Raw genomic sequence first — 71,031 nt, forward strand, 5'->3', positions numbered from 1 at the left:
ATGGCCAGTCCCAGTGGGGGACACTTGTGTAATCACAGGTGACCTTAGAATTTCTTCCCAGGTGACCTTCGAATGAAAGCTCCTGGTACTTTGATGTCGATGTAATGGCCAACTGCCATCCACTATTAAATGGCACCTGGCTTTACAGGTACGAACACAACTCAAACTAGATTTCATCAGGAACAGGCTGTTCCTGGCAAGGGAAGCATATTCTCTTCTTTATCTAAAGAGGCTCTCCATGTGCTGGCAGAATGATAGGCCACTTCATAACTCTATACTGTGTCTCCTCAACCAGTACTCAGATTTACTGGATAACATTTGGGATGTAGGGGACCATATATTCAACAGAATGAAGCCAAACCAGATTCATTCATCTAGCATTACTTTCACACCTCTGATGATGTCCCTGTGAGTTGGGCTGTCTTTGTAACCTTCTCCAAGCACAACATTAGCAGCAACAAAGCTGAAGCATACCTTGTTTAGGAGATGAAAGCCTTTTTAAGATACAAGATTCGTGGTTGTGCTAATGTCCACTTCACAGTTATAGGATATAGATCATTTGTTCTCCATGACTGGCAAAAATACCAATAATCCATACATGTAATTACTAATTTCATTCAGACCCAATGAGGTGAAACATAAGTAGACACCATCATTGAGCTTAGTGAAAGCTGTGATGTAGAGGACAAAAGCTTCCCTTAATTGAATTAATCACAACTCTACTTATCATCTGAAAGGACGTGTATGGAATGAGGCAAAGGATGTTGAAACAGTTTGATGTATGAGATTTCGCATTTGAGTCCTCTACTCTCTGGCTGGAGGTGATGTAAAATTAGAGAGGTTAGCTATTTCCCCTTACACTGACAGCCTCAATCCAGCATGGACAAGTACATGGACACACTATGCAGCCAAAGCCTTGGAGACCTACAGATGTAGGATCTTCATTTGATTACTATTTTGTTTGAGAATTTCGCTGTAGTGCAGGAAATGGAGACTAGTAGTGTATTTGAGCTTTAAAACATGTCCAAAAAGTTAGTCATTTCCACTATGAAATTCCGAACTTGAATTGCCCTAACTAAAAATGTATCAACCCCTACAAAAATGTTTGTTAATTATAATCCACATAATCATTCAAACTTCCTGTTGCTGCAGGAGTATTTTCCTACTGTCACAAAATATCTCAAATTAAGATCCTACATATTAAGCCAGTGAATGAGGCCTTGGGAGAAGATCTTTGGGAGGGGCAGGAGTAACCACAAGATGATGTTGCAGAGAGACAGGGTTTTGTAATGTTTATCATCACAATTAGCCTCATAGTAGGTGTTTATGACATGAAAGCAGACAGCTTTGAAAGTTCTCTATTTAGTCTGTTTGTTGATACTATTTATTTTCATTGAGAGGTTTATAGAACTGGGTCATTCTACAAATAGAGTGCCTTTTTGGTAGCCCAGTGTAAAATATCTAGATCATAATACCGTAAGCCTCTCAGCTGCGGTGGGATCGATTTTCTTAATTTTAGGTTCAAAAGAAGCTCGTCGTCCTCTCACATGGTACTGGCAACTTTACATTCCACTGCGTTTTGTATAATTTTTTTGTTGTTGTTTTTGTGTTTTGGAATGTCCGGTATCCCTGGGATACCATGCTGTCACAAAGTAAGTGATGTAAAACACATCTGTAGAATGAGTTCATTACACCCATAATGCTCATTGACTGGACCTTCCAAGTAACCTTAGGATTTATGCATCACAATCAGTGGAGGCTGATGAGGGGAGGACGGCTCACAATAATGGCTGGAACAGAGCAAATGGATTAGCACATGGAAACCATGTGTTTGTTGTATTTTATACCATTCCACCTATTCTACTCCAATCAATCAAATTTCAATCAAATGTATTTATGAAGCCCCATTTACATCAGCCGATGTCACAAAGTGCTGTCATGACGTTGGCCTGGGTGTAGGTTTATGACAGTCATAAACACCCCCCCCCCCTTTTCCTCTCTCTACCCTACTGATGTGACATTTGAAAATCCTTTGGTTGACATAGAGATTCTGGGAACATCAGAAAGTGGGGGGAAATTAACCATATTTTTGTAATCCGACCAGTTGAACATATGCGTGGGTACTTAATGAATATGATGTCAGTTCGGTTGTCATCTGAGACATTCTCATCAATGATAGGGTGACATAAACTCTACAGTGGAAAGTGTACACATTATAGTTATCGGATTCACATGAAATTGTTGTTCAATTTAAATGTTTGAATATAAAATTATTGGTGAAAAGATTAAATGTAATTTTAGCTTCCAAATGAGAGATTTGGGTTTTCACAAGGTTAGGGCTCTGCTCAATCAGTGGCCCGCCCCTGTGAACAGACATGGGTTATAAAACTATGAAAACACACCCTTCTCCCTCCACTATATAAAGCCTTGACGAAAATGTAACCTCCTGTTCCGGGTACATTAGGATGACGATCCGATGTCAGAATGGTTCAGATAATAACTACAGATCGAAGCCAACCTCAGCGTGAGGTTTGGTTGCGAATGGTATGAACTTTGAACTCTTATTAACTACAGAAGTGATACCTGCTAGCCGTTGAGTTAGCAACAACAGCTAAAAACGTGGGCTAGGAAAGGACAGACAGACTATCCCGTCTACCACCCAACGACGACACTACCACGTTTCCCATTCACCTCCAGAGACACTCTTCAAAGGACTGTTGGGCAACACGGCCATCCATCTACCACCAACCTTAAAATGAATCACCTTAAAATCAATCACTAATAACATTAAATAAATAAGAATCTTCAGAAATTACTTTGTCAAAGCAACAAAATAACTAGGACTTTACAATGATGGTGAAAACATGGAGAAATGTTAGGGTTAAGTGGGTTAAAATCTTCCCGGAAGACACACAGCATGCACAGAAGGAAATGTCAAAATGCTGAAAAAAGTCTTTATTCATATTACAATCTGATTTACTGAATTTTCCATGTCTATATTAAAGGGAACTTAATTTAATATAACATGCTTTTAAAATTCAATATTTGTACACAATTTCTACAAACACTATCAAAGGGGCACTAAAGGCACTCATTTCGTGGAATGATCCATAAATAAGATTGATTCATGCGACAGACACTTAATGGTCCAATCAAAATGGACAATGTTCAAAAAGGCCCCACATTTAACTACTGTATCCTCCTAACCACCAATGAGACAAGAGAAAAAGATGTTCAATAGATTGCATCATGTACAGTGCCTTGCGAAAGTATTCGGCCCCCTTGAACTTTGCGACCTTTTGCCACATTTCAGGCTTCAAACATAAAGATATAAAACTGTATTTTTTTGTGAAGAATCAACAACAAGTGGGACACAATCATGAAGTGGAACGACATTTATTGGATATTTCAAACTTTTTTAACAAATCAAAAACTGAAAAATTGGGCGTGCAAAATTATTCAGCCCCTTTACTTTCAGTGCAGCAAACTCTCTCCAGAAGTTCAGTGAGGATCTCTGAAAGATCCAATGTTGACCTAAATGACTAATGATGATAAATACAATCAACCTGTGTGTAATCAAGTCTCTGTATAAATGCACCTGCACTGTGATAGTCTCAGAGGTCCGTTAAATGCGCAGAGAGCATCATGAAGAACAAGGAACACACCAGGCAGGTCCGAGATACTGTTGTGAAGAGGTTTAAAGCCGGATTTGGATACAAAAAGATTTCCCAAGCTTTAAACATCGCAAGGAGCACTGTGCAAGTGATAATATTGAAATGGAAGGAGTATCAGACCACTGCAAATCTACCAAGACCTGGCCGTCCCTCTAAACTTTCAGCTCATACAAGGAGAAGACTGATCAGAGATGCAGCCGAGAGGCCCATGATCACTCTGGATGAACTGCAGAGATCTACAGCTGAGGTGGGAGACTCTGTCCATAGGACAACAATCAGTCGTATATTGCACAAATCTGGCCTTTATGGAAGAGTGGCAAGAAGAAATCCATTTCTTAAAGATATCCATAAAAAGTGTTGTTTACAGTTTGTAGCAACACAGCTCATCACCCTGAACACACCATCCCCACTGTCAAACATGGTGGTGGCAGCATCATGGTTTGGGCCTGCTTTTCTTCAGCAGGGACAGGGAAGATGGTTAAAATTGATGGGAAGATGGATGGAGCCAAATACAGGACCATTCTGGAAGAAAACCTGATGGAGTCTGCAAAAGACCTGAGACTGGGACGGAGATTTGTCTTCCAACAAGACAATGATCCATAACATAAAGCTAAATCTACAATGGAATGGTTCAAAAATAAACATATCCAGGTCTTAGAATGGCCAAGTCATAGTCCAGACCTGAATCCAATTGAGAATCTGTGGAAAGAACTGAAAACTGCTGTTCACAAATGCTCTCCATCCAACCTCACTGAGCTCGAGCTGTTTTGCAAGGAGGAATGGGAAAAAATTCAGTCTCTCGATGTGCAAAACTGATAGAGACATACCCCAAGCGACTTACAGCTGTAATCGCAGCAAAAGGTGGCACTACAAAGTATTAACTTAAGGGAGCTGGATAATTTTGCACGCCCAATTTTTCAGTTTTTGATTTGTTAAAAAAGTTTGAAATATCCAATAAATGTCGTTCCACTTCATGATTGTGTCCCACTTGTTGTTGATTCTTCACAAAAAAATACATTTTTTATATCTTTATGTTTGAAGCCTGAAATGTGGCAAAAGGTTGCAAAGTTCAAGGGGGCCGAAAACTTTCGCAAGGCACTGTAAGGGGATGGATGTAATTATTTATCATCCTAGAGCATCACAAAGTAAAGGGTTTCAGACCCAGTGCTTATTTATGAAACACAAAAATGTATTTATTTTCGACCATATCAACATGTTAACTATTGCATTCTCTGTGACCTGACCACACACAAATCTCCCAGTGTTCATAAAAACTCTGGTCCTGTCCGTGGAAGTAAACTGGCATTCATCTGGCAAGGGAAAGTAACTACATGTAGAGGAATGATTGGGCATGCAAGACAAAAATGGCACCCTATCATGTCAGAGTGATGAATCACTAATCTCACTTGCCCTCTGGCTGTTCGTGCTAATCATGTTTCGAGTTTCAATGTCACATGCACAAGTACAATGAAATGCCTTTCTTGCAAGCTCTAACCCCAACAATGACAGAATGTTAAAACATTGTTTTCAATAACAATGTAATACTAAAGATAACAAGGCAGAACAAAAACACACAAGATATAAAAATAAGAAGAACCCGATAAAGTAAGTAAGCATACTATATACAGGGTCAGTCAGTTTCAGTACCATATTTACAATGTTCAGGAATATTGGAGTGATAAAGATAGATACACTATATATACAAAAGTATGTGGACACCCCTTCAAATGAGTGGATTTGCCTATTTCAGCCACACCCGTTGCTGACAGGTGTATAAAATCGAGCAATGACATTCTAGACAATTCTTTGCTTCCAACTTTGTGGCAACCGTTTTAGTGAAGGCCCTTTCCTGTTTTAACATGGCAATGCCACCGTGCACAAAGCGAGGTCCATACAGAAATGGTTTGTCAAGATCGGTGTGGAAGAACTTGACTGGCCTGCACAGAGCCAGTCAAGAACGCAGACTGCAAGCCAGGCCTAATCGCCCAACATCAGTGCCAGACCTCACTAATGCTCGTGGCTGAATGGAAACAGGTCCGCCCACCAATGTTCCAACATCTAGTGGACGCTGTTATAGCAGCAAAGGGGGGACCAACTCCATATTAATACCCATGATTTTAGAATGAGATGTTCGACAAGTAGGTGTCCACATACATTTGGTCATGAAGTGTATGTCACTATATTTTTATGATGACTTTTTTGGGTGGCGGTACCCCCTAAACCCCCTGGGCTCTGTACAGGGCACAAAACAACCACTCAGAGTTTAACAGGTTAAGAAGAGATGCTGGACTGTTCGGGAGTGGCCGTCGAAGAGTCTAGGTCTGAATCACATCCATAACCTATGGCGAGATCTGAAAAAAGCATTTGGGGTAGGGAACCCCTCAAATATTGAAGAGCAGTTTGTGTCTGAAAAGTGGGTCAAATTGTCAGTAGAAAGATGCAGCAAGCTCATTGGTGGCTGTTTGTCTGCAGTTCTCTTGGCTAAAGACTGTGCAACCAAGTACTAGCTCTGGGGTGCCAATAATTTCATCCATGCAATTTGTCTTAAAAATGTAAACTCTGTTTAGACATTTTTTGAAAAATCCAATAACAAGGTGTGGTGCACAATTTTTTTATTTTTAAATTTCAACTTATTTTAGAAGAAATGGAGAAACTCTATTCATCAAATATCCTCATAAAACCCACATTGCAAAGAATCCCACACAAGTAGGCTACTCATCCAGCGACAATTTATATCTCATTAGTGGTCGCCATATTCATTTATACAGTAGGATGCAGTTGCACACTATTGACTGAAGAGGCTGAATCTCTTTTCTACTGCTGGGAAATAGCCAATGTGTGTTTTCATCCGAATTAGCCTGTGGGGAGTCTTTGTATGGTCATTTATAGTAATTCCATGCATGTGCGTGCACTGCGCATAGGAACACATAGGTTACTGTATTATGCATATACTTGTATGGCATGGCGGGAAAGTTCCGTCTGTCCCCAATTCACAAACGTGCCCATGTTGCTAACCTCCCACGCCATGGAGGAATGTCACCTTTAATTCTCCAGGAGAGAGAAAGCCTACTGTCACTCCAATCGATAAATTGCCTCCCTTATTGGGCAGCAATTGGACAGTGCCAAACTCCCGCGCCGTGCGCACTCGTGCATTCCTCTGAAGTGATGGAGGTCCATCTGACCTGTCCTTAGACGATATTGCTGACTGCAGACACATTTGAGAGTTCCATCACAAAAAAAAAACATTTATTTGGATACTTTCAAAGGATGAGACTAAATGTGTTGTGATGGATAAACAATGATTGAACCATTCAGACGGTATGTGCCCACATTTATACCCTGATATATGTTGGTTGCTCTTTCATTATTTTTGGTAGCATACCAAAGGCTATAACCTATTTGTATGTGTTTTTTTTAAGGATAGTTTCATTATCATACCGAGGCTATGATAGGCTATCATATTATCAAATAACATGTTGGTCATTAATAGGGACCAGCTTCCATTTTAATGCTTTTGTTTTGCTTCTTCATCTAATCTTTGAATGCATTATGGCATTGCAAGAGGAAAATTGTAACTAATAACCTCTACAAAATTAGCTTCTTGAGTTTAATGAGAGATATCAGGACACCAGGTACAGGTGCTGCAGGTGTTGCAAAGTCTATAATTGAAAAACTTGGGGTGCATGCCCCAAACGTAAACTTTAAGACAGACTATAACAAGTCAAAACAACTGTATGTTCAATATGTGCAAATGAAAAATAGTTGAGGAAAGGTCAAATAACACCCAGCACAAAGATTTCATATTTATCAATGGGAGTGAGTGAGCAATGGAATAACAGACAACAGGATGAAGGGTGATGGCCTTGTATGACTGATCCCTTTAGCACAGGAATGGCTGAGTCACATGCCACTCACTTATGGACACAATGCTCCACAGAGTATGTGGCACAGTATTACCATTATTGTTATCCCACAGACAGATTTTGATTGATTTCTAAACTGAAATAATTTTGGTGTATAACTCAGCTCAGCCACTACCTTGACAAAGCGAAAGATTAAGCCACAGGATGTGATAACAGCACAGGTATGCTATTTCTAGTCAGCTGGGTGGCTAAACCTGAAGAGCCACTAGTTGAAATGACAAAGTTATAGAAAGACAACATTCAATTATTTGAAGAACCACTGATTGCAAGTGACGGATATAAATACTTAATTTGAAAAGGAAATTGCTGAACATTAAACTATTTGAATTCTGTTCATATTAGGCTTCCTTCTCTCAATGGATGCACACACATCAGGCTAGACATTTACATTCAAGATATTTACATTTAGAAATGCTTATAATTGCCTTTCCAATTAAAAACTGTGACAGACCCATCCCCGTGTTGTGGTTTGAGCAGGGATGCCCATGGAAGTAATGAAAAGAATGCTTTTTGTATTTCATCCCACATACATTGTATGTCCGTTGTTCAAGCATGACAAAGCCATAATACCATTTGCATAAGTAATGTGATCTGCAGCCATTTAAATAAGCCAGACTCTAGATATGTTTGTCAATTAAATTTTCTTTTCATAATTTTTTTGGTACCAACAGCTGTTTGGAAGTGTCACTGACTGAAATTGGTCCTTTTTAACATGGCCTTCATGAAAAACCAATTTGCCTCCGTATGCAAAACATCCAGCTACTCCCTAGTAGGCAGTAATAAAGTCTTGAGTGTTCCCTATGCTCCTAAATTGAATTTAGGGGCGAAATGATTACATTTAGAGCTTCATGCTGAGTATTGACTTGACATTGATGTCATGGGGCTGCAATGACACAGTTAGAATACTATGCTGAGCATAACAGCCTCCAATATGACCGTGAATCACTGATTCCCTGATCATTTCTGCCACCGTGTGGAGAAGTGATCTACTCATCGCGAAAATTTGTCATTTTGAATACAAATAACCTGTATCATGCTATAATATACTCTAATCAATGTTTTGTCACACTAAAATAATAAACCAAAAATTATGTTTTTTTTCCCCCCTTCGCAGTGGCTCCAAATATAAGGGAAGGCACAGTAGGGAGAGTATGGTAGGGAAAGCATGGTAGTAAGAGAGAGAAAAGGATCTGGATTAGGGACACAGACAGAATAATGGAGAACGAGGAGTATGGTAGATAGTTCTGGAGCCTAATAGTTTAAATAAACTGCATGTCAGGACCAGAAGGCTCCTTCAAAATGGAACCAAAGACTGATATGGTGTTGGTAGTGATCTTTCTCAGCATTGTGACCCTGATCACTGCCTTAATGAACAGTGCAGTCATATTGACGATCATTAACACAAAAAAACTCCACCTGCCCACAAACTACCTGATCTGCTCTCTGGCTGTCACTGACTTCCTGGTGGCCATCTTGGTGATGCCCTAGCGACCTCTACATCGCCACAAAGAAGTGGCTGCTGGGATGTGTCATCTGTGAGGCATGGCTGAGCGTGGACATGACCTGCTGTACCTACTCCATCCTGCATCTGTGTGCCATCGCACTGGACCGCCACTGGGCCACCAACTGCCACCAACGCCCTGGAGTACGCCTGCAAGAGAACCCCGCGCCACGTCGCCATCATGGTTACCATCACGTGGACCATCTCTGTCCTCATTTCAGTGATTTCCGCCTCTGTTATGGAGGCACAGCGGGGATGACAACTTCGGCAATTACACCAAGTGTCTCATCAAGCATGACCACATCGGCTACACCATCTATTCCACCTTCGGGGCCTTCTACATCCCAATGGCCATCATCCTCATCCTCTACTACCAGATCTTCATCGCAGCCCGGACCTTGTACCACAAACGGAGCTCCTCGGGAGCCCAGTGTAAGAGGAGAGCCAGCAGCCACAACTGCCTCAGTAGCTGCCGTGTCGCACCAACGTCTCTCTGTGTGTCTGAGCAGTCTGTCTCGGAACCCATGCTAAACACTGAGCTAAATATACTAAATATACTCAAATATGACCGGGGGGGACCTGTGATGAGAGGACCCAGATCTGTGCATCCAGAGAGAGAAAGGCTGCCCGCACACTGGGCCTCATCCTGGGGGCTTTTATCGTATGCTGGCTGCCTTTCTTTGTTAAGGAGTTACTGGTGGGCCTCCGGGTGTTTCATGCCTCAGCACAGGTGTCAGACTTTCTCACGTGGCTGGGATACGTTAACTCACTCATCAACCCCCTGCTCTACACCAGTTTCAATGAGGACTTCAAGCAGGCCTTTAGGAAACTGCTCCGATGTAACAAGTGCAAATATGACTGCTTTCTTGGATATGTCTGGGCTGATTGTTTTTTTTACCCCCTTTTTCTCTCCAATTTTGTAGTTTCCAATTATTAGTAGTTACTATCTTGTCTCATCGCTACAACTCCCCGCACGGGCTCGGGAGAGACGAAGGTCGAAAGTCATGCGCCCTCCGAAACACAACCCAACCAAGCCGCACTGCTTCTTAACACAGCGCACATCCAACCCGGAAGCCAGCCGCACCAATGTGTCAGAGGAAACACCGTGCACCATTGCGCCACCTGGGAGGCCCCCTGGGCTGATTGTTGATTGGCTGTAAACAATATATTAAAAGAAGCCATATGTTTTTATACATGAAGAATACATTTTATTTTGGAATAAAAGCTGGTTTCATTCTAACTGAAACAATTGTATTGCTCCTTTATCCAGAAGAGTTCTAAACAGATAAATTACAATAAGTAAATACAGTGCATTTAGTTGACGATATGTTCATAAAAACAAAAGTAATAAAATGCTAAAAGCAATTAGTCTTAATGCTTTACAGTAGCTTATAGAATTAACATTTTGAATCCAATAATACAATTACTGAGTGGAGTAAAGTTATGACTCATGACATTGTTGCTGAGCTAAGAAGAGCCTTTAATGCTCAGAGATTTCATGTGCCATCCTCCATGCTTATTGAGTTACATCTGCCAGGGCCTAGTGTCCAACGCAACCAAGGCCGGGAGACTTAAAAACACAGGTAAACGGAAAGATGAAGAGATACTTCCGCAACTTAAAGGGGCAATCTGCAATTTAAACAATAACAAAGCCCACCCCACCACTGTTTCGGCACAGCTAAAAGATGGTGCTGGAGTAATGTAACCACTCAAATTCATAAACAACAATAGATGCAATATATACATGATCAACATTATAGTTTTATCTATGTTTTTAGGCCATAAAGTGTTTGTTTACAATTACATGTAGTATAACAATGGAGTACAACAAGCTTATATTTGGGGTTCTGAGGGGGTACGACAGTTGAGCTAAGCTCATGAGGCATGTATAAGTTATAGTCTTCCAAGAATCAATGGGTATATATAATTCATTTAAATGTCCACAATTATTTTCCCTTTGATATACATCCTTTACATTTCCAACTTTCAGAGGTGGATAGATGGATATATTCCTGATTATTCTTCAAGCATTCATGAATTGTCATTACCTATTGTAATTACAGTTGAAGTCAGAAGTTTGCATACACTTAGGTTGGAGGCATTAAAACTCGTTTTTCAACCACTCCACAAATTTCTTGTTAACAAACATATAGTTTCGGCCAGTCGGTTAGTATATCTACTTTCTGCATGAAACAAGTCATTTTTCCAACAATTGTTTACAGACAGATTATTTCACTTATAATTCACTGTATCACAATTCCAGTGGGTCAGAAGTTTACATACACTAAGTTGACTGTGCCTTTCAACAGCTTGGAAAATTCCAGAAAATGATGTCATGGCTTTAGAAGCTTCTGATAGGCTAATTTACATAATTTGAGTCAATTGAGGATTTGGCTCTCTGTGAGGGTAACATTATTTCACATACAGTATGTTGTTTGCACACGTTAGCACTGCCGCAGAGGATTCTAGATCAGGGCCAGGGTCTAGCCCCCATGGTTTATTTTAGAAACACTGTTTATTTCATGAGAAATCTTTCACTTGTGTGTGTACATATTTACTCATTTTTGGGGTTATAATCCAGCATCGAAAGATTAATCAGATATTCAAAGTATTAAAAATGACCTTAGATGTTTTTTCATTTTTACCTTTATTTAACTAGGCAAGTCAGTTAAGAACTAATTCTTATTTTCAATGACGGCCTAGGAACAGTGGGTTAACTGCCTGTTCAGGGGCAGAACGACAGATTTGTACCTTGTCAGCTCGGGGATTTGAACTTGCAACCTTCCGGTTACTAGTCCAATGCTCTAACCACTAGGCCTTTGTAATGATTTACAAAGCAAAAGACCATGAACATAAGGTAAACTAATGAACCAATGATCCCGCCTCGCCCCCAGTTGCATAACAACAGTTACCTAGTAACATCCCATCTGTTTAAGGGATTAGAAGCTCCCATCCATAGTCAGGATGGAAGTTTGTTTTGTCTTTCGACTGCAGTGCAGTTCCTTTTTTCATTTCAAGGATTATGAGGCATGTGGCTAAGTGGCCAATGACTCGCACAAAGAGATCACTGATAAGGTTGGAGGGGTTTACCTAATCCTGGTTGAGCACATGGGCAGAGGGACAGCAGTATAAAAGTTCACGGTGGGAGCAGTATGCTCTTCACTGAGCACTGAACAGGCTTCCACCAAGAGAAACACACAACAGGTAGTGTTTTTTCCATTCAGTATGTTGTTTCTCCAATGTATATTTTACAGTCTTTTTGTGTTTATCAGCTATCAACTTCTGATATGTTAATATGTTGGTTTTGAATGATTTGTTAATTTTTCTTGTCAGATTATTGCCACCCGCCACTATGATGTGCTTGTTGAAATCAATTGGAGTATCCCTCATCCTGTCCATACTTCTGTACATGGCAGACTCTTATCCAAACAGTGACATGACAAACGGTGAACTTTACGTTACATTACCGTGAAAGTACTGTTTTTGTCCAAATGACCAGTGAGTTGTTCTTGGAGATGGCCTACTGTTGTCATTAGAGAATATAAATCGGTACATAACCTCCTTATTGCCAGTGTGTGTTTACAAGGATGAGAGACACACATTTGCGGTACAAGGTGAATAAAGTTTACAGATCAGATTGTTCATTCGATTTTCAATTAATTTATGTCTTCACTATCTTCACAGTGGGCTGTGAGGAATGCAAACTGAAGGAGAACAAAGTATTCTCTAACCCGGGCGCCCCTGTCTACCAGTGTACAGGCTGCTGCTTTTCCAGAGCTTATCCAACCCCACTGCAGTCTAAGAAAGCCATGTTGGTCCCAAAGAACATCACCTCTGAAGCCACATGCTGCGTTGCAAAAGAAGGTGAAAGGGTAAGACAATATATTTATCTAATTAAGTGTAGGAGTTGGAATTGATATCCTCAGTTTGATCATCTGACATTAAGACATTCCTAGTGTCATGCACATAACGTGTAAATGTAACATTTAACAAGAACTAGAATGAACCAGAATGTGGTTTTTCAAACCATCTCTCTTTCTCTTGATTCTTCTTCTCCTCCTCTCTCAGGTGGTGGTGGACAACATCAAGCTGACGAACCACACAGAGTGTTGGTGCAACACCTGTTATCACCATAAGTCATAAACTGTCTGTGAGGCCAGGAATATCCTTATCGCAGAAGTAAAAGCTTAGCAACAGATACTAGGCATTTTGCACAACTTATTCCTGAAGTGTTTAAATAGAAATCACATATTAAGAGATCATTGGCTGCATTTAAACAAGCAGCCCAATTCTGTTATTTTTCCCAGTAATTGGTCTTTTGACAAATATCAGAATTGGGCTGCCTGCATAAACCCAGCCAATGTCATCCACAAAAGGTGATAGTCTGCTGAGAATATTTATAGTGCTCTTAATATATTACTGTCACAATTATGAAGTTGTATTCCTGTAGCCTACTGTGTTGATCAAATGTAGACTTTACTATATGAATTGAATACTGATTAAAATGTTTTTCAGTATTTTACCACATTGTGTCCTCTACTTCTTTTTTTGAGCAACTGATGCCTTGAAGTAAAACCAATGTTTATGGGTTTACGAAAGAAAAAGAAGAAAATAGTTTCTCTCCCAAGCCACACCACACTCAATAGCCTATGGATCAAGACTCAGGATTTTATCTTCACACAGCTGCCTCAGGTAGGCTTAGAAGGCTGTTACACAGGCAGCCCAATTCTGATATTATTTTGTATTATTAATTTGTTTTTTGACCAATCAGATCAGCCCTGAAAAAGATATGATGTGAAAAGATCTGATGTGATTGGTCAAAAGACAAAATTAGTGGGGGAAAAAAATAACAGAATTTGACTTTAACTGCTGTCTATTCTTCTTCCGTGGATTACCCTAACAAGAGAAGGTCACAAGTGTTTCCCTAAAAGCTGTCTGGGTTTAAACACCTCCTATTGTACAGAAAGTGAATAGCTTAATCAATTGATAGTGACAGAATTAGATTACTTCGCAAGCAAAGTCAATTTTTTGTCTCCTCAGCTATGAAAGGTTATAGCTCAGCTTCTGAGTGTCAAAGAAACTAAACAATGATATCCTTGTTTCTAGCATAAAGCATAGTGGATCAAAGCACTGTTATAGGTCCCTTTATATAATCAGATCTGTTTAATTTTCTTCAAAATATTAAGCTAACAAGGGGTAAGTCTGTGTTTTCTGCCATTTTCTTTAATAAACTGTAGGCCAATGGCATACCATCTCTCAATTCAAGTTTTAATTTAACAGCCTTGACACAGAGGTAGGCTATTTAAAGAATGCATGGTGGGTGGAGGAATTGACCGCCAAATCTATGATTTTAACAGCTTATAGCCTAATTTTATCTGTCAAACAGGTAGGCCTACCTCTTATTTCTTAAATAGGAAGAGAATGGCTCCAACACAAAGACCTCTTGTTGTTAGTAAAAACTAATTAAAATGGAGATGGTTGAAATGAATAATTCCGAATGGAATTTGACAAGTTTCAGCACCATGAACTGCCCATTTCTGATTGATTTTATTGCGGCTCCTGCTTCAAGATTGACCACCACCAGTGGCAGACTGTCATTCAGTGACGGTGGGGCAGATCCCCACCTGTTGTGAGCCCCACATTTTTAGCAATTGTTATTACAAAATAAAAAAATGGGGGGGGGGGGCTCTGGCCCACCGTCCCTGAATGACAGCCTGCCACTGGTGGTGGTCAATCTTGATGCAGGAGCCGCAGCAAAATACATCAGAGATGGACAGTTCATGGTGCTGAAACTTGCCTGTTTGGCATGTTATTTTGACATGAATAAGTGCAATATATCAGTTCATTGGCCACAGATATAATTACGTCAAATCACGTTATATATTCAGTAGCGTTCAAAATCTTGGCTAGCAGTCATCATCATGAATCAAGGCGACAATCTACTGGCAAATCCCTTTTAATCCTTGTCATATGAAGAGAAATTATAGATAAAACGTATGCTCATCAACAATTGGACATAAATATTACACAAGTTGGAAATCTCAAATTCAATAATGAGTGGTTTGGAAGGAATCAGTGGCTAACTGCAAGCATTGCAAAGCAATCATTAGCCTGCTATTCAGTGGAGTGGCTGTGAGGTCCCAAATCTTAGATTAAGGTTTTCAACATTGGCCATGCTGTCACTGAAGCATGATTTGTGCTGTGCTCAAAACAACTGTTAATTCGGAACTGCAAAATCTGACTTTAGTGAGTTCAAGACATCTGGAAACTTAGGAAAAACGAGCTACGACTGGGAAAATATGTTTTGAACTTTCATCCAACTGAAAGATCACTCACGTCATCATGATCCAACCTTTTTTCCCCCTGAGTTCCCAGTTGTCTTGAAAGCACCATAAATCCAGACAGACTGGAATGACAGACTTTGATAACAAAATTTGCCCACGAAGGACCGCCACGCCACCTTCCTGTTCACAACAATGCTGCTGCATAAATGACGTAATATGCATACTGTAGCTAAGAAAGTAATATTATGTGTCTCACCCTAATAATTGGGTCTATTTTCACCTCTTAATTTGCAACCTTTCGTTTACTGGCCCAACACTCTAACCACTAGGCTACCTGCTGCCCCAAACTTGGTGGTGCACATGTAGCCTATAACCCGCTTTTGAGAAACGTAATCATTGAATATTGTAAGAGCTTTCATTGTCTGCTTATATTCCCCCTTTATTTATCCTACGTCCGTCCTATCTCGCTCATGAATGTCTTAATAGAAATTACAGATGGCCTCTTATCCGCTTGTCGTCCCCTTATGCCAGGACTGGGCAATTATTTTCCATGGAGGGCCACGTTAGAATATATATTTGCCTTCGCGGGCCAGAATCATATTACAGGATTATACATCATGTGTATGACTGTGTTGACAGATATATCTACTGTAAATCACATCCAGATATACAACTTTTTTTTTTTTTTTTAACATGGCAAGAAATTAACCACATCCATGTTCTCCTTTTGGTAGGTATTTTCATTATACAACATTCAATGAACTACACGGAGGGAAAATTACACTGTGCATTCAGCACCACGGACAGAACTCTTGTTAACGGGTATGCACAAAAACCCAAGAAAGCGAGAGAGCTCAACACCACATTTAATCTACGCCATCAGTGTGAGGAGTGAATTCTCTGAAGGGCATTGACTAGAGTAGTGAAGTCAGGTATAGTTTCTGACATCACTATGCGCAGGATTTCTGAGAGGTGAGAGTCAGTAAGAGATGATCTGTGCCTTGACTTGTTATTTTTTCATCACTGAAAATATCTGTTCACATACATAGGTTGACCCAAACAGTACAAATATCTTCTGAGCATGACTCCTAATCTTTGGAAAGTAATGTTCATCGAGAGATGCATAGAACCTCATCAGTGCCATTGTTTTGAATAGTTCTCCAATCACTGCATCAGACTGAAGATCAATAAGCTCAATTTGCAGGTCATTGGGAGCATTATCTACATTGATGGTGAAAGGAGAGGACACCAACAGCATGTAATTTTCCAACACATTGAAATGCTCAAAATGATGAGAAAACTCACCGTTCAAAGCACGCAGCAGCGATGTATACTTCTCCCCCTGGTCATCTGTTAGGGAACAGACTAGTAGTGATGTATACTTCTCCCTCTGGTCTTCTGTTAGGGAACAGACTAGTAGTGATGTATACTTCTCCCTCTGGTCTTCTGTTAGGGAACAGACTAGTAGTGATGTATACTTCTCCCTCTGGTCTTCTGTTAGGGAACAGACTAGTAGTGATGTATACTTCTCCCTCTGGTCGTCTGTTAGGGAACAGACTAGTAGTGATGTATACTTCTCCCTCTGGTCTTCTGTTAGGGAACAGACTAGTAGTGATGTATACTTCTCCCTCTGGTCTTCTGTTAGGGAACAGACTAGTAGTGATGTATACTTCTCCCTCTGGTCTTCTGTTAGGGAACAGACTAGTAGTGATGTATACTTCTCCCTCTGGTCTTCTGTTAGGGAACAGACTAGTAGTGATGTATACTTCTCCCTCTGGTCTTCTGTTAGGGAACAGACTAGTAGTGATGTATACTTCTCCCTCTGGTCTTCTGTTAGGGAACAGACTAGTAGTGATGTATACTTCTCCCTCTGGTCTTCTGTTAGGGAACAGACTAGTAGTGATGTATACTTCTCCCTCTGGTCTTCTGTTAGGGAACAGACTAGTAGTGATGTATACTTCTCCCTCTGGTCTTCTGTTAGGGAACAGACTAGTAGTGATGTATACTTCTCCCTCTGGTCTTCTGTTAGGGAACAGACTAGTAGTGATGTATACTTCTCCCTCTGGTCTTCTGTTAGGGAACAGACTAGTAGTGATGTATACTTCTCCCTCTGGTCTTCTGTTAGGGAACAGACTAGTAGTGATGTATACTTCTCCCTCTGGTCTTCTGTTAGGGAACAGACTAGTAGTGATGTATACTTCTCCCTCTGGTCTTCTGTTAGGGAACAGACTAGTAGTGATGTATACTTCTCCCTCTGGTCTTCTGTTAGGGAACAGACTAGTAGTGATGTATACTTCTCCCTCTGGTCTTCTGTTAGGGAACAGACTAGTAGTGATGTATACTTCTCCCTCTGGTCTTCTGTTAGGGAACAGACTAGTAGTGATGTATACTTCTCCCTCTGGTCTTCTGTTAGGGAACAGACTAGTAGTGATGTATACTTCTCCCTCTGGTCTTCTGTTAGGGAACAGACTAGTAGTGATGTATACTTCTCCCTCTGGTCTTGTTAGGGAACAGACTAGTAGTGATGTATACTTCTCCCCCTGGTCTTCTGTTAGGGAACAGACTAGTAGCGATGTATACTTCTCCCTCTGGTCTTCTGTTAGGGAACAGACTAGTAGTGATGTATACTTCTCCCTCTGGTCTTCTGTTAGGGAACAGACTAGTAGTGATGTATACTTCTCCCCCTGGTCTTCTGTTAGGGAACAGACTAGTAGTGATGTATACTTCTCCCCCTGGTCTTCTGTTAGGGAACAGACTAGTAGTGATGTATACTTCTCCCTCTGGTCTTCTGTTAGGGAACAGACTAGTAGTGATGTATACTTCTCCCTCTGGTCTTCTGTTAGGGAACAGACTAGTAGTGATGTATACTTCTCCCTCTGGTCTTCTGTTAGGGAACAGACTAGTAGTGATGTATACTTCTCCCTCTGGTCTTCTGTTAGGGAACAGACTAGTAGTGATGTATACTTCTCCCCCTGGTCTTCTGTTAGGGAACAGACTAGTAGTGATGTATACTTCTCCCCCTGGTCTTCTGTTAGGGAACAGACTAGTAGTGATGTATACTTCTCCCTCTGGTCTTCTGTTAGGGAACAGACTAGTAGTGATGTATACTTCTCCCCCTGGTCTTCTGTTAGGGAACAGACTAGTAGTGATGTATACTTCTCCCTCTGGTCTTCTGTTAGGGAACAGACTAGTAGTGATGTATACTTCTCCCTCTGGTCTTCTGTTAGGGAACAGACTAGTAGTGATGTATACTTCTCCCTCTGGTCTTCTGTTAGGGAACAGACTAGTAGTGATGTATACTTCTCCCTCTGGTCTTCTGTTAGGGAACAGACTAGTAGCGATGTATACTTCTCCCCCTGGTCTTCTGTTAGGGAACAGACTAGTAGCGATGTATACTTCTCCCTCTGGTCTTCTGTTAGGGAACAGACTAGTAGTGATGTATACTTCTCCCTCTGGTCTTCTGTTAGGGAACAGACTAGTAGTGATGTATACTTCTCCCTCTGGTCTTCTGTTAGGGAACAGACTAGTAGTGATGTATACTTATCCCTCTGGTCTTCTGTTAGGGAACAGACTAGTAGTGATGTATACTTCTCCCTCTGGTCTTCTGTTAGGGAACAGACTAGTAGTGATGTATACTTCTCCCTCTGGTCTTCTGTTAGGGAACAGACTAGTAGTGATGTATACTTCTCCCTCTGGTCTTCTGTTAGGGAACAGACTAGTAGTGATGTATACTTCTCCCTCTGGTCTTCTGTTAGGGAACAGACTAGTAGTGATGTATACTTCTCCCTCTGGTCTTCTGTTAGGGAACAGACTAGTAGTGATGTATACTTCTCCCTCTGGTCTTCTGTTAGGGAACAGACTAGTAGCGATGTATACTTCTCCCTCTGGTCTTCTGTTAGGGAACAGACTAGTAGTGATGTATACTTCTCCCTCTGGTCTTCTGTTAGGGAACAGACTAGTAGTGATGTATACTTCTCCCTCTGGTCTTCTGTTAGGGAACAGACTAGTAGTGATGTATACTTCTCCCTCTGGTCTTCTGTTAGGGAACAGACTAGTAGTGATGTATACTTCTCCCTCTGGTCTTCTGTTAGGGAACAGACTAGTAGCGATGTATACTTCTCCCCCTGGTCTTCTGTTAGGGAACAGACTAGTAGTGATGTATACTTCTCCCTCTGGTCTTCTGTTAGGGAACAGACTAGTAGCGATGTATACTTCTCCCTCTGGTCTTCTGTTAGGGAACAGACTAGTAGTGATGTATACTTCTCCCCCTGGTCTTCTGTTAGGGAACAGACTAGTAGTGATGTATACTTCTCCCTCTGGTCTTCTGTTAGGGAACAGACTAGTAGTGATGTATACTTCTCCCTCTGGTCTTCTGTTAGGGAACAGACTAGTAGTGTCGGAAGGTGGGTGAGATTCTTGGCTTCTACTTGGTGGGTCAGGAGGAGTCATTTTCCCTTGAAGGCTTTGACAAGGATGTACATCCGATGTGCAAAAAGGCCCTTCCCTTGTAGTTTGGAATTCAGTTCATTCATGAGGGCCATGATGTCCACGGTGAAGGCAAAATCAGTCAATCATTCTTTATCTTGCAGTTGAGGGAAATCCAAATATTTTCCTTTCATTTGCAAAAACTCAGCAATATCCGACTTCAGGTCCCACACCCTTTTAAGTACCTTCCCCAAACTCAGCCATCTCACCACGTTTGTGTGGTAGGGGAGATCTGCATGACTCGGTCTCATCCAACAGTGAGACAAACTGCCTGTGGTATTAAGATTTTGCTCTTATGAAGTTTACCACTTTAGTGACTGTATCCACAATATGGCTCATTTTCAGAACACATTTACAGAGCACCTCCTGATGTATAATGCATAATAATGCATAATAATAATTTTCTGATCTGGCTTCAGCTCAGCTACTTGATCTTGTATCCTTTTCAAAAGGCCAACGTTTTTTCCTGTGAAGTTTGGGCACCCATCAGTGGTCACACTGGATAACTTTTCAAAACTCAGTACCATCTTTACCACACACTTATTAACCTCCTCCAATAAATCTTTCCCTGTGGTTGTGCTCTTCATTGACTGCACTGAAGCTCCTCCGTAATTTCAAAGTCTGGGGTTATGTTTCGTCAGAATATCAACAACTGTGCCGTTTCGTGGGCATCACTGCTCTCATCCAGGGCCAAGGAGAAATAGGTTAAATCCTTTACCTTGTCTCTCAATTGCTGTTCCATATTCTCTGCGATGTCTCCAACATGCCGTTTCACTGTTCGTCTTGACAGGGAAACATTTTCAAACAGCTCTTTCTTGTCGGGGCAAAGTATTGCTGCAGAGTCAATTAAACATTCTTTAATGAATTCTCCCTCGGCGAATGGCTTGCTATGTTTAGAAATGTTGTGGGACAGTACATAGCTAGCTCTCACAATTCCGTTGTTTGCTGAATGCAGTTTTGTGAAATGTCCTTGCTGCTTTTGCTACTGAGAAAGCAACTCTTTCGATGCACTTGCCCTCTGCTCAGAAGACTTATTCCTATATTTCTCTGCATGCTTCGTCTGGAAATGGCTGGACAAGTTGTAGTCTTTCAAGACAGCGATGCTCTCTTTGCACACTAAGTACACAGCTTTCCCTGATACCTTAATAAATAAATAGTTCGATGTCCACTCTTGCTGGAGGAACACCCTAAATGCATTGTCTACTTTCCTTTTCTTTAAAATCTTTGAAAAACATTTTTTTGCGCAATTTCGAGCTAGCTACTATTTATAACTGTGACTGTGTCAGCCTGTCAGTCACTATCTGTCTGCGTGCAGTTGTTATTTATACGTGCCTTCAAAATAAATGTCCCCCAGGCGGTGGGAGTTAAATCATTGCATAAAGGCGAGTATTCATTGGGCTTTTAATTTGAATAACAAATACATTTTTTCAAAACTTTTCAATCTCAAATTCTTTATGTGATCTGAGCATAATTCCACAGGCCACATTGAATCAAGTCGCAGGCCGCATGTTGCCCCGGGCAGGCCTTTGCCCAGGCCTGCCTTATGCCATAGTTTGTACATCTCAATTGTCAGTAGAAACCACATTTGTTTAAGCAAGTCCGCCATCTCAGCTATGTTTTTTTTTGTAAATGTGCCTGAATGAACTGTTTCGCTGCCAGACAAGGCTCTGCTGATAGCCAGGTGTAGCAGTGGTAAAGTGTTGGGACTGCTGTTGGGCCCTAAGTTTGTGGGCACCGTTTGTCACCTTTATAGTGCAATTAATGTATTGTTTAGTGTTGTGTTGAGTGTAGTGGCTTTGCTGGCATGCATCTAACATATTATTTGTTTTGCCTCACCAAGATTTACATGCTAAAAATGCCACTGACCACCATAATGACAGTTACTTGAATCTGTCTTATTGTGAGGTCAATAACTCTGATAAATACATCATAGGCAATAAACATATTGTTTTTAATAAAATAAATGATAGTAGTAGCAAGCTATCAAAGTTGACATCCAGTCTTCAGCAGCATACCACCCTGCATCCCACTTGCTTCTCAAGCTAAGCAGAGTTGGTCCTGGTCAGTCCCTGGGTGGGAGTCTGATGGAAGTGGTGTTGTAGGGATGGTAAGAAGCACTCTTTCATCTAGACTGAAAAAATATCCCAAAACCCTAGGGGAGTGATTGTGGACATGGCCCTGTGTAGGCATGGGATGGGATGATAAACGGGTGTCCTGACTCTCTGTGGTCACTAAAGATCCCATGACATTTATCGTAAGAGTTAACCCCAGTGTCCTGGCTAAATTCCCAGTCTGGCCTTCATGGCCACCTAGCCATCCCCAGTTTACAAGTAGCTCATTCATCCTCCTGTAACTATTCCCCAGGTTGTTGCTGTAAATGAGAATGTGTTCTCAGTCAATTTACCTGGTAAAATAAGGGTTAAATAAAAAATAGCTTCATGCTCTCCTTCTCAAATTGAACAGAATATAGGCTATTTTAAGGATTAGGCCTAATCAACAACAAACAATTCTGAAGAAGCATTTGAACTGCCACCGTAGACTACACAGTCAATGGTTAGGCAGAATACGACAACGTTATTGATCAGCAAGAGCAGAGCAGGCAGGGGCTCAGGGTTGGAACATCCCTTGCAGTGTGTTGTGTTGCAGCCTAGTTGTATTTACCAGCCTCTATCTTGGAAATATAACTTTGCACTGTGTTTCTCCAAGCATGCACTTCGTAGCTTTAGGCTATGAATCACTTGATTGAGACCACACCAATCAATAGCCTATAGGCGCAATTGATATTGCGGCCCAGTACAGAATCAGAGGGGCAGCACCAGGCACACATCCATAGATAGCCTAAAAGCAACTCATTGTAAACGCTGAGAAAAATCGACATTTCATCAATTACAAATTGCATGACCCTCCCTTGGACTAGATTTAAAAAATAATAATACTAAACCCTCCCCTTGACTGAAAAGGAAAAAGCATGACCCTCCCCCATTTTCCTAACGGTAACCATTCGGTAAATTTCGATCCATCTCTTAGGGTTGGCGAAAAGTCACTTCGAAGCGGCGTGTTTTTAGGCAGACCCTCGCCTCTCCCTTCCCCCCCTTTGCGTGTGCGTGTGCGATTCTGGCAGCGTAACATCTGTGCGTACGCGGTCGTGATTGTGTTGTGAAGATGGCGGAGGGAGAGACAGAGAAGGAATATGCCACAAGAAAAGCTATCGAGCGGCTCCGAGAACGGTTCCAGGAATTGACTACAACACTTAAAGAAAGCCCGGAATCGCCGTCGGACGCCTCTTTGCGTTTCTGCCAGGAATTCTGCCAGGTCCGCATGTTTTTCCAACTACCCATCCTAGCTAGTTTGCAGCCTTCCATCCAGCTTCCTGGCTGATGATGCGCGTGTACGTTAGCTACAACAATGTAGCTAGCTAGCTAGCTCGCGCTAGCCACATCAGAACAGATATATAAACACACACCATTACTCCCTGTTTTACCGTTTGATTATTGTAGTTAGTAAAATATATACATTAGTTTTTTCCGATATGTAGTTGAATATTACTTTGGCATGATATCTTATCATCACTCATTTTCCCCTGCTAGTTGACGTTAGCTAGCTGCTAGATGAATGTTGGCTAGTTAGCTAGTTGATCAGGCTCCTTCATGCTGAGAAGAGCTAGCTTGGTTTTTGTGCGGATTTGCATTCAAATGCACCGGTGTTTTAGGTTTGCACGACACGAAACGAATTTCATCCATGTAAATGTGCATATTTAAAATAGAAATTAAGGCAAATTAACGTTTTTCCAGTCGTCCATTGTGTTAGTGGATCAATATTGAGTGTGCCTGTAAAAGTCTAATGTATAGGCCTGGCCTACCAAATACCTAGGTAGTATTTATTTTCATGCAACTCATAGGTTAACTACGTGTGTAAGGTTTTAATTGTTAGAAAAACAATATTAACTCGTCAGTTGGTAGGTTTATTCGGTTCTGTGTATTGTATGACAAACCTGCTGGGCCTTGTTTGAAACCCCTCCAGTGCGAAGTGATGAATTTATTGATTTATTTTACCAGGTAAATTGACTGAGAACTCGTTCTTATTTACAGCAACGACACGGGGAATAGTTACGGGGGGATGAATGAGCCAATTGGAAGCTGGGGATGATTGTTAGTGATGATGCATGAAGCACAATCTCAAACTATCAGGTCAAATTTGGAGATAAAACTGCAATGGTGATTAATCATCTGACACAGATTAGTAACAATATACACATAAGATAGCCTTGTACCATATGTATTCTTACTAAGAAATGGTATTTAGACAGTTGCAAAAAAATACTTACTCATTTCAAGATTGTGTGTTATCAATTGTTTTTTTGTGTTTTTTTTTTTTACATGTGTTGTGCAATGCATTGAAATACCATGTTACATTTAGCCTACATTTAGCAATAGCCACACTTTGATGGCCTAGCTACAATTTGAAAGGGTGATTATATGTGAATGCTTCCATACAGCTTATAGGTAGTGTTAATAAGCACTCGGTCCATCACTACACAGCTGATTCAAATAACCAACTCATTGTCAAGCTTTGATTATTTGAATCAGTTGCATAGTGCTAGGGTGAAAACTAAAACGTGCAGGACCGAGTTGGTGAAATTTTGGACCAACCTTGGTGATACTTTCTCAATTCCCGACATGGAAGACAATACATATTCTAAAGTTATATATTTAGTTGCAGGGGTTTTGCTTTAAATTGAGAAATTAAATTAAATCGATTTTTTATTTTTTTTGCTCCATGAAGTAATCCAACAGCAATGTGTACGTCGCCATCATGTCTATTTCAAATCTTCTCACATTGATTGAGACAGGTGGGTGTCCACCCCAAAGTGCTTCATGTCATGATTACATTCGTCTCTCTCGATCAATGAGAAGATTTTAAATAGACAATATGGCGGCGTACACATTGTTGGATTACTTCATGGAGCAAAAAATTCATTGAATTTAATAACGGAGCCTCTTCTAAATTCAAATTAACCCACTGCAACTAGACATGGACGTTTAGCAGACGTGTTGTCCTCCAAGTCAGGAAGATAGAAAGTATTTTTTCTGCGCAAAGGTTGGTCAAATTCTCTGTGCTATGCTTTACACTATCTACCTTGTAACAACTGTATGGAAGCGTTCACATATCGCCACCTTTTCAAAGTCTAACTATAGAAGAGCCACACTCATTTGCACAGAGATTAGGCTTCCCCTTGAATGGGAGAAGGGATGACGGACAAGGAAAAGATTGTCAGTACTTGTAGTATTCAAGCTTGTCTCACTCAACTGTGAATATTAGGCCTGCATCCTACATGGTTAGCCTACTCACTACTCGGTGTGGTTTAGCCTATTATAGGCTGCTGCATGGCTTCCAATTGGCCCTCACTATAGCCTTGATACAGCAGCCCGACTTATAGAATTTAAAGCAGCATCCCGTATACTGCTCATCTAGCAGTGGTGGAAAAAGTACCCAATTGTCATACTTGAGTAAATGTAAAGAAACCTTTAATAGAAAATGACTCAAGTAAAGGTCACCCAGTAAAATTTTACTTGAGTAAAAGTATTTGGTTTTAAATATACTTAAATATACTTACAGTATCAACTGTAAAATTATAATAATTTCATATTCCTTCTATTAAGCAAACCAGACTGCACCATTTTCTCTTTTTTAGAAATTTATGGATAGCCAGGGGCACACTCCAGCATTCAGACATAATTTACAAACAAAGCATGTGTGTTTAGTGAGTCCGCCAGATCAGAGGCACTAGGGATGACCAGGGATGTTCTGTTGCTAAGTGCGTAAATTGGACCATTTTCCTGTCCTGCTAAGCATTCAAAATTGTACGAGTACTTTTGGGTGTCAAGCAAAATGTATGGAGTAAAAAGTACAATATTTTCTTAATGAATGTAGTAAAAGTAGTCAAATATAAATAGTGAACTACAGATACCCCAAAAAATAACTTAAGTAGTACTTTAAAGTGTTTTTTACTTACGTACTTTACACCATTGTCGTCTGGCTATGTTGGTTCATCTTACTTAAAAAAATTTTTTATCACAGATATAAAGAGGTTGTTAGCAGTCCAACAGTCTTCATTACATTGGTGATTGACAAATATTCCTACCAGGAGACTGCACTAGGAATCGTATTATTAGCTGTTCTCAATTTTATATTTTAATGGAATGTAGCGTAATTGACCTAGAAGGACTAATAATTAATGCAATTGTGCAATTACACTATTTGTATGGTAATTGTTAAGGAGTTAGCTAGTTGAAGAAATACATTAATTTAATAGCAGGCACTAATCAGCTTGCCATGCTTTTGTTTGCAGATCCTTGTGGAACATGCAGGTCGATGGAAGGCTGAGGAGGAGCCACTGCCTTTACTGGAGGTGTACACAGTGGCCATACTCAGTTATGCAAAGGCCATCACCTGTCTCTCCTCCGAATGTGAAAATGTGCCACTCGTACTTGAAAACCTAGGACTGTGAGTACTCAAAGATAAAACGTCAAAATCTGATTTACATGCATGAATGCTTCATGGAACCAGCTGTGCAGTTTTTCAGATGGTAGTAGGCCTATGTTATTAAATGACAGTGAACATTCCAGTTTTATTAGCGCTAGTGACCAATACAACTGTACATTGCCCCACTAATTTGACAAGATAAATAAATTAGGCTTTGCGTATATGAGCTGCGGCAGAAGGGGGTAGTGCTTCTTTAATTTTAGTAATCTGCACACAACTGTAGCATCATTAGCATGAACCAAAACAAACTCATTGAATGACCCTGTTTTACTTGCAGGAGCTGTGTGGAGCTCCTGCTCTCATTGCCTGAGAGTGTCCCTGGTGCCTTATGGGAGGAGTTCCAGTCCTGTGTCAAGGTTAGTCTCCAGTGCTGCTCTATTTTTCTTTTGCTCTTAGAACAGCAATGTTTGTAATGAGCCTATTATGCCAATTATCTTTTGAAAAATGACTAGGTGACCCAATCAAAGTAGAAAATATATGATATGTGCATGCATTGAAACATGCACATATCACCCTGTTTGACATAATTAGTTAATCTAGGCCTACGTTTTGAAAAGTTGAGTTTATATGTTTTGCATAGCTCTAAAGTATTAAGTTATATGCTCTCCTTTACAGTCGGCACACAGCCTTCTGCAAAAACATGGGAACACACAGCTTCACATGCTATCAGCTATGGCACAGGAGCCTGGCGTGTGGACCAACACCACTCTGAGCAGCATTCTGTCTAATGAGATGCCTGAAATTGACAGAGGTTAGTTTTAGCCTACCTGTGTAGTTTTTTGTTGCAAGAACTTTGAACACATGAGATGACTGATTTTTTAAATGTTGTGGTGACTGCTCAGTAGTGTTATTTGTAATCGTGTTCCCTTTTTCTACTCCCCAGTTCATGAGTTCCTGCAAATAGAAGGTCCCACACTCCTTAGTATGCGAATAAAGCACCTTATCAAACAGAATCGAGCAGAGAAAGCAGCTGTCTTAGCGAAGATGTGCTCAGAGTATCCAGAGTATGAAGGAAAGGGAAACTTCAAGCAGACGTACCTTGTTTGCCTGTGTATGACAAAAACACAAGAACAACTCATGCAAGAGGTGAGTGGATAGCATTTTTTACATCAAGTCGTTTAACAGACTAGTGCATTCAAAAAAGGAGGTTGAACAAGGGCTTGTCTTTTTAAAATTTAATTATTTTCTTTTTTTTATAAAGATTTGAGTCATTTAGCAGACGCTCTTATTCAGAGTGACTTACAGTAGTGAGTGCATACATTTTCGTGCTGGTCCCCAGTGGGAATCGAACCCGCAGCCCTGGTGTTGCGAGCCCCATGCTCTACCAACTGAGCCAAACTGATGGAGTTTTGATGAAGGAATGAAATGACAAACTCCAGTTGGATAATTATGAATGAAAATAACCCTGATGGAAAATCATCAACTGTGGGTGACTGTAGAATACCATAATTATGACATGTTATCTCTGGGTCAGATCATGCAGGTAGACTGTAAGGATGGATTGGAGATGATTTGTAACCTGGAGTCGGATGGGGATGAAAAAGGAGCCCTTTGTTTGTGCTCTGCATTCCTTGAGCGGCAGCTTCTCCAGGGAGATGTGTATTGTGCCTGGTGAGTATTGCCATCTAATTTCCATTTTCCACTTGCTTTGTTTAATGTGAATGTGACGTAATTTGTATTTATTTCGTTATTTTTTTCCGTGGGGTGGGGTGTAACAGGTACAATATACATTTCTCTAAATGTTTTTCTTGAAATTATATGAAAGGTACATAAATACAAAGTATTGATCATTATGATCATATTACAGAGTTAGAAAAGTAATAATACATTTAGTATGTAAAGGAGACAAAAATAAGTGAGCCAACCTCCTAATGGATGTCGTATGTCGACGACAAACTTATCTCTTGTAAAGCCCTTCATGTGTGACAGACCAATGATGATACACTTTTCTTTTTACAGGGAGCTCACACTATTCTGGAGCAAGCTTTTAATGCGGTCAGAGTCTTCAGCTGATGCATTTCTTGGTCAATGCAGAAAGTTGGTTCTGCTTTCCAGGAGCGTCTGTCATATCCTCTTCCTCATCAAGGTTATCCAATCGGAGGTGAAATTCTTGAATGTGTAAAATTGTATAGGTTACTGCTTGGATATACCATGTAACGATTTATATTCTCATGACTGACTTTTGCTTTATTTTTTCTCAGGTTGGAGAAGTGGGACTGCCGGTGTGCATTGAAATGTGCATTCAAGCTCTACAAATGGCATCCAGTGACAACACGGACAGCAGGACCACCATCTGCAAAACTATTTCCTGCCTTTTGCCCACTGATTTTGAGGTGAAACGGGCATGCCAACTAACAGAGTTCCTCTTTCAGCCAACTGTGGACTCCTATTATGCTGTTGAAGCACTCTATAATGAACCTGATGAAAAGCTTGAGGACGAGAATCTTCCAGTACCCAACTCACTACGCTGTGAGTTACTGTTGGCCTTGAAGACACAGTGGCCTTTTGATCCAGAGTTCTGGGACTGGAGAACCTTGAAGCGCAATTGTTTGGCATTGATGGGTGAGGAGGGATCCATTGTGTCATCTATCGACACTCTCAATGACGCAGATGAGGGACTTGAGGATGATGCAGCAGAAAAAGGTCCAGAATTCAAAGACCTTGAGGACTTTATTTTGAATACTACAAATGAATTGAATGAAATTGCAGATGAAAAAGAGAAAAATAGGGAAGCTAAGAAATTAAGGGAGAAAGGGTTTGTATCTGCAAGATTTAGGAATTGGCGAGCCTATATGCAGTATTGTGTTCTATGTGATAAAGAGTTCCTTGGCCACAGGATAGTTCGCCATGCACAGAAGCATTTTAAAGATGGGGTCTACACCTGTCCAATTTGTGCTGACAGCTTTGACACTAAGGAGATTCTTGAGCCACATGTAGCATCCCACGTGAAGCAGTCTTGCAAAGAGCGACTTGCTGCTATGAAAGCAACAAGGAAATTGCCCAAGCCAACGCAATCTACCAGTAGTCATTGTAATAATTTTAAAGACGGAGCTGTGGTGAAGCTTGAGGCAGAGACCATTGTCAGTCCAAATGATGCTCATTCTCTGGATGGAAATTGCAACAGTGCTGAAACGGTCAAAGTCAGTCCTCCAAAGCCTGTACAAACTAAGGTCAGTCCTCAAAAGCCTGTACCAACTAGATATGAAGCAGAATTTACTGAGGATTGTGTCTGCCCTGTTACATACTGTCAGAAGGTATTCAAGTTTTTTCGGAGTCTTGTAACGCATGTAAAAGCCCACAAAAATGACGAGGAAGCAACACGTTTTCTGGAGATACAACGACAGAAGGTTGTGTGTCAGTATTGCCGTCGGCAGTTTGTGAATTCCAGACATCTCAATGATCATTTGCAAATGCACTGTGGCGCTAAGCCATACTATTGCATACAGCTGAATTGCACAGCCAGCTTTCACTGCAATTCGGAACTTCTCATGCACAAAAAACAACACACTGACTTTAAGTCACAGTGTATGTTTCCTAATTGTGGAAGGATTTTCAACGAGGCCTACCTGTTGTATGATCATGAGGCACAACATTACCTTACATTCACTTGCAAAATAGCTAATTGTGGGAATATTTTCTATTCACAGTCCCAGCTAAATTTGCATCAGCAGAACCATGACACTAATGAAATGCCCGTCGCAAATGAGAACAATCCTATACCTGAAATAGAACCTTCCACCCAGTGCTCCGCTAGGCAAGAGGAAACTTGCTCTGCCTCTGTCAATCTAGATCAGAAGACGGCACAGGATTATGTGACGGAAGAAGTGGTTAAATCAGGTTCGTTAACAGTTCCTGAGAACCCAAAATGCCCAATGAAAATAAAACATTCAGTCGAGAGTATGTTGAGCAGTTCTGTTGTCAATCCCAGAAAGGAGTTTCGGAAGTGTTATGTTCCACTGATCAAAACTAAGCTGGGATTGGAGAATGCAAAACTATCTCCTGTTGTCCCACGCCAAGAAATGATAGCAAATCATGTGGATCCCCAATATCACTGTGGAACAAATCCTTTGAAAGGGTGCCCAAAAGAGGAGCAGAATAACAGACCAACTGAAGCTGTTCAGAAAGTGTTGCCACAGGACTTTCCTCCACGAGAAATTAAGAGTGAACCCCCATTTATTCTACATCCATATCAAAACACTCCTGCAATAACTGGTAGAGATGAGGATGAGTATAGTTGTCCACTTGAAGCATGTGACCGCAAATACAGTACCTCCAAAAGTCTCTCCCGACATGTAAAGAAAAACCATCCAGACATTTTTGAAGACTGGAAACTGGCAAAGAAGTACAAGAAAGTTGTCAAAATAACTTCGAGAAAGGTTCCATCAGTGAACAAGACTTCACAGGACCCAGAGAACAAAACATTACTTCATCAAGCCCCACTATGCAGCAATAGTGGATTACAGCAGTTTGAATATCCGGTGGCATGTTCAAATTTACCTGCAATTTGTCCTGTTTGGGAAACCCCCCCAAACCAGACTGGTCTAATGCAGTCCGAGATGGGTGACTCATGGACATCTACATTGAACGATTGCTATGCAGAGGTCTTCCATCTGAATGAATACCCCAATAAGAGCATAACTCCTTGGCAATCAGAACCGTATCAACTGTTAGAAAGGGGCAGAGAACATACACCAGCAAATATGCATGATAGTGCCATCCAACCCATTAAATCAGAGTCAAGTCTGATGAATCAGATGTCGGAATATGTGTCAAGCTCTCTTATGCTGGATAATGGAGGACAACACTATGGGATAACTAATTCTGGGGATAATGTTGATGTTTCCCTAATGGGAAAAAACTATTCCAGTATGTCTGGCCAAGAAAGTAACAATTTGTCAGCTGGAGGTTCCCATGTTTCATATGTCCCAAATGAATATGTCCTTAATTCAAGGGCATCAATAGACATTCCAAGCAATGCAGTGAGCCATGATGGTCAAGTAGCACCAAGAAACACAGTGGAGATGACCAACATGGAGGATGTAACTCATCTTACATCACCCAATTATGAGAATCAGATGAGCAGCTCTGTAGATGAAATGCTTCTTAGTCCGCATGCTTCTATCCAAAAAGATGTATCGTACAATGAGGACACTCATGCAGAATCTGAAGCTATCCCTGCAGATGAGAAGATTGCTGATCATGAGACACAGAAAGTAAAACGCTGCAGACTCAGCAAGAGAACGAAATGGCCTGCTATCATAAAGGATGGCAAAGTCATCTGCCGAAGATGCTTTAGAGAATTCTCAAGCACAAAGTCTCTCGGAGGTCATCTTTCAAAACGCTCCCAGTGCAAGCCATTAGTTGAAATGGACTTAGCGGCTGATTTGCCTATGTCATTTCTCGACTTTCTCAATGACCCAAACGTTCCTGAAACTGGATCAATATACAACATACTAAATGGTGAATTCCCACAGGAAGGTGTTGGTAATCCCTCCACGCCAAATCCTTCTAATTTGTCACAAAAGGAAACCCAAAAACCACTGGATTCTCAATCATCAAAAACTTTTCCTTCAGTTTCGGCCAATAGACAATCCAAACTCAGCACAAATAAAACAGTGTGGATAGAATTGAAAGAGTCAAAGAATTATGCTGGCAGTCAGCAGGATGGGGAGTCAAAAGGCAGTCTTGCTGAAAAAAGGTCAAGTGCATCTTCCTTTGCGGCATGTCAAGATGACAAGGTTATAGAAATTCAAAATGCCCTACAAATGTTGGATTTAGTTGAAGCTGCACATGAGAAAAGTTTGCAGGAAACTTGTTCCTCAAAGTACAGTGGTAGCCAAAGCAATGCCATCTCAAGCTATAATGTCATGCAAAAAGATAATGTTCAAAACACGACAACAAAAACGATTGTCAAGAAGGAAGACCAGAATCGTGACAATGGCCCCAAGCCGTTCAAGTGTGAAATGGATTATTGTGAATATGGGTTCATGACAAAAGAGGCATTATTCAGACACCTTGGTAGAGTTCATGATTACACCATTGAGATGATTGAGGAACTCAAGAAAACCCCAGTCAAATTCTCTCCATATCCTTGTTACATTTGCCCAAAAACATTTACCAGAACCACAGGCCTAAGAATTCACTATGAAAAAGTCCACCACCTGACGCAGGCAGAGATGAACAAGTTAAAGGTCGGAAATCGCAAAAAAAGGTCAAGCAACCCCAATATTGAAACAGAGGTAGAGAGTAGTCATGGAACTGGATCTTCAGTTGTGTCAACTTTCATCAAACAAGAACCACTTGATATTGACACTGGCTGTTCAATTCAAAGCACAAATCATGCACAATCCTCTGAGATCATTACAGCTGGAGATGCAGTTCAAGAGGATTCCATGCATCAATTAACAGTTGAGAGAGTGCAATCACCACAAGATACCTTGGATGACTTGGACAAGTCATTTTACGAATTAGAATCACCATCAAAGACCAGATATACCAAGAATGAGACATTAATGACAGCCTCACAAATTAACCACACTCCAGTGTTGAAGCAAAAATTAGGTCAAGGTGACTCTGCGGAGAGGCCAGCTGCACGTTCCGATGCTAGATCTTTTAGCCATGCAACAGAGGTGGGATCCAGCCAGGCTGTGAAACCCTCACCAGAAAAAGCAAGTTGTTCAAAAAACACAATATCCAAAGATGAGGTTAATTTCCAAAGGAAAGAAAAGGTTCAGAAAAGGTTGGGGCTTCAACTGTGTGACGCTGACAATTCTTTCAGTCCATATAGGCCCTACCGTTGTGTTCATGAAGGATGCGCTGCAGCCTTTACCATCCAGCAAAATCTGATCCTTCACTCTAGGGCTATGCATCAGTCATCCCTTCCCCTGTCTTCAGGAGACCTTGATACTGTAAAGGCTGTCACTGGTGAACAAGCTGCTGAAGTTGAGAATAATGAAATCCGATGTCAAGTGAAAGACTGTTCAAGGATATTTCCAGGGATTACAACCTTGGTGCAGCATTACCTATTGCTTCATAAATTCACTCGAGATAAAACCACTGCTATGATGTCAAGCCTCAATATAGGGACATTCCAGTGTGACCGGTCAGAATGTACACTCTCCTTCACCTCTGTGGAGAAATACATTGACCACATCAAAAACTTTCACAAGGAAATAAACATCTCTGAGAGAGGCAGTGTGGATCAGACTTTTAAGTGTGGGTATGATGGCTGTGACCGGGTCTACACTACAAAGTCAAATCTTCTTCGTCATGAGATGAAAAAGCATGATTTAATTTATATTCCCAGAACACAGCAACAGAGAACAACATGCGTCAAGCCCAACAATGGCAAAGAGAACATTGAAAACGCAGTCAAATTGAACAAGAAAAACACTAAGAAAGATGACGGATCGCTCGACCACTGGACTAACTTTGGAAAACCCTCTCTGAAATCTATGGATGAGGCATCTGCCATCTGCACCCAAAAATTATCTTTGCAATATCCATGCATGATAAAAGGCTGCGACACAGTTGAACGGACTGAACGGAATATATTCAAACATTACACCACACATGGCCTCACCGAGAAATATATAGAGGATCAGAGAAGCCAGTTTATGTTCTGTAAAAAGTACCCACGCTCAAGAGTCAAAGATGCAAACAAATCCGAGGGTATGTCAACAGACTCCTCTGAGGAGACGGACCCTGACGAGGATGAGCCTGAGACTTCAGAGACCAACTGTCAGAGGCAAGAAGTGTTGGATGGTGATATTCAAGCAGAGGCTAAACTTTCAACTGATGAGATTTCTGAAACCCAGTATTTTACTTCAGAGGTCAAAAAGAGGGGTTGCCCCCGAAAATCAGAGCGGAGAGCATTAGCTTGTCCGGACAGAAGGTTGACTCTGAGAAATCGGCCAGCAGATAAAGTTCACCAGTTGACAGAGGCTTCGGACCAGGGCTCCACTGCTTCTCAAGAGGAAGAAAGCAAGGGCGGTGTTGCACTGGACAGTTTCCCGAAGTTCCTGGATACTTCACCATCGACCCACACTCCCAAAAGAAAAATTAGTGGATGTTCAAGGAGTGAGTTGCCATTAAAACGGCAGCGTACCCTTAAGCAGAAGGCCGCTAATATTATGTCCGCAACACCTGATGAAGTTATTGGAGCCTGTCAAAACCTTGTAGACTTCAGAAATCCTCAAAATCTTCAATCCGTGAACAATGTGAAGATTGTAATGGACAAAACCTTTTCCGACGGTGCTGATCTTTTGCTAAAGCAACTTCAAGATATGCGACCCATGGTTATAATACAAAAGTGGCTTTATAGTTGATGGATTGCTCACAGCCTGATGCTTTTATTTTCGACTAACTCAGGATTAGAAAAGTAACATGCTGCAAACAGATCTGTTAATATTGTATCAGATATCCAATGGTAAACAGTTTTGACCATTAGACAATTGAAGATGGAGTATTTTCTACTTATGACATGTTATTGTTGATTTTAAGTTTGGATAATGTATGTTACTCATATAAGAACCAGGTAATCTGTAGGGAACATAGACTTTAGAACATGTTTGTATTTATTAGGCTTCTAGTACTAAAATTGTTTTTTGCTAAATTGATAATTTTAAGGAAAAACAAAAGTTTTTATATATCCCTATGGGATTTTATTTTTTGTTTGTATTTATTTTATTTTTAAACACTATCTGTAATATTTACATGTCTTCCACAAAGTGTTCAATAAAATGTAACTGTTTGCTTTTATAAAAGTTGATGTACAGAACTTTGTTTTGCAAGTTATTTATTTACATTCAGTCATTATTATAAAGGAACTCTGTGGAGAGCCTATTTGGTGTCAAATGTAGCAGCTGGTTTTAAGAAGCATCAAGTTCAAGACAGCCATAAATAACCCTTACTGAATCCATAAGAGCTGACGTTTAATTTGTCATGGATGTATTTATTCAGTCACACCTGTATTAGTTTGAACCCTGACGCATTTTGGTGTAATTTTGTTATTTTACTATCCCCTATTGCCACATAAACTAGCAGCCTCTACATGGGTTTCAGCGTGTTATTGTTATAAGTTGTGGGCCAAATTGGGCGATCCTCTCCCCCTATCGGTCTCCTTGCCACCTGTTCAAGTTCCGCAATATATTGCAACTCACTGTTGGAAAATTGCGAGCAACATATCCCAACCGGCCGGCAGATGGCGTTATTATTCATTTTACGTCTTGTCATCAATGGCAAACGATGTAAAATGAATAACAGCGCCATCTGCCGGCCGGTTGGGATGTGTTGCTCACAATTTACGCAGTTCATTTGTTTGGTTTTTAAAACAAAATAACTCTTAGACAGTTCACCCTTGTTTGTTGGCTTGTTTTACCGATGTCCGTTCACATGAATCTTGAAACACTCAGCCAAGAATACAATTATAATTGAATGAACTCACGGTCTATACACAAGTTCATAGACGTCACAACGGCGGGAAAATAGAGGAAGTGTGGAATGGTTACATCCGGCTAACAAAGTTTTTGTTTGTTTCTGTCAATCGTTTGGTAAAAGAAGAAATAGATTTTAATGAAGTATATATGGGATTGTCACAGTTCTGCTGGAAATGACTTCATCGGTGTCAAAGGTAGGCTAACGACTGTAAATTGTTGAAATGCGATTTCCTTAGCGTATTTGGAGTGAGTGCTGCATTTGTAATTTTACCACGATGGAAGTCAGTTGGAGGGGCGATCCAAGGATCCCTAATGGCAAATAACATAATTTAAGTATTTGCTGGCATGTTCATTTAATTGTTCCAGTGAACGCGTCATCACAATCTGTATATTCCCCTTTTAGGGTTGCTTTGTGTTCAAGCCCAGTGCCAAAAAGAGAAGGAAGACTCCAACAGTGGGTGAGTGATCTTATAGATAACTAGCTGGGTCGCTGGTCATATTTAATCATATCTATACTTTGAATATTCAGTTTCAAGAAATAAAGTATCGGGTAGCATTGACTATCAGTATCGTGTGTTCTCCAGAGGATTATTTCACTCATGGCTGTGAGGACACGGAGAACAGCAAACTACGTTTCAGAAACTGTCAGACATTATGGGAGAAAATGAAGGCAGACACCGAGGTGAGTGTCCATCTGCACCTTGTTCATCATTCTCCCAACTTTGGGCATTGCCATCATTGTGCTCATGCCAGGATGCTACGGAATAGGGGATTGTGCTAGCTTTACTTGCAACATTTCTCTCTAACGTTGTGAACATTTCACTTCACCGAATACACCCCAGATCAAAGTTACGAGCTTTTGTCAGACATGACAGTTTACATTGTTTGCTTTCTACAGCTTCTGCAGGATGAGCTGAACAGGAAAATCTTAGACAGCCTCTTGGCGTTTATCAGAAAGAGTGTCTCCACTTTTCAGCGTGGCACGGATGACTGGGCGTCGGGTATGAGAGCCCACGAGATTCCGACAGCAGCCCTAGTGCTTGGTATGTGGCTCAAAAGACAATGCACATGCAGAAATATTTTGGTTAGACCTGAGCCCATGATATTGGCCTAAAGGAGTGTATTTTGATAAATGCCACAGTACAGACAGAGATTGCACTAGTATAGAGCGTTTTGGCTGGAGGAAAGAAAGTATGTAAGGCATATTTGTAATGTTCCCTTAACAGGCAAGTCAGTTAAGAACAAACTCTTATTTACAATGAAGGCCTTAACTAAGTAACTCTACCCGTGTAGGAGTGAATGTACCAGATCATGATATGACCTTCCAGTGCCTCTCTGACCAGTTGCAGCAGTCGGTGACTCCCTTTGTGGTCTCTGTACAAGCCACAGAGTGTACAGGTCAGTCCTGTGTGTGTGTGGTACTCGAGAAATGTCCCTATTGCTATTAGCCTTTTTGTATTATGACACGTGGATACCTAACTCAAATAATAATATTTTAATTTGTTCTGTCCTCAGCCCTGAATCACATGCTGCAGAGGGTTCTAGAGAGACTGATGGGTACTAGTGTGTCTGTGGATAATGAGGAAGAGCCTGAGCAGTGCAGTACCAATGTAAACCAGAAGAGGGTGCACTGCTCCCTCATCACACTCTGTAACTGGTACAAGACTGTGACAAAGGTATGTAGCTACTGCAAAGAAGTAAGGACTATTATGATGCTTTTATGTACAACTGTCAAATGTATAGATGTTGACCTTACAATTTCTGCATCAAAGTTACGAGCTTTTGTCATTACAAATCATGCATCCTGTGTAAATAATTTGCTCCTCTCAGAAAGCTGCCTCCGGCACCGCAAGTAAAAAGCGTACTTCCGTTGGCAAAGACATGCAACAGCATCCTCCTATTGTAGTGATCTTCAAAGACCTCGAGGCTTTCACCCCTAAAGTGCTGCAAGATTTCATCCTCATCTGCAGGTAAGAGTTCTAACCTCCATCTCTGTTAGGGGCGGCAGGTAGCTTAGTAGTTAGAGCGTTGGGCCAGTAACTGAAAGGTTGCTGGATTCAATCCCCAAACTGACAAGGTCAAAATCTGTCTTTCTGACCCTGAAAAAGGCAGTTGATCCACTGTTCCCCTTGGTAGGCTGTCATTGTAAACAAGAATTTGTTCTTAACTGACTTGCCTAGTTAAATTAAAAAAATAAAATAATAATAATATTGATTGAATATATAGATAATCTGAAAGTACGCTCGTAGCTGTGTGATGGCACCTAAAAGTGTTCATCCATTCCATGCTGCATAATCTCCCCGTTCTCTTCAACAGTCGGTACGTTGAACAGCTTCCGCTGATGTTCGTTTTTGGCATTGCCACGTCTCCCAGCACCATTCAACACATGCTGCCCCACTCTGTGTCCTCTCTGCTGGGCATCGAGCTCTTCCAGTCACTGTCCTGCACCCAGCACCTGGCTTCTGTCATAGACAAGGTAGGTACTTAAAAACAAGTAGCCATCATGGATCCATCCATTCACTTTGTGAATGTAGTTGTCTCGGACACATACTGAGCATGCTTGTCTGTGCCCTTTTCCTAAAACCCAACAGGGTTCTCAAGTTGCAGTTTGCAAATGTCAACGGACATTTTCACTCAAGATCCCCATTGATGATGACATGTCTTGAGTTACTCATGTTTATTTCAAGTTAGGATTCAGACTTTAGTTTGAGTATTGTTTTCCCCCTCTTTCTCCAGGTGATCCTAACTTCCCAGTTTCCCTTCAAGCCCAATGGCAAGGTGCTGCAAGTGCTGGTCAGCATCTTCCTCTACCACGACTTCTCTGTACGCAACTTCATCAAAGGCCTGCAGGTGAGGACTGCCCTCTGATTGATGGGGTGACTGTCAAATGTGTTGAAAGGGCATTATCCTTTAACTGATGTTTAACCCACAATGTTGGTTGTGCTCTGTACCTGCTTTCAAAGACTAACTTTGAGATACGCTTGCTGGATGTATTATGTTGGACTGTGTATTCCTGTGAATTTGTGTGTTGATCTTGATGGGCCCCCTCAGTTGGCTCTGCTGGAGCACTTCCACAGCCAGCCTCTGAGCGTGCTGTGCTGTAAGAAGGAGGCGGCCCTGGTCCACGCCACTGAGCTCAGCCACAGGGATGTAGAGCGGCTCCAACAGCTGCCCTCCTTCATGAGGTGACTGTCACTCACACTCTTCTACCCATAGGATGGTGGAGAACGTTATCAGAATGTTGTGTGATTTGTCTGTTTGAAAACTTGTTGACGTTCGGTGTTTACCTCCCCTTTCACCCAGGTACGTAGAGGAACAGGGTCCCCAGGAGCAAGTGGAGCTGTTGACTAGTGATGACCATGTGAAGGTAAATATTGAGTGCTGTTGAGAGGTTCTGAACAGTATATTGACATGAATTATGAGCTTACCAAAAATGGTCTTGAGTGATTGCGTGTCCTTCCCATTATTTTAGGAAGTGTGTCAGAAACTACTGAAAGATCTTTGCAAATACCACAAGAACTACTACACCACTCTGAGGTGTCTCCACATTCTGACGGCTTCTCTGCCCAAATACCCTCTGGGAAAACAGGTTGGAACATTTTGTTTGTCACGGTTGCCATTGAAATAATACATACATTAGGAATGGAATTGTAGAGCATGGCACGGACTGTCTCACCTGTTCCACATATGCCTCTATTTTTAGATAAGAGAGCTGCACATATCCTGTCTGGAGAAGAATGTGTGGGAGAATGATGAGTATGTGTGTGCCATGCAGCTTCTGAGGTGATAAAGGAGATTATAAATTTATGAATTACAAAATCATTGATATAAAGGATAAACATTGCTTAGCAAAACAGTTTTATATTCAAGCTGTCATAACTTAGCAGGTAAAAGAGTAAGTTTGTTTGCTCTCCTTTTGTCAACACTCAACTTTTCACTCCAGGATGATGGCTAAAGACGAGCTCACCTCAGCCCTGCAAAAGTGTGCTGAGATCCTGAAATCTGGCAAGACAAAGAAAATGAGGGCTGCACTGCTTCAACTGGACAATTTACTCTCCAAATTTGACCAGCCAGGCGGTAAGTAGTGATGATGGCTGTAACAGTTTACCATTTCACCAAATGCTTTTCTGACCCATTGAAATGTGCTTCTCTTGCTTCTGCCCAATCAGATCTTGTTGAGAATGCAGCAGGGGAGGACCTCACTTCTCCAGGGAAAGGCCTCCAGAAGAAAACAGACTTGTTCCAACTGCAAAAGGTAACAACTTTCTGCTATAACGGATAGTTATTTTGCTCAAACGGTTTCATACACTTATGATGTATAATGGATCTACGCCTCTCTCTAAAAAATATTGTATGTAGTGCTTGTGATATGAAGGGCCTCAGCATTTACTGTCCTCTCTGTTTAGACTCTACTGGAGATGAAGAAATCTCGAAGAACCAAGGAAATGAGTCAGTTCGAGATATTCCGAGACCAAGCCCTGGAGTTCATTGACAGCCTTGTGAGGTGAAGTAGTATACAGTAATGATACAACCCAATCAATTGACTGACTCAACAGTGGCTGGATAGATTACGTTCGTTCTTTTAGATGAGCTCGGTGTAAATGGATGGCACAGTATTTGATGGTGCTGCTCACCTTTGTGTGTTTTCAGGTCCCACCTGGCCCCACCCGAATCCCAACCACTGTACGAGGTATGCTACTACAGCTCCTCTGCTGTCCTGAGACGCCACCTCAACGCCACGCCACGCACCTCCATCCAGACCGCACTCAGCAACCCCTACCACTACCTGAAAGTAAATAGCTGCCACTGAGAGGCTGTCTCAAAAGTGTCTAGTGAACGCTGTTCTTTGTATCCTAATCTGCACCAATCTGGAAAATTTGATGGGTGGGCTGCCATTATTGGCCTTTTACCTGTTCAGAATTGTTTCAGATCAGTGCCGACGAAAGAGACTGACCGCATTCCCTGTCTTTAGACAACTCAGCCAAAGTTTATAGTGTTAAACAGTAGCTCATACTGATGCTAATCTGTGCTTCAGAATGAAGATCTGCGGGCCGAGGACGGGACAGTCTCCAATGCTGCTCCTGACATCTGCATTGTGTACAAGCTGCATCTGGAGTGTGGGAGACTCATCAACCTGTATGACTGGCTGGAGGTAGGTTTAATAAAGAATTAAGTGAAATACTATTGGTATCATATTCACTGCGTGTACAAAACATTACAAACACACCTGCCCCTTCCATGAGACTGACCAGGTGAAAGCTATGATCCTGTATTGATGTCACTTATTAAATCCTCTTCAATCAGTGTAGATGAAGGGGAAAAGACAGGTTAAATCATATTTTTTAAGCCTTGTGACATTGTGCATGTGTGCCATTGAGGGTAAATGGGCAAGACAAAAGATTTGTCTTTGAACAGGGTAAGGTGCACCTGCTGAGTTTTTCATGCTCAACAGTTTCTCGTGTGTATCAAGAATGGTCCACCACCCAAAGGACATCCAGTCAACTTGACACAACTGTGGGAAGCGCTGGAGTCAACATGGGCCAGCATCCCTGTGGAGTGATTTCGACACCTTGTAGAGTCCATGCCCTGATTTATTTCAGCTTTTCTTTCATCACATTCTCAGTGGATCAGTTTACGTACACTCAATTAGTATTTGGGAGCATTGCCTTTTTAAATGGTTTGGGTAGCCTTCCACAAGCTTCCCACAATAAGTTGGGTGAATATTGGCCCATTCCTCCTGGTGTAACTGTCAGGTTTGTTGGCCTCCTAGCTCGCACACGCTTTTTCAGTTCTGCCCACACATTTTCTATAGGATTGAGGTCAGGGCTTTGTGATGGCCACTCCAATACCTTGCCTTTGTTGTCCTCAAGCCATTTTGCCACAACTTTGGAAGTATGCTTGGGGTCGTTGTCCATTTGGAAGACCCATTTGCGACCAAGCTTTAACTTCCTGACTAATGTCTTGATGTTGCTTCAATATATCCACATTTTCCTACCTCATGATGCCATCTATTTTGTGAAGTGCACCAGTCCCTCCTGCAGCAAAACATGATGCTGCCACCCCTGTGCGTCATGGTTGGGATGGTGTTCTTCGGCTTGCAAGGCTCTTCCTTTTTACTTCAAATATAACAATGGTCATTATGGCCAAACAATTCTTTTTTTTTGTTTCATCAGACCACAAGACATTTCGCCAAAAAGTACAATCTTTGTCCCCATGTGCAGTTGCAAACCGTAGTCTGGCTTTTTAATGGTGGTTTTGGAGCAGTGGCTTCTTCCTGAGTGGCCTTTCAGGTTATATCGATATAGGACTTGTTTTACTGTGGATATAGATACTTATGTACCCGTTTCCTCCAGCATCTTCACAAGGTCCTTTGCTGCTGTTCTGGGATTGATTTGCACTTTTCGCACAAGTACGTTCATCTCTAGGAGACAGAACGTGTCTCCTTCCTGAGTGGTATGATGGCTGCGTGGTCCCTTGGTGTTTATTCTTGCGTACTATTGTTTGTACAGATGAACGTGGTACCTTCAGGTGTTTGGAAATTGCTCACAAGGATGAACCAGACTTGTGAAGGTCTACAATTTCTTTCTGAGTTCTTGGCTGATTTCTTTTGATTTTCACATGATGCCAAGCAAAGAGGCACTGAGTTTGAAGGTAGGCCTTGAAATACATCCACAGGTACACCTCCAATTGACTCAAATTATGTCAATTAGCCTATCAGAAGCTTCTAAAGCCATGACATTTTCTGTAATTTTCCAAGCTGTTTAAAGGCACAGTCAACTTAATGTATGTACATTTCTGACCCACTGGAATTGTGATACAGTGAAATAATCTGTCTGTAAACAGTTGTTGGAAAATGTACATGTGTCATGCACAAAGTAGATGTCCTAACCGACTTGCCAAAACTATAGTTTTTTTTAAAGAAATTTGTGGAGCGATTGAAAAACGAGTTTTAATTACTCAAACCTAAGTGTATGTAAACTTCCGACTTCAACGGTGTCTCTTTAGGTTTATACCTCTGTAGAAACACATGCCTTGATGCTGGTATATTGAATGAGAAACGAGTGTGTTCATTTTCATGTATCTGCAGGCTTATGCTACTGTGGTCTCTGCTGCAGAGGGTAAGGATCCTGACTCAGTGGACTTTGGCAAAGTGGATGAACTCAAACAGTATCCTTTAATTGTTGATGTCTTAAAATGCTTCATGGTGACTACTTTTGAATATATGGTAAGATGTTTAATAAACAAGCACTGCATGGGGCGGCAGATTTTTTTGGGGGGGATTTTTCCCTTGAGCAAGGCAATTAACCCAATTGGATAAGAGCATCTGCTAAATGGCCAATGTAAAATACTCTGAATAGACAAGTATCCTATCATAAGCACATTCAATTTAACTGGTATGCAACTTAATATTAGGAAGATGTTAATGTTTTGTACAGTGCATTTTAACACATCAGACTATTCTCAATTTAATCTTATATTAGTAAAGACATACATTTATTTAGAATGTCCCGTTATGAAATTGGCAGGAACAGTGGCAGGGGGAAAAACACATGTTGTCCATATGCACTTGAATAGTGAATGGAGGCTGTGCCTTCCCGGTTCCTTTTTCAATCATGCCAGGTATGCTACTACGGTTTTACAGTGGAGCAATGTGCTTAATTCACAGGACAATTGAGCTAATGTGATAAGAACAACAAGGACATAGACATCTTATATTGGCAGAGAGCTTAAATTCTTGTTAATCTAACTGCACTGTCCAATTTACAGTAGCTATTACAGTGAAATAATGCCAATCTATTGAGTACACCATTCTGAATTTGAAAAGTTATTAATGAAATTCTTAACAGAAATGCAATGGTTCATTGGATCACTCAAAAATTTTGCTCATACACTGCTGTCATCTAGTGGCCAGAATCTAAATTGCACATGGGCTGGAATATAACTTTTTTTTTTCTTGGTATTATCTTTTACCAGATCTGTGTTAGTTTCCTACATTCCTTTCACATTTCCACAAACTTTCTTTCATTTCAAATGGTATCAAGAATATGCATATCCTTGCTTCAGGGCCTGAGCTACAGGCAGTTAGATTTGGGTACGTCATTTTAGGTGAAAATTGAAAAAAGGGGCAGATTATTTTAGTAGCAGCTGAGAAATGAATATAGTAGCACCTGGGATCCTTTTTAGTGGCAAGTTGCATGTAGAAATGTCTGGGCCTATAAGAACCCTTATTTCACTCTATGCATTAACCACTTTGAGCAGCAGCCAGCCTCTTGCTGTGCGACAGGTGATATTCTGTATGCCATGGGCTCTCCAACCCTGTTCCTGCAGCTACCCAATGATTCGTTTTGGAAACCAAGTGAAATCTGTCTGGGAACATCAATAGTAACATGTTTTCACAAATTGTATTAAACTGTTGACAGCCCTTCTGTGCTCGAGAAAGGAATGGAAATGTGTGTATGCATGTTTTGATAAATTATTAAACTATACTTTTTCACAGTTGTTCCTCAACTCCTACAAGTGCTCGTTTTATCCAGGCTGTATCTGAGCTGGAGTTCCTGGGATTCATCAAATCCACCAAGCAGAAGACAGACCATGTGTCACGACTGACCTGGGGAGGCTGCTGATTCACCGTCTGGGAGCTTGTGTTGTATAGTACATGTCAATTGTTTTTGAATAAAATGTGATTTCAATTGAGTACCATGATTTGCTCATTGTGCTCTTAAAAGGTGTGGAAAATGCAAGTGGTTAACTCCAGTAACAAACACTCTGAAAGAAGTGTATACAATATTATATGAAACACCACCAGTCTTATCAAGTAGCCAGGGGTACATTCATTTGTAAAGATGCTGTGGGAACAGATGGGTCCTCATGGGTGACGACTGCTGCGAGGTGATCATTCCACCACTTCAGGGCTGAATCAAAGATGAAGTGTTAACTGGGACTTGGTAACTCCATAGTGCTGGCAGGGAGCCAAGTGATGCAATGCCAGAAATGACTGGGTTGACATCTCGATATCGTAGGTATTTTATCTACTTGATTACTCATTAGCTTTTTAACATCAAATCAAACTTTATTTGCGCTGAATACAAGTGTAGACTACTGTAAAATGCTTACAAGACCATAACCAACTGCAGTTCAAGAAGAAAATATTTACCAAGTAGGCTAAAATAAAAAAATAAAAAGTAACAAGAATAACATACAGGGGGCACCAGTACAGAGTCAGGGGTACAGGCTAGTTGAGGTAATCTGTACATGTAGGTGGGGGCGAAGTGATTGTGCATAGGTAACAAACAGCGAATAGCAGCAGTGTACAAGAGGGGGGTCAATGTAAATTGTCCGGTGGTGATTTTTTTTAATGAATTGTTCAGCAGTCTTATGGCTTGGGGGTAGAAGCTGTTGAGGAGCCTTTTGGTCCGAGACTTGGCGCTCCGGTACCGCTTGCCGTGCGGTAGCAGAGAAAACAGTATAACTTGGGTGACTGGAATCTCTGACAATTTTATGGGCTTTCCTCTGACACTGCCTATTATATAGGTCCTGGATGGCAGGAAGCTTCGCCCCAGTAATGTACTGGGCAGTTCGCACTACCTTCTGTAGCGCCTTGCGGTCAGATGCTGAGCAGTTGCCATATCAGGCGGTGATGCAACCGATCAGGATGGCATAGCAGTAGAACCTTTTGAGGATCTGGGGGCCCATGCCAAATCTTTTCAGTCTCCTGAGGGGGAAAAGGTTTTGTCGTACCCTCTTCATGACTGTCTTGGTATGTTTGGACCATGATAGTTTGTTGATGTGGACACCAAGGAACTTAACTCTCGACCCGCTCCACTGCAGCCCCGTCGATGTTAATGGGGGCCTGTTCTGCCCGCCTTTTCCTGTAGTCCAACATCAGCTCCTTTGTCTTGCTCACATTGAGGGAGGTTGTTGTCCTGGCACCACACTGCCAGTTCTCTGACCTCCTCCCTATAGGCTGTCTCATCATTGTCGGTGAACAGGCCTACCACTGTTGTGTCGTCAGCAAACTTAATGATGGTGTTGGAGTCGTGTTTGGCCTTGCAGTCATGGGTGAACAAGGAATACAGGAGGGGACTAAGTACACCCCCCCCGAGGGGCCCCAGTGTTAAGGATCAGCGTGGCAGAAATGTTGTTGCCTACTCTTATCACCTGGGGGTGGCCCGTCAGGAAGTCCAGGATCCAGTTGCAGAGGGAAGTGTTTAGTCCCAGAGTCCTGAGCTTCGTGGGCACTATGGTGTTGAACGCTGAGCTGTTGTCGATGAACAGCATTCTCACATAGGTGTTCCTTTTGTCCAGGTGAGAACGGGCGGTGTGGAGTGCGATTGAGATTGCGTCATCTGTGAATCTGTTGGGGCGGTATGTGATTTGAAGTGGGTCTAGGGTGTCCGGGAGGATGCTGTTGATGTGAGCCATGACCAGCCCTTCTCACCAAAACTCAAAATTCTTGCTTGTTTTTCAAAAAACAAGCCTGAAACCTTGAATAAAGACTGTTGACATCTAGACGGATTTACATAGTAACAATAGGTTACCATTATAAGAGCCTGGGACCTCTTTTTTAAAATAATTCCGGTTGGTTCTTCTTCAGATCTTCGCCTGCCATATCAATTCTGTTATAGTCTCAGACATTATTTTAACAGTTTTAGAAACTTCAACTTGTTTTCTATCCAATGCTACCAATTATATGCATATCCTGAGTAACAGGCAGTTTATTATGGGCATGTCAGTCAGGCAGAAATTCAGGAAACTAGACCCTATCCCTAAGAAGTTTTAACAGTTGGTCCGCCATGCTTTGTGTACACGTCCTGGTAATCTGTCTGGCCCAGCGGCTTTGTGAATGTTGACCGTTTTAAAGGTTTTGTTCACATCGGCTACAGAGAGCGTTATCACACAGTCATCAGGACAGCTAGTGCTCTCGTGCATGCTTCAGTGTTGCTTGCCTCGAAGCGAGCATAAAAGGCATTTAGCTTGTCTGGTAGGCTCGCGTCACTGGGCAGCTCATGTCTGCGTTTCCCTTTGTAGTTTTCAAGCCCTGCAATGTCCGACGAGCGTCGGAGCCGGTGTAGTAGGATTCAATCTTAATCCTGTATTGACGCGGTGCTTGTTTGAAGGTTTGTTTGATGGTTCATCTGAGGGCATAGTGGGATTTCTTATAAAAGTCTGCATTAGTCTCCCGCTCCTTGAAAGCGGCAGCTCTAGCATTTAGCTCGATGCGTTGCCTGTAATCCATGGCTTCTGGTTGGGATATGTACGTACAGTCACTGTGGGGACGACGTCATCGAAGCACTTATTGAAGAAGCCGATGACTGATGTGGTGTATTCCTCAATGTCATTGGATGAATCCTAGAACATATTCCAGTCTGTGCTAGCAAAACAGTCCTGTAGTGTAGCATCCGCGTCTTCTGACCACTTCCGTATTGAGCTAGTCACTGGTACTTCCTGCGTTAGTTTTTGCTTGTAAGCAGGAATCAGGAGGATATAATTGTGGTCAGATTTGCCAAATGGAGGGCGGGGGAGAGCTTTGTATGCATCTGGAGTAAAGGTGGTCTAGGATTTTTTGTGACATGTAACAAATTAGTTAGCCAGTGTTTCCCCTAGGTGGCAAAGTTAATTGCAGTTTCAAATCTCATTTCCTGCAATTCTACACATTTTGCCATGGAGCAGAGAGAAAATATGCCGTTTTAAATTAAATTTCCTGCAATTATACACATTTTGCCTTGTTCTTATGCTATATTAGTGACTCAAACATAACAATCAATGGGGACCCCATGCCATGTTTTTTGTGACTTTCAGTTCTCAAAAATGTTGTTCCATTTAAGAATAATTGCTCCATTATCTGTTCTACATATTTTATCTGGTTTTAGTCGTTTAAGTTTACACTGAAAACATTTTACCATCCCCAAAATGTTTTCTATAATTAAATGTTGCATTGCTTTGTCCTCTTTTCTTTAAAGAACCACTGCACATGTCGATTGGCGTGTTTTTCTGTGCTCATTAGAAAAAAACAAGATGTCAGTCTTGAAGGTGTGTTTCCTGACCGATTCCATGTTTGGTTAATGAGGTTTCAACTCAAATGTTATTGGTCACACACATTTTTAGCAGATGTTATTGCGGGTGTAGTGAAATACTTGTGTTCCTAGCTCTAACAGTGCAGTAGTATCTAACAATTCACAACAATACACACATCTAAAAGTAAAATAATGGAAATAAGAAATAATACAGTACCAGTCAAAAATTTGGACACCTACTCATTCAACAGTTTCTTAATTTGGACTATTTTCAACATTGTAGAAGACATCAACACTATGAAATAACACATAGAATCATGTTGTTAAAAAAAAAAGGTTTAACAATTCAAAATATTTGATATTCTTAAATGTAGCCACCCTTTTCCTTGATGACAGCTTTGCACACTCTTGGCATTCTCTAAACCAGTCTCATGAGGTAGTCACCTGGAATGCTTTTCCAACCGTCTCCGAGTTCCACATATGCTGAGCACTTGTTGGCCGCTTTTCCTTCGCTCTGCCGTCCAACTCATCCCGAACCATCTCAATTGGGTTGAGGTTTGGTGATTGTGGATGCCAGGTCATCTGATGCAGCGCTCCATCACTCTCCTTCTTGGTCAAATAGCCCTTACACAGCCCGAAGGTGTGTTTTGGGGTCAATGTCCTGTTGAAAAACAAATTATAGTCCCACTAAGTGCAAACCAGATGGGATGGCGTATCGCTGCAGAATGCTGTGGTAGCCATGCTGTTTAAGTGTGCCTTGAATTCTAAATAAATCACTGAGAGTGTCACCAGCAAAGCACCATCACACGTCCATGCTTCACCGTGGGAGCCACATATGCAGAGATCATCTGTTCACCTACTCTGCGTCTCTAAAAGACACAGCCGTTGAACCAGAAATCTTACATTTTGACTCCTCAGACAAAAGGACAGATTTCCACCGGTCTAATGTCCATTGCTCGTGTTTCTTATTGGTGTTCTTTAGTAGTGGTTTCTTTGCAGAAATTCGACCAAGAAGGCCTGATTCACGCAGTCTCTGAACAGTTGATGTTGAGATGTGTCTGTTACTTGAACTCTGTGAAGCGTTTATTTGGGCTGCAATCTGAGGTACAGTTAATTGCTGATTTCTGAGGCTGGTAACTTACGAACTTATCCTCTGCAGCAGAGGTAACTCTGGGTCTTCCTTTCCTGTGGCGGTCTTCATGAGAGCCAGTTTCATCATAGCGCTTGATGGTTTTTGTGACTGCACTTGAAGTTCTTGACATTTTCCGGATTGACTGACCTTCATGCCTCAAAGTAATGATGGACTGTCGTTTCTCTTTGCTTATTTGAGCTGTTCTTGCCATAATATGGACTTGGTATTTTACCAAATAGGGCTATCTTCTGTATACCACCCCTACCATGTCACAACACAACTGATTGGCTCAAACACATTAAGGAAAGAAATTCCACAAATTAACTATTAACAAGGCACACCTGTTAATTGGAATGAATTCCAGGTGACTACCTCATGAAGCTGGTTGAGAGAATGCCAAGAGTGTGCAAAGCTGACATCAAGGCAAAGGGTGGCTACAATGAATAATCTCAAATATATTTTGATTTGTTTAACACATTTTGGTTTACTACATGATTCCATATGTGTTATTTCATAGTTTTGAAGTCTTCAATATTATTCTACAATGTAGAAAATAGTACAAATAAAGAAAAACCCTTGAATGAGTAGGTGTGTCCAAACTTTTGACCAATACTGTATATATTAGGACAAGCAATGTCGGAGTGGCATTGACTAAAATACAGTAGAACAGAATACAGTATATACATATGAGATGAGTAAAGCAGTATGTAAACATTATTAAAGTGACTAGTGTTACATTATTAAAGTGGCCAGTGATTCCATGTCTATGTATATAGAGCAGCCTCTAAGGTGCAGGGTTGAGTGACCAGGTGGTAGCTGGCTAGTGTTGGCTATTTAAGTGTTTGATGACCTTGAGATAGAAGCTGTTTTTCAGTCTCGGTCCCAGCTTTGATGCACCTGTACTGACTTTGCCTTCTGGATAATGGCAGGGTGAACAGGCTGTGGCTCAGGTGAGGGATGTCCTTGATGATCTTTTTGGCTTTCCTGAGACATTGGGTTCTGTAGGTGTCCTGGAGGGACAGTGTGCCATCGGTGATGCGTTGGGCAGACCGCATCACCCTCTGAAGAGCCCTGCAGTTGCGGGAAGTGCAGTTGCCCTACCAGTCTGTGATACAGCCTGACATGATGCTTTCAATTGTGCATCTGTTATAGTTCGTGAGGGTCTTAGGGGCCAAGACAAATTTCTTCACCCTCCTGAGATTGATGAAGAGCCGCTGTTGCGCCTTCTTCACCACACTGTCTGTGTGGGTGGACCATTTCAGATGGTCAGTGATGTGTACGTTGAGGAACTTGAAGCTTTCCACTTTCTCCACTGCAGTCCCGTCGATGTGGATAGGGGCGTGCTCCCTCTGCTGTTTCATGAAGTCAACGATCAGCGCCTTCATTTTGTTGACATTGAGTGAGAGGTTATTTTCCTGGTACCACTCCACCAGGGCCCTCACCTCCTCCCTGTAGGCGAACTCGTCATTGTTGGTAATCCGGCCTACTACTATTGTGTCGTCTGCAAACTTGATGATTGAGTTGGAGGCGTGCGTGGCCAAGGAGTCTTGGGTGAACAGGGAGTACACTTGTGGGGTTCCTGTGTTGAGGATCAGCGAAGTCGGTGTTGTTGTTTTTTACCTTCACCAGCTGGGGGCAGCCCATCAGGTAGTCCAGGATCCAGTTGCACAGGGCAGGGTTCAGACCCATTGCCCTCTAGCTTGGTGGGTACTATGGTGTTGAAGACTGAGCTATATTAAATTAACTGCATTCTTACGTAGGTATTCCTCTTGTCCAGATGGGTTAGGGCAGTGTGATTGCATCGTCTGTGGATCTATTGGTGCAGTAAGCAAATTGCAGTGGGTTTAGGGTGTCAGGTAACGTAGAGGTGATATGATCCTTACTAGCCTCTTAAAGAACTTCATGGTGACAGAAGTGAGTGCTACGGAGCAATAGTCATTTAGTTGTTACCTTTGCTTTCTTTGGTACAGGAACAATGGTGGACATCTTGAAGCAAGTGGGGACAGCAGACTGGGATAGGGAGATTGAATATGTCTGTAAACACTCCAGCCAGATGGTCTGCGCATGCTCTGAGGACGCTGCTAGGGATGCAGTCTGCCTGGCGAGGGTTAACACGCTTAAAATGTCTTAGGTCGGCCACGGAGAATGAGAACCCACAGTCCTTGGGAGCAGGCTGCGTCAGTGGCACCGTGTTATCCTCAAAGCGGACGAAGGAAGCAAAACGTCAGTGTCTGACCCCCAGAATGAATTTAAGAGAACTCAAAATCTGTAATTAATTGACATTTTAGTAGCACAATTTTACATTAACTAGGGTGTTTGGTGCAGTATTTCTCAAGTAACAAAAGTGTGCAACGTGTTGTCTTATGTAAACAGTTGGAGCTGCTGTGCAGATCTTTCATACGGTCTATGCTATTGGATAGAGAGCCATTAACGCAACTGTTCACCCCATGTTAGTGGGCAAATAGACATCGTCAAATCAAAACCCAACCTTCATTTACCTAACTCCATTTACCAAACTCACGTTTTAGACGAGACTTTATGACCAAACGATCTGACCAAACGAGACTTTATGACCAGACTACATCCTATTTACATGTAGTCTTTGGATCTAGAATAACGGTTTCTGATTTATTTTGAGGCCACGTTTGCTGTTTTCAAAGGCATTCATGGTTTTAAAGAGAGTTGCACTTTAATTTGCAGTGGCGTCACAATTTAGCAGCGGCGGTGTGCCGTATAGGGGAAACACTGGTAGTACTTGACTTAGAGCATTACCCTGTTGTGACAGCATGAAACTTTTAAATCATAAGCCTTAAAACATTTTATTGTTTGGTTTTCCACTAAGTACATAGGTTTGAAAGTAATACCAGGAAAACAAATATGACAAAATAAAATAAACATTTTGAAAGGGGAAAAAATAATAATATCTAACTTACACTTTGTAAAGTCCCATACAAAAAAAAGTAACTGGTGCATCCACATATTCTCTTCTCCAAACTGTACTAACTTGCATCTTCCACTTGCTCATAGATTGACCAGCAAACCTTACATGGATTTCTACATTGCTTTATCTCATATATATATATATATATATATATATATCATAAACCTAGGAGGTTTGCTGATATATTGACATATTGATATATATATAAAAAAATATATATATATCAATATATATTGAGATATCTCTCTCTATATATATGATATATATATCAATATATCATATATATATATATAAATATGATATATATATATACATGTAACAAAGAAATAAAACAATGAATAAAGTTTGGAATTCCTTGTAAGAGTGAGGCCTTATCGATACAAGTACAGCAGGAGAAACGTAGGCCACTGGTAGAGAGGGCCTATACATTTACATTAGGAAGCACCTAGCTGCTTGCGAGAGAGAGTGATAACCACTGACAACGGCTTATAAACCTTTGCCCAAAGGAGAAATATGGCACAGTAAGAAAAGTTTAAATAAACCAAATCTCTTGCGGTGATTTCCCAAGATTTAAACTTGATAGCTTGCAGCAACAGGTCACCTGGCAGACTGGGACGCTTTCAGGAAACATCTGGTGAAGAAGGGATAAAAATAGATAAAAACAGAAAACCAACCATGTTACCATAACCTTTAGAGGTTTTCCATTCAGGTGTAACGGTAGCCTTCTTGCATTCCACAATGGGATGGTACATGCACTGAGAATCTTATATAAAAGGGAGAGGAAAATAAAACTCACAGCTTGCAGGTTGCTCTCCAAATCTTCTCATCAACTGGTCATGTGTAAACTTCACAAAAGTGTCATATTGTTCTGTAATAGAAATGTGGGAGGGAGGGGTTTAATAAGTTTAACTGTAAAAATCACATACCACCTTATGTTGCACTTTCTGAATCCTGTATTTTGACAGTCCACACCTGCCAACTTGGAAGTCATGGTCTCCTCATATTCCTCCCGAACTTTATCTTCACGCTCCTTCAGTAGACGTTCACAAATAATTCCAACTTGTCTAAGAGTAAATAAGGGCTGTTCTTTCCTTGATGGAGAAGAACCTCCAGCCGATGTGCCTGCAGATGACACAAGGAGAGAAATGAGGTCTTTTGCATGATGAGGGGGGGGGTCTAGTTCATCCTGCACTCTGGATCTCCCCTCCTCACCTAGGTTTAGGATTTGAGCTGTTCAATTCCGGTCCTGGAGGGCTACCTGGTAGTTCATTGCACTCAGGTCTGAATTAGTCTCTCAGAAGCAGAAGATGGAAACAAGAAGTGTTTTTGGCCCTCAAGGACCGACATTGAACCTGGCTAGGCTAACAGTACACTACAACAAACCTGGCATACTGGATCCACCTAGAGGGGGTGGAGCCTCTGGGGAGTAGCAACCCTCTGTCTGTTGGTAAACTCCATCGATGTGTTTTCTCTTCTGAATGCGCTTGTACTCCTGCTTGATGTTGTTCAGAATTTTCTCTTGAATGAGATAGTACACAGCATGAGTCAAAATCATTCAGGGAGGAAGTTAGTCAAACAACTTGTCACATCTAATGGAGGCCTCACGTTATAGTGCAATCCTTATAGCTCCTATTATGCTGTGTAACACAAAAAGGGTCAAGATGACAACATGGGAAGATCTCAATTGCATACACCTCGCGTCGTCTCCTTCTCAAAACCCATTGGATGAGAAAGTCTGCGGTTTCAGAGGTTGCAATAAGTATGCAATTGAGATGCTATATCGACATCATGTTATCTTTTCAAGATAGTTACTCATGTTATTGCAGCATATCTACCTAACTATTGGCTAACATCTAATATGGTCTTGGAAAATAGTATGCTAAGTTAAGGGTTAGCTGGCAATGCAGAAAGCTAGCACACTGGCCTGGGTAGCTAAAGTTAGATGTATGGTACCGAATTGGGTTTATCCGGTAAATTAGTTAACTAACGTTAATTACCAGCTGATAGTCTTGACGACACCTCTCCAAATGGTGACGGCTCCATGCGAAGGTATTTCCGTGGGGATGAGGAGGATGATGGGGAAACCGGGATACACCTTCTCCTTTTAGGCGACGTTGGACTCATCAATGGATCAAACTCCATGGTTCTTTTCAGGGTCGCTCCACACGCCATGATTTTGATTTAAGGAGGGTCCAGCTACAAAGAACGAACGAGGAACAGTGTATAGTAGCTAATGCGAAACAAAAGAAAATGGCTTTCGAGATAGGAAGGAGCTTATTATCCCGATTATGTATTTTCAGCTAGCTGGCTAGTTACCTAGCTTTGCAACTTCGACAAGTCCAGGAAGGAGTCTTGCGACTGTTGTTGGCTAACGTACAGTAACGTTATTAGGTTAGGCTAGCGTTAGCCTACAAAATCAAATGAAAACAAATTCCCACCTTTCCGGGGAAAAGTTGCCCTCCCTTCCTTTCCGACGCTCGTGTATCTTTGACGTTTGTTTCACTTATATCTTACCTCTAGTTGAATGTCCTTAGCTACGTTATAAATTCAGACGAAGCTATAACAACCTGCCTACCAGCTTGAAAGCCAGCTAGCTTCTTGTTTTTGATCTCCGAGCCGTCTGGTTCTAGGGTTGAAGACGTCAAAAAATTGGAGCGCATGCCGGTGGGCATGCGCTGATGATGGTGGGATTTGTAGTGCAGTCAAGACAGAGGTGGTGGTTTGTGTGGTTCGAAATCACATTTAATCATTTTCGCTGCTATAATTTATTGGTGCTGCCATGATTTTGCGCTGCTATAATTTATTGGTGCTGCCATGATTTTGCGCTGCTATAATTTATTGGTGCTGCCATGATTTTGCGCTGCTATAATTTATTGGTGCTGCCATGATTTTCGCTGCTATAATTTATTGGTGCTGCCATGATTTTGCGCTGCTATATCTATATACATTAGCAGTAGGCCTGTTCTTCATTCACATTATTGTTACATTATTGGAAATTCATGTATTTTGTTAGCCTTTGCCACTTTATTTTGTTCTGCAAATCAATGGGCCCATAATGTATAATGGATTGTTACACTTATACGTTTTTTTGCCTTTTCTGTTACATTTTTTTCACTTGGGGTAAAAACGTTGTGGTTTTACCTTTCTAACCAGCCCCATCATACTATACTCTGATTCCACAAGAGGGCAGTACAGAACCTCACACAACACGGCACATCGTCCCATGTGCCACTGCCAACTCTTTCTCCTCCTCCAGAGACTTAAAAACATACCACCAAAGCCCATATCTGATATAAGGGAAAGGGGGGTCCTAGTCAGTTGTACAACTGAATGCCTTCAGTTGAAAGGTGTCTTCCTCATTAATTTAACCCAAAACCTCTGAATCAGAGAGGTGCGGGAGTTGTCAACATCCACGTCTTCGGTGCCCGGGGAACAGTGGGTTAACTGCCTTGCTCATGACAGATTTGTACCTTGTCAGCTCAGGGATATCGTACATGCCTTATGAGTATTGTGTAAATTTGACTTTATTCAGAAGCTTGGAAACCAAACCATACACAGGTGTTTGAATGGGGAAACGACAATACTTTTGAATATACATGCAATATTTGCTCATTTTTTATCTTAGCAGAGAAAACTGAAAAATTCAAATTCCTCTGGTTTTATACTTACTTAAAGATCTTCTGTTGATTTGACAGTTCTTGGTTGGTGAAACAATATATATACAAAAGTATGTGGACACCCCTTCAAATTAGCGGATTCGGCTATTTCAACCACACTAGTTACTGACAGATGTATACAATCAAAGAGCTCAGTGACTTTCAACGTGGCACCATCATAGGATGCCACCTTTCCAACAAGTCAGTTTGTCAAATTTCTGCCCTGCTAGAGCTGCCCTGGTCAAGTCTAGGAGAAACAACGAGAAGTGGTAGGCCACACAAGCTCACAGAACAGGAAGCGTGTAGCGCGTAAAAATCATCTGTCCTCTGTAAATTGTCTGTCCTCGGTTGGATCAGAAGCAACATCAGCACAATAACTGTTTGTCAGGAGTTTCATGAAATGGGTTTCCATGGCCAAGTAGCCGCACACAAGCCTAAGATCACCATGTGCAAAGTGTTGGCTGGAGTGGTGTAACGCTCACCGCCATTGGACTCTGGAGCAGTGGAAACCCATTCTCGTTCTCTGGAGTGATGAATCATGCTTCACCATCTGACAGTTCAAAGGATGTATCTGGGTTTGGCGGATGCCAGGAGAATGCTACCTGCCCGAATGCATAGTGCCAGCTGTACATTTTGGTGGAAGAGGAATAATGTTCTCGGGCTGTTTTTCATGGTTCGGGCTAGGTCCCTTAGTTCCAGTGATGGGAAATCTTTATACTGCAATACAATTCTAGATGATTCTGTGCTTCCAACTTTGTGGCATCAGTTTGGGGAAGGCTCTTTCCTGTTTCAGCATGGCAATGCCCCCATGCACAAATCGAGGTCCATACAGTAAAATGGTTTGTTGAGATCGGTGTGGAAGAGCTTGACTGGCCTGCACAGAGCCCTGACCTCAACCCCATCAAACACCTTTGGGATAAATTGTAACGCTGACTGCAAGCCAGGCCTAATCGCCCAACATCAGTAACGACCTCACTAATGCTCTTATGGCTGAATGGAAGCAAGTCCCCTCAGGAATGTTCCAACATCTAGTGGAGGCTGTTATAGCAGCAGAGGGGGGGACCAACTAAATATTAATACCCATGATCTTGGATGTTCGACGAGCAGTTGTCCACATACTTTTGGTAATGTAGTGTAGATGATGACATTTTTGCTATAAGTACAGCTGCAATAGAAGACGGCTATTGTTTTTCTATTGATGTGTTCAGATGAAAGCATTTGTGTACATGATATACATACATTGCTTATTACTAAATTAGTCTGGTCTTAAATAAGATGAGTAACTACACAAATACAAAATGTTTTTTCTCTCTCTGGAGTGTCATGAGATAAGTTCACAAGGTGCTTTCCTGAATATTTTTATTGAATCAAAACAGAAATTAAGATGTTCATTCACAGAAAAATACTTAACATATATGAAGAGATGGAGGTGGGGGGGGCGTAATTAATACATTACATGTCTTTATGGTTGTGGTTCTTCTTTGGGGAAATCTGTCTCCCAGTTAGTTGAAATAATGTGACTCATTGAAAAGATGTACATTATCTACTCTTGTATGGAATAACATGACCCTCAATTATACATCATTTAAAAAATAAGGCTATCAAAACAGTTTCACAAAACATACTTTATGACAAGAACTACAAACCATCACAATGTAATAATTTATAGTATAATTTACAGTTGAAAGAGCAGCCAATTTCACCTAGAAGCATTTTAACGCCTCAAACCATACAGTCAGGGCAGATCAGCATGACACTAAATACACAACTGTACAGTTAAACAATGCTTATTGTCACTATTTCCCTATGAAAATAAATTAATGAAGTGGTTCTGAAAACATTGAATTACGCTGAACAAAAATATAAATACAACATACAACAATTTCAAAGATTTTACGAAGTTACAGGTCATATAAGGAAATCAGTCAATTGAAATAAATAAATGAGGCTCTAATCTATGGATTTCACATGACTGGGAATACAGATATGCATCTGTTTGTCACAGATGCTTTAAAAAAAAAGGTAGGGGTCTGGATCAGAAAACCAGTCAGTATCTGCTGTGACCACCATTTGCCTCGTGTAGAGCGACACATCTCCTTCGCATAGAGTTTATCAGGCTGTTGATTGTGTCCTGTGGAATGTTGTCTCACTCCTCTTCAATGGCTGTGCGAAGTTGCTAGATATTGGCAGGAACTGGAACACGATGTCGATCCAGATCGTCCAAAACATGCTCAATGGGTGACATGTCTGGTGAGTATGCAGGCCATGGAAGAACTGGGACATTTTCAGCTTCCAGGAAATGTGTACAGATCCTTGCGACATGGGGCCGTGCATTATCATGCTGAAACATGAGGTAATGATGACTGGCACGACAATGGGCCTCAGGATCTCGTCACGGTATCTCTGTGCATTGAAATTCCCTTCGATAAAATGCCATTGTGTTTGTTGTCCGTAGCGTATGCCTGCCCATACCATAACCCCACTGCCACCATGGGGCACTCTGTTCACAACGTTGACATCAGCAAACCGCTCTCCCACACAACGCCATCTGCCTGGTAAAGTTGAAACCGGGATTCATCCGCGAAGAGCACACTTCTCCAGCGTGCCAGTGGCCATCAAAGAAGCCGGATGTGGAGGTCCTGGGCTTGCGTGGTTACACGTGGTCTGCGGTTGTGAGGCTGTTGGAAGTACTGACAAATTCTCTAAAACAACGTTGGAGGCAGCTTACTGGCAACAGCTCTGGTGGACATTCCTACAGTCGGAATGCCAATTGCACGCTTCCTCAAAAATGGAGGCATCTGTGGCATTGTGTTGTGTGACAAAACTGCACATTTTAGAGTGGCCTTTTATTGTCGCCAGTACAAGGTGCACCTGTGTAATGATCATGCTGTTTAATCAGCTTCTTGATATGCCACACCTGTCAAGTGGATGGATTATCTTGGCAATGGAGAAATGCTTACTAACAGGGATGTAAACAAATTTGTGCACTAAATTTGAGAGAAATAAGGTTTTTGTGTGTATGGAAAATGTCTGGGATTTTTTATTTCAGCTCATAAAACATGGGGCCAACACTTTACATGTTGCATTTATATTTTTGTTCAGTATAATAATCGACATTATTTTATGCTACAGCTACATAGACTTCAAAGCTCAATTTAAAGTTCATGGTTGGCAAACTTTCTGGGCAGCGCTAATTGGGGTAGTGTCTATTCTAGATTAATTCTTCACAGTTGATACCTTCACAGTCACATGATGGCAGAAAGGTTCTCAGACCATCTCTGCGGAGACCGACAGGGTGACTTTGGCCACTTTTACAGTGGTGTTTGCATAGCTAGCCGTGGATTTGTAGGCTGTGCCTTTGATGCTCCTGCTATGGCAATCAGATTCAGCACTGTTGTCCAGTGGTTGAGAAGATCCCCTGCACGTCCGGCAGATGTTAAGGAAGGCCCGGCGCAGGTCCTTACTCCTCAGTGCATAGATGACGGGGTTGACGGTGGAGTTGAGCAGGCAGAGCATGCTGCAGAAGGCAAAGACCGTCTTGATAACGTTGTTCATCTTCCAGAAGAGGTCGTAGACCATGATGGCTAGCACAGGGCCCCAGCAGATGATGAGGACCACCAGGATCAGCACCAAGGTCTTGGCCAGGCGGATGTCCATGCGAGTCTGCTCGGGTCGCATGGTCTGAGCCTTGGTTCCATCTGCCGTGTAGACAATGATGCTCTTCTGGGAGCTGCGGCTCATCATGCGCACAGTGTGGTGGTGGGCCTTCCACAGGATGAACATGTAGGCGTAGATGATGAACAGAAGCAGCACACTGGTCATCCCTATCCAGAACATCAGGTACTTCTCGTCGATGAGCGGGAAAATGTCTGAGCACACCGAGTTCAGTTGCTTACAGTTCCAGCCCAGTAGGGGGAGAATCGCAATGATGATGGAGATAGTCCACATCATGCAGAAGGCAATGACAGCCTTGTTCTTGGTGACAATCCGCTTGTAAGCCATCGGCCTGTGGATAGAGATATAGCGGTCGATGGCCGTGAGAAAGAGACTGCCCACAGAGGCAGTGAAAGAGGCGATGACTCCACTGAGTTTAAATAGAAACACATTGGGACTGTCCTTCCGGTGCAGCACATGGAAGTCCAAGAAACTGTACACAAATATGACACTGCCCAGAAGGTCGGCTACAGCCAGGCTTCCTATGAAGTGGTATGAGGGCCGACAGCGCAGGATGTGGGACTGGAGGATCACACACAATACGATAAGGTTCTCCAGCACTGTGAAGGTTCCCAGGGTGAGTGCCATGACCGCTACTACTAACTGCTGGCTGGGGGTCAGAATCATGAAGCACTCCATGTCTACAATGTTCTCCCCGCATTGGAGAGAACCCCCGACCTCCCATCGGGTCCCATTGCCAAGCATTTCAGAGAAGTTGGTCGGGTAAATGGAGTTGCCATTATAGATGAGCTCCTTGTCCCCAGGTACTTGTACAGGGAAGGAGTTACTAAGTGGGGCAGAGTGAGTCTTCTGTAAGTGGAATCCAGTCTTGGCGAAGCCAGAATCAATGGACGGGTCATCATAGCTCACATCGTTGGAGCCAAGATACTGCAAACCAGTAGTCATTGTTCGGAAAGTGGTGTCAGCTATTCCATCCAGAGCAGACTTCATGGCTACTCAGCTGACTGGTAAATTATGTAGCATTAGATGCATGTCTAGACAGAAAAGAGAGTTCAAGAACATTTTGAAATCATTAATACTTTCTATTATTTGGTCAGTTTAATTGTGACAAATGTGGGGGTAGGCAAATGTGTATGTATTTAACTGTGGGGGATTTTAACTGTGGGTGATATAGGAATGTTGCTGGGTGACATTATTGGTATCCCTGTACCAGCCAGCTGACTCTACAGCAGATGTGTCTCAGACAATAGTGAGAGAATTAACAGTCAATGGCAAATGATTGAGACCCATATCTAACCTTCGGTGCTGCCCCCAGAACAAAAACATTGCATTAAGATGCCAATGTAGGTTAATCTTTCCTATTAATTAAGGGGTAATACAGGATTAGGTTTAAAAAAATAATGATTCAATGAATGATGCATCAAAGGAGGTAGTTATAATCTCTCAAGAGAAGAGTGAATTGATTTTGTAGAATCAATCTATAGATTTTTACAGGACGACTTTTTTCTCTCAGACTCTTATTATATGGCTCAGTTTATACACTGCCCCCATCCCCAATACAAGAGTAAATATTGGACTATAACTATAACCTTCCTGTAGTCTATTATACGTATGCTAAAATGTTTATCCTATTCTACTGAGCTATTTACTTTTTGTTCGTATTCGTATCTTTTATTATTTCTTATTGTTTTTGCATTGTCGAAAAGGAACCTGCAAGTAAGCATTTCGTTGGACGATGTATACCATGCGTATCCCGTCCATACGACTAACGAAACGTAAAACACATAGATAAGCGGCACATAACCCTGCCATTTGATCATGAATAGGACTAGATCTGTACATTTTGTTAGGAAAAATTACAATAACCTACATATGTTTTTCATTCATAAAAACAAGTAGACTAATGAGAATATTTGATAAAACATTGTCATGCGGATGTTTATAGATAGGCAAAAAGAATTCTGGTAGTGATGTAGGCTATACAACAATGTGACGATGCCCCCTGTCCCGTTTATGAATTAATAAAACAGACCAACAACAAGGAAGGTAATGGAGAGGCTGCAAGCAAGTAATTAGACTTGATAAAATCTCACTAAGGGTACAGTAAAAACAACACATTATTAGATTATGCATTAATGGCACATTTGTATTCCATTTGAGTAAACAAAAAATAGTTCTTACCTTCATATTCTTTGCACAATGAATTTGCGTTGTTCCATATGCCAGATTTAATTTATGACATAAAGACAAGAGGAAGTGTGTCCACTAATCCAACCTCAGGAATTGTATTATATTGATGTCAACAGTTGCTTTTATCAAAGTGTATCAAATCGTTTAAAATGATTTTTAGCAGAGTGAACGTGTCATAATGAGCCTCGCATCCCTGTATAGTAACAGAGATGTGTCTGTCTGTCTGTCTGAGCTACGCAATTATTTTTTTTTATAAGGATTCGCTTTGTGCGCTTCTGTGTCACGTGCTCCGAGGTGCCACAGCGCCTTGGACCAGAGTAGTGCGCTCGCGTCGCATCCTACATTCACGCTCACTCAGTAACGAGACACTCCATCATTTTGAACCCACACCCCATCATCATCGACCAGCGTGATTCAGGAAAACGAAACTATTATTCTATTTAATGTTAAAACACTATAATTTATTTCGTAGACCTATTTTCATTACTATTGTAGTTTAGACTCTCACTTCAACCTATAAGCAATTATAACCTCCTCCCAGCTTCTCAGGGTTAGGCTGTGTGTGTATGTATGATGTACGTATGTTATTGTATGCATGCAAATGTCACTGATGTGAGAGTATACCATTTATTTTGACTGGCAGAAATGCATGATGCCTAATAGCCTGGAAGGAAAGGTAACCATTAAGGGCTAAGCAATATCCAGCCAGTGTTTTATATATTTAACCACATGTAGCATAGGATGAAATGCCTTGTATATCTTGCCAGTGTATAGAAATAGTAGGAGCTGCAGAGGTGTCGAATGAAGGTGGGTGAGGTGTGTAGTGGGACAATAGCAGAGAATAGGCTATGTCTCTGGTAAGTGGGTTATCTGAGTCAGCTGCCTATCATCATGTGCCCAATTCCAATTTAGGAAATGATGCCTTTCCTTATTCACACCTTTCCTACAGACTTCTCAGTAGTTGGTATTCAGACTTACAGTACCCTATGAAGGTGCATAAAGGGCTTTGCAGGCGTGGTTCCCTTGGCACACTGAATCAATTTAATTCAACTGCTGAAAACCCTCCCACATGCTGGCCAACATATTTATCCTTCAATAGGGTTTTTAGTACATTTATCTTTAGCCATCCCTTTTAATATGGAGTACTTTTTAGTTTGAATTTTGAAGACAGACGGAATAGAATATATCAATAAAATAGGTTCAGGTTCATTAGTTAGGGATCAGTTAGGGAAAGACATATGTCTTCTTTTCAGCACCAATTTGTAGGTTTTAAAATACTCTGTAATCTTGTAGATTATTTAGGGTTAGGAAAGTATTTATGAATCATAAAAACTGGTTTGGAAAGCCTTTACGGTGGTTTGATTCACTTAAATTCACTTGTCACATTCAGTTATTTAAAGTAAGGCCATTAGGCCTTACTGATGGTCAATGCTGAGAGTGGCTAAAATTAATTATGATAGAAATAAGAAACAGCAGAGACAGTCAGGGTAGTTTATAATTAAGACAATCCAGAGTGCCTATCCCTGCTAGTTAAAAGGCCATACAATTTAAATTCTGCATATGTCATTCCATAAACCTTACTGTGTTGATATGCTTCAGTTATGCTGCTATATGGATGCTTTCACAGTTGTCTCCAGCGATTATAAGGTAAATTACAATGGGGCAAAAAAGTATTTAGTCAGCCACCAATTGTGCAAGTTCTCCCACTTAAAAAGATGAGAGAGGCCTGTAATTTTCATCATAGGTACACTTCAACTATGACAGACAAAATGAGAGAAAAAAATCCAGAAAATCACATTGTAGGATTTTTAATGAATTTATTTGCAAATTATGGTGGAAAATAAGTATTTGGTCACCTACAAACAAGCAAGATTTCTGGCTCTCACAGACCTGTATCTTCTTCTTTAAGAGGCTCCTCTGTCCTCCACTCGTTACCTGTATTAATGGCACCTGTTTGAACTTGTTATCAGTATAAAAGATACCTGTCCACAACCTCAAACAGTCACACTCCAAACTCCACTATGGCCAAGATTAAAGAGCTGTCAAAGGACACCAGAAACAAAATTGTAGACCTGCACCAGGCTGGGAAGACTGAATCTGCAATAGGTAAGCAGCTTGGTTTGAAGAAATCAACTGTGGGAGCAATTATTAGGAAATGGAAGACATACAAGACCTGTCACGCCTTGGTCATTGTATTTTGTGTTTTCGTTATATATTTGGTCAGGCCAGGGTGTGACAGGGGTTTATGTTATTGTATTTTCGTATTGGGGTTTGTAGTATTTGGGATCGCGGCTGATTAGGGGTGTTGTATAGGCTTGGCTGCCTGAGGCGGTTCTCAATCAGCAGTCAGGTGATTCTCGTTGCCTCTGATTGGGAACCGTATTTAGGTAGCCTGAGTTTCGCTTTGTCTTTCATGGGTGATTGTTCCTGTCTCTGTGTAGTTTCACCAGATAGGCTGTAATTAGGTTTCATGTTCCGTTTGTTGTTTTTGTATTTATTAGTTATTTCATGTATCGTCACCATTCATTCATTAAAGAACATGAGTAACCACCACGCTGCATTTCGGTCCTCTCTTTCAACAAACGAAGAACGCCGTTACAGAATCACCCACCACATACGGACCGAGCGGCGTGGTAACAGGCAGGAAAAGCGAAAGGAGGACGTTATGGACAGCAATGGTATGGAGTATACGACGTGGGAAGAAATCGACAGGTGGGCGGCCGACCCAGAGAGAGTGCAGGAGCCCGCATGGGATTCGCTAGAGCAGTGCGAAGAAGGCTATAGGCGAATGGAGTCAAAAAGGAAAACACGGCGGCGCAGAGCGAAACCCGAAAGTCACCCCCAAAAATGTATTGGGGGGGGGCTCAGGGAGAGAGTGGCAGAGTCAGGAGTCAGACCTGAGCCAACTCTCCCTGTTAATCATGTGGAGCAGCGATATAAGGACTTCTGGTCTTGGGAGATGATATTAGACGGAAGAGGACCCTGGGCTCAGCCTGGTGAATATCGCCGCCCCAAGGAGGAAGCAGAGGCAGCAGGAGATAGGAGCCGACGATACGAGGGAACACGGTTGGCAAGGAAGCCCGAAAAGCAACCCCAAAAAATTATTGGGGGGGGGCTTACAGGGAGTATGGCTATACCAGGTAGGAGACCTGCGCAAACTCCCTGTGCTTACCGGGGGGCTAAAGAGACCGGGCAGGCACCGTGTTATGCTAGTGAGCGCACGGTGTCTCCAGTGCGGGTGCATAGCCCGGTACGGTTCATACCAGCACTTCGTATTGGCCGGGCTAGAGTGGACATCGAGCCAGGTAAGCTTGGGCAGGCTCGGTGCTCAAGAGCTCCAGTGCGCCTGCACGGTCCGGTCTATCCAGAGCCACCTCCACACACCAGTCCTCCGGTAGCAGCTCCCCGCACCAGGCTTCCTGTGCGTGTCCTCGCTCCAGTATCACCAGTGCCCGCACCACGCATCAGGCCTACAGTGCGCCTCGCCTCTCCTGCTCTGTCGGAGTCTCCCGCCTGTTCAGCGCAGCCAGCGTTTTCCTCCTCTCCTGCGCTGTCGGAGTCTCCCGCCTGTTCAGCGCAGCCAGCGTTTTCCTCCTCTCCTGCGCTGCCGGAGCCTCCTGCCTGTTTGAAGCAGCCTGAGCTGCCAGTCTGCAGGGTGCTGTCAGTCTGCAAGGACCTGCCAGTCTGCAGGGAGCTGTCAGTCTGCAAGGAGCTGTCAGTCTGCAAGGAGCTGCCAGTCTGCAAGGAGCTGCCAGTCTGCAAGGAGCTGTCAGCCTGCAAGGAGCTGTCAGCCTGCATGGAGCAGTCAGAGCTGTCAGTCTGCAAGGAGCTGCCAGTCTGCAGGGAGCTGTCAGTCTGCAAGGAGCTGTCAGTCTGCAAGGAGCTGCCAGTCTGCAAGGAGCTGTCAGCCTGCATGGAGCAGTCAGAGCTGTCAGTCTGCATGAAGCAGCCAGAGCTGTCAGTCTGCAAGGAGCTGCCAGTCTGCAAGGAGCCGCCAGTCTGCAAGGAGCTGCCAGTCTGCAGGGAGCTGCCAGTCTGCAGGGAGCTGCCAGTCTGCAAGGAGCTGCCAGTCTGCAAGGAGCTGCCAGTCTGCAAGGAGCTGCCAGTCTGCAAGGAGCTGTCAGCCTGCATGGAGCAGTCAGAGCTGTCAGTCTGCAAGGAGCGGTCAGTCTGCAAGGAGCTGTCAGTCTGCAAGGAGCTGTCAGCCTGCATGGAGCAGTCAGAGCTGTCAGTCTGCAAAGAGCTGCCAGTCTGCAAGGAGCTGTCAGCCTGCATGGAGCAGTCAGAGCTGTCAGTCTGCATAGAGCAGCTAGATCCGCCAGTCAACCAGAATCTTCCAGATCTGCTAGTCAACCTGAATCTTCCAGATCCGCCAGCCAGCCAGGATCTACCGGAGCCTACTACCTACCTGAGCTTCATCTCAGTACTGGGCTTCCTCTCAGTACTGGGCTTCCTCTCAGTACTGGGCTTCCCCTCAGTTCCGGGCTGCCCCTCAGTTCCGGGCTGCCCCTCAGTTCTGTGGGGTTCTGGGTGAGGACTATTAGGCCATGGTCGGCGGCGAGGGTGGATTATCTCAGGACGCGAAGGGGAGGAACTATGACATTTATGGAGTGGGGTCCACGTCCCGAGCCGGAGCCGCCACCATGGACAGACGCCCACCCGGACCCTCCCTATGGTTTTGAGGTGCGTCCGGGAGTCCGCACCTTGGGGGGGGGGGGGGGGGGGGGTTCTGTCACGCCTTGGTCATTGTATTTTGTGTTTTCGTTATATATTTGGTCAGGCCAGGGTGTGACAGGGGTTTATGTTATTGTATTTTCGTATTGGGGTTTGTAGTATTTGGGATCGCGGCTGATTAGGGGTGTTGTATAGGCTTGGCTGCCTGAGGCGGTTCTCAATCAGCAGTCAGGTGATTCTCTTTGCCTCTGATTGGGAACCGTATTCAGGTAGCCTGAGTTTCGCTTTGTCTTTCGTGGGTGATTGTTCCTGTCTCTGTGTAGTTTCACCAGATAGGCTGTAATTAGGTTTCACGTTCCGTTTGTTGTTTTTGTATTTATTAGTTATTTCATGTATCGTCACCATTCATTCATTAAAGAACATGAGTAACCACCACGCTGCATTTCGGTCCTCTCTTTCAACAAACGAAGAACGCCGTTACAAGACCACTGATAATCTCCCTCGATCTGGGGCTCCACGCAAGATCTCATCCCGTGGGGTCAAAATGATCACAAGAACGGTGAGCAAAAATACCAGAACCACACGGGGGGACCTAGTGAATGACCTGCAGAGAGCTGGGACCAAAGTAACAAAGCCTACCATCAGTAACACACTACGCCGCAGAGACTCAAATCCTGCAGTTCCAGACGTGTCCCCCTGCTTAAGCCAGTACATGTCCAGGCCCGTCTGAAGTTTGCTAGAGAGCATTTGGATGATCCAGAAGAAGATTGTGAGAATGTCATATGGTCAGATGAAACCAAAATATAACTTTTTGGTAAAAACTCAACTCATCGTCTTTGGAGGACAAATAATGCTGAGTTGCATCCAAAAAACACCATACCTACTGTAAAGCATGGGGGTGGAAACATCATGCTTTGGGGCTGTTTTTCTGCAAAGGGACCAGGACGACTGATCTGTGTAAAGGAAAGAATGAATGGGGCCTTCCATCAGCAAGGGCATTGAAGATGAAATGTGGCTGGGTCTTTCAGCATGACAATGATCCCAAACACACCGCCCGGGCAACGAAGGAGTGGCTTCGTACGAAGCATTTCAAGGTCCTGGAGTGGCCTAGCCAGTCTCCAGATCTCAACCCCATAGAAAATCTTTGGAGGGAGTTGAAAGTCCGTGTTGCCCAGCAACAGCCCCAAAACATCACTGCTCTAGAGGAGATCTGCATGGAGGAATGGGCCAAAATACCAGCAACAGTGTGTGAAAACCTTGTGAAGACCTACAGAAAACGTTTGACCTCTGTCATTGCTAACAAAGGGTATATAACAAAGTATTGAGATCAACTTTTGTTATTGACTAAATACTTATTTCCCACCATAATTTGCAAATAAATTCATTAAAAATCCTACAATGTGATTTTCTGGAATTTTTTTCTCATTTTGTCTGTCATAGTTGAAGTGTACCTATGATAAAAATTACAGGCCTCTCTCATCTTTTTAAGTGGGAGAACTTGCACAATTGGCGGCTGACTAAATACTTTTTTGCCCCACTGTATATCTAAACAAGTGTAATTTATCAGTTACAATTCCCTTATCCAAAAGGATTGCTCATTTCCCTAGCTCTCATCCATAGCTCTTATCACGTGGTAAATTGCAGTGCGTGCAGAATGTTTTTTCAGATATAACACCAAAGTAGATGTTTGTTCCACTGTATTCATGGTTTCCTCATGTGTAATGGTGGTGGAATTATGAGGCAATTAAGTCAAGATCAGAATATGGTTTATCTGTAGACAGACCTCCGCCTCTGCTTCATTTATTCCATCTCCACCCAAAATGAATAGCATGCTATTCTCCTGCTTAAGTTCAAGGTCAGAATACGCATTGAGAGAAAAGTGCATAAAAAAGGAATAATGTTCCATTTATGCATGCTTAACTCGGGTCAGAATCAGGCCCCATGTAGATTCAGTCTGAGGAGGACTTTGCTATGAAGAAGGAAATTAAGGATATTAGAGTGACTCTGGCTCTACCATGCTGGACCAGTCTTTGTTTACACAGGGTTTTATGTATTTTGTTATGGTGGCTATTTTTGCGAGTATTATTTGTGTGTTTTGTGTGCCTTTTCTCACATTTCACCCATAAAAATAATGAAATAATGTGTGAAGACTGGAGTAGTTCTTCTATGTGTTGCATAGCTGCAAAATTACTTCCACCTCCATGCAACCCAAATACCCCCAGCACCAAATTACAAACATATTTTAGGGATAATAACATGCTATTTTGTGACCTCTCCAACACAGCAAAGGTGGAATTCAGCACTTACTCTTGGACTGGCACATAAAATGTGTCCAAAGGCAACACTGTATTCAGATGCCAATGATAATGTAATCAAAACACGTTATCAGGTCCATTAAGTATCCTCTGTTCCATGTCACTGTATTTTTAGACTGTAAAAGGTCAGGTGTTATGAATGTAGGAATGCATTCATTTATAGTTTCTGCTTGTCTTTTTTTGCTTCATGTATAAGCCTGTTAGACATAGAGAAGCAGTGGAGTAACAGTGTTGATGAAACGTGCTGTCTCTCCCGTCATATGAAACAATATGAGACACAATATGCCAATCTGTTCCATCTAGCTCAATTATGGCCATCATTTGAGGTGTCATCAACAAAGAAAAAGCACCAAAATGCATAGGGACTTCAAACAAACAGAGTGCTTTCTGTGATGCTCCCAAATTACAAAGGGCTCATACAGATGGCTGTCATGACAACAAGTGCCATTTCTTCAATAGAAAAGCTATCATACCACACAGATAGCCTCCATTGTAGATATGGTTAGATGTGAGACTTTTGCTGTTTTTGATGTGTGCAAGTGCTGAGTGATCTGTGAGGCATTCATTTTCCATTGTTTTCCAGTGTTAGTGAGTGATACTGTATATTTGCAGGGGCACAACACTCTTTCCCTTCTCTGGTATTTTGTGGCTGCCTGTAAATTTGTCAGGTTGAAGATTATTGGGATGAGCAGAGTACATTTGTCAGGTGTACGTTTATTGGGATGAGCAGGGCCGGCTCTAACCTTTGGTTGGGGGGGCCCCCCACCTCACGCCAAAACATTTCAGTGGCCCCCCTCTTGACAGTTGAGAGAAAAATGTCATTATTAAAATTTAATTTCCTGCAGTTCTACACATTTTGCCATGGGGAAGGGTAGAGAAAATAATTCAGTTTAAAGCAATTTTTCAGCAATTCTACTCTTTTTGCCATGGGGCGGGAGAGAAAAAAATCTGAAGTTTTACAGCTAATTCTACCCATTTTTACATGGGGTAAAGAGACATTTCCTGCAATTCTACACATTTTGTACTGACTTATGCCATGTTAACATGATAGCTGACTAACAAAATGTATGAGTCCCCCTGGAGGTCAGGGCCCCTGGACAAGCGCCCGGTAGGTATTCGGCCATGATTACTGCAAGATTAGATAGTCTAGACAGCTAACTACCAATCTAAAAATTGTTAGCTGACACAGCTTATTGAATGACTGACATAACAAGAGAAAAACTGCTGATGCACAGCCAAATTTGGAAATTGCACCTGGTTACACCTCTAGTTGCCAGGGGATCTGCAGCAGCCAGGGGGCCCTAAGCAACCACTTATGTTGGTTATGCCTGGAACCGGCCCTGGGGATGAGTCTTGTCCTGGAGGCAGAACTGCAAGATTTCAGTTAGATGGGCCAGTTGAAAATGGTAAAATTGCTTTTTAGTCTTAATTTAAGATTAGGGTTAGGCATTAGGGTTAGCAATGTGGTTAAGGTTAGGGTTAGGTTTAAAATCAGATTTCAGGACTTTGTTTCTGTGCCATCTAGTGACCACTCTGTAGAGCTGGCTCCAGAACAAGATTTACGAGGAAAAATGTTAACCTGCATAATTTTCTTGTTCCAGCTCAATGTACCTGCAGATATTTTCTGTCTCAAATGGATTATAGGGTGATAGAGCTGAAAATGTTTCCATTTATTATTAGTTATGAGAAAATGTTGACGTAAACATAAAATAACACTTCATTGTCTTCATAGTCCAAATATGGATGTTTCAATGGACTCCATGGAGGATATAAAAGTCATCCATGTTGCCTCTGACACCCATTCTATGTATATCATTAGCTATCCTATTTGTATTGGGCTCACTGCCTTTGCATGATAATTGGAAACAGGCAGCACAGAACAAAAGATGATTGATGATTATTGCCATGAAAACGGTTGTCTTTAGCTAGTAGGCTAATGGTTCCAGTTGCAGGTTGCTTGTGGAAGGCCAGGGGACAAGGGGAGGAAAATAATCTTACCACTATATATCTGTACGGTGAGAATGTTGACAGGGGACTGGGAGCTTCTATGCACAATATTTTAAAAAGCCCACAGCAAAACATTTATTATTCATTTTGTGGTCTCACATTACAATTAATCTCTCTGTGCACACCAAACAGACATTATCTCCCTGGGCTGACAGAAAGAGGTGGGAGAGACAGACACAGTCTGTGGACGGTGATGTTCGGTCCTAAGCAGCGTGCACATCATGAGTTATGTTTCACCAGATAATTGTTATCTTTGAGAAATGTTGGCCAAATGAAAGCAAATGGGTTAACAATTTGGGTAAACAAGATGGGCAAAGAATTTGTTGAAACGATGGGGGTATACTTATCATATTGGAAAACAACTAATCAGCACTGTGTCTTAAATAACATCATTAACATCGTTTTCAGATGGAGGAAGAGGAAGTAAGGAGGAAGAGGGAGGCTGAGGGAGTAAGGAGGGAGAGGGAGGAAGGGGGAGGGGGAGGAAGGAGAGGAGGAAGATGGAGGAAGGAAAGGAGGAGGAAGATGGCAGAAGGAGGGAGGCACCCCCCTCGAGTTCGTGCCGTGGAGGAGATCTTCG

General features: G+C 42.0%; 4 protein-coding genes and 1 pseudogene across 8 annotated transcripts; 3 read left to right on the forward strand and 2 right to left on the reverse strand.

Annotated features, from left to right (window-relative positions):
* Positions 1-8,866: 8,866 nt before the first annotated feature.
* LOC109893806 (5-hydroxytryptamine receptor 1E-like) lies at positions 8,867-12,384 on the forward strand (annotated as a pseudogene).
* LOC109894655 (glycoprotein hormones alpha chain 1) lies at positions 12,221-13,620 on the forward strand. The gene is made up of 4 exons (XM_020488286.2): positions 12,221-12,302; positions 12,432-12,544; positions 12,783-12,970; positions 13,167-13,620. Exons 2-4 carry the CDS (start codon positions 12,451-12,453, stop codon positions 13,239-13,241), a joined length of 357 nt encoding a protein of 118 aa, XP_020343875.1. The 5' UTR covers positions 12,221-12,302; positions 12,432-12,450; the 3' UTR covers positions 13,242-13,620.
* Positions 13,621-22,887: 9,267 nt separating this feature from the next.
* Positions 22,888-44,542, forward strand: LOC109894656 (origin recognition complex subunit 3). Of its 3 annotated transcripts, XM_020488288.2 has the most exons (27): positions 22,953-23,179; positions 26,217-26,371; positions 26,688-26,766; positions 27,026-27,161; positions 27,294-27,496; positions 27,885-28,021; positions 28,370-28,511; positions 28,612-28,743; positions 36,251-36,305; positions 36,432-36,529; positions 36,746-36,890; positions 37,141-37,245; positions 37,363-37,523; positions 37,678-37,817; positions 38,164-38,323; positions 38,584-38,697; positions 38,899-39,032; positions 39,151-39,214; positions 39,320-39,436; positions 39,551-39,630; positions 39,791-39,924; positions 40,017-40,102; positions 40,254-40,351; positions 40,498-40,639; positions 40,883-40,999; positions 42,935-43,014; positions 44,366-44,542. In XM_020488288.2, the coding sequence occupies exons 1-27, from the start codon at positions 23,030-23,032 to the stop codon at positions 44,469-44,471; spliced, it is 3,270 nt and encodes a 1,089-aa protein (XP_020343877.1). In that variant the 5' UTR covers positions 22,953-23,029; the 3' UTR covers positions 44,472-44,542. The 3 variants fall into 3 exon arrangements, with proteins under 3 accessions (XP_020343876.1, XP_020343877.1, XP_020343879.1); XM_020488290.2 differs by lacking the exons at positions 22,953-23,179; positions 26,217-26,371; positions 26,688-26,766; ... (3 more) ...; positions 28,370-28,511; positions 28,612-28,743 and adding an exon at positions 35,686-36,041; XM_020488287.2 differs by lacking the exons at positions 36,251-36,305; positions 36,432-36,529; positions 36,746-36,890; ... (14 more) ...; positions 42,935-43,014; positions 44,366-44,542 and having other exon boundaries at positions 22,888-23,179; positions 28,612-35,189.
* A 7,254-nt stretch (positions 44,543-51,796) lies between these two features.
* Positions 51,797-54,644, reverse strand: LOC109894657 (akirin-2). 3 transcript variants are annotated; one of them, XM_020488291.2, is made up of 6 exons: positions 54,251-54,644; positions 53,932-54,130; positions 53,318-53,452; positions 52,907-53,056; positions 52,731-52,802; positions 51,797-52,565 (listed from the first exon to the last, which is right to left on the reverse strand). In XM_020488291.2, the coding sequence occupies exons 2-6, from the start codon at positions 54,104-54,106 to the stop codon at positions 52,555-52,557; spliced, it is 543 nt and encodes a 180-aa protein (XP_020343880.1). In that variant the 5' UTR covers positions 54,107-54,130; positions 54,251-54,644; the 3' UTR covers positions 51,797-52,554. The 3 variants fall into 3 exon arrangements, with proteins under 3 accessions (XP_020343880.1, XP_020343882.1, XP_020343881.1); XM_020488293.2 differs by having other exon boundaries at positions 54,449-54,612; XM_020488292.2 differs by having other exon boundaries at positions 54,373-54,612.
* A 3,972-nt stretch (positions 54,645-58,616) lies between these two features.
* LOC109893984 (cannabinoid receptor type 1A) lies at positions 58,617-61,663 on the reverse strand. Its single transcript, XM_020487200.2, has 2 exons — positions 61,447-61,663; positions 58,617-60,299 (listed from the first exon to the last, which is right to left on the reverse strand). The coding sequence occupies exon 2, from the start codon at positions 60,253-60,255 to the stop codon at positions 58,858-58,860; it is 1,398 nt and encodes a 465-aa protein (XP_020342789.1). The 5' UTR covers positions 60,256-60,299; positions 61,447-61,663; the 3' UTR covers positions 58,617-58,857.
* Positions 61,664-71,031: the final 9,368 nt, after the last annotated feature.

This window comes from Oncorhynchus kisutch, linkage group LG7 (assembly GCF_002021735.2).
Source record: "Oncorhynchus kisutch isolate 150728-3 linkage group LG7, Okis_V2, whole genome shotgun sequence".
NCBI lineage: Eukaryota > Metazoa > Chordata > Actinopteri > Salmoniformes > Salmonidae > Oncorhynchus > Oncorhynchus kisutch.

Excerpts from the sequence above, each read along its gene's own strand:
- LOC109893984 (XM_020487200.2), bottom strand. The coding sequence starts at position 60,255 with ATGAAGTCTGCTCTGGATGGAATAGCTGACACCACTTTCCGAACAATG.
- LOC109894656 (XM_020488287.2), top strand. The coding sequence starts at position 23,030 with ATGGCGGAGGGAGAGACAGAGAAGGAATATGCCACAAGAAAAGCTATC. Across the intron at positions 26,372-26,687 it reads GTACTTGAAAACCTAGGACT|GAGCTGTGTGGAGCTCCTGC; the intron begins GTGAGTACTCAA and ends TTTTACTTGCAG. Across the intron at positions 26,767-27,025 it reads AGTTCCAGTCCTGTGTCAAG|TCGGCACACAGCCTTCTGCA; the intron begins GTTAGTCTCCAG and ends TCTCCTTTACAG.
- LOC109894655 (XM_020488286.2), top strand. The coding sequence starts at position 12,451 with ATGATGTGCTTGTTGAAATCAATTGGAGTATCCCTCATCCTGTCCATA. Across the intron at positions 12,545-12,782 it reads AAACAGTGACATGACAAACG|TGGGCTGTGAGGAATGCAAA; the intron begins GTGAACTTTACG and ends CTATCTTCACAG. Across the intron at positions 12,971-13,166 it reads TTGCAAAAGAAGGTGAAAGG|GTGGTGGTGGACAACATCAA; the intron begins GTAAGACAATAT and ends CTCCTCTCTCAG.
- LOC109894657 (XM_020488291.2), bottom strand. The coding sequence starts at position 54,106 with ATGGCGTGTGGAGCGACCCTGAAAAGAACCATGGAGTTTGATCCATTG. Across the intron at positions 53,453-53,931 it reads GTCGTCAAGACTATCAGCTG|AGAAAATTCTGAACAACATC; the intron begins GTAATTAACGTT and ends ATCTCATTCAAG. Across the intron at positions 53,057-53,317 it reads AGGTGGATCCAGTATGCCAG|GCACATCGGCTGGAGGTTCT; the intron begins GTTTGTTGTAGT and ends TGTCATCTGCAG.